The sequence below is a fragment of the Nicotiana sylvestris genome, chromosome 4, assembly GCF_000393655.2.
Source record: "Nicotiana sylvestris chromosome 4, ASM39365v2, whole genome shotgun sequence".
NCBI lineage: Eukaryota > Viridiplantae > Streptophyta > Magnoliopsida > Solanales > Solanaceae > Nicotiana > Nicotiana sylvestris.
Window position 1 is genome coordinate 71,009,917 of NC_091060.1, and position 72,089 is coordinate 71,082,005.

At 40.4% G+C, this 72,089-nt stretch overlaps 3 protein-coding genes across 3 annotated transcripts; 2 read left to right on the plus strand and 1 right to left on the minus strand.

Moving 5' to 3' along the window:
• The first annotated feature begins 14,140 nt into the window (after positions 1-14,140).
• On the plus strand, positions 14,141-16,623 carry LOC104246509 (probable protein phosphatase 2C 14). Its single transcript, XM_009802319.2, has 5 exons — positions 14,141-14,506; positions 14,711-14,878; positions 15,305-15,475; positions 15,562-15,741; positions 16,028-16,623. Exons 1-5 carry the CDS (start codon positions 14,198-14,200, stop codon positions 16,454-16,456), a joined length of 1,257 nt encoding a protein of 418 aa, XP_009800621.1. The 5' UTR covers positions 14,141-14,197; the 3' UTR covers positions 16,457-16,623.
• Positions 16,624-22,065: 5,442 nt separating this feature from the next.
• Positions 22,066-22,551, plus strand: LOC138889685 (uncharacterized). Its single transcript, XM_070173020.1, has one exon. It carries the CDS (start codon positions 22,066-22,068, stop codon positions 22,549-22,551), a length of 486 nt encoding a protein of 161 aa, XP_070029121.1.
• A 13,222-nt stretch (positions 22,552-35,773) lies between these two features.
• LOC104246511 (uncharacterized) lies at positions 35,774-39,003 on the minus strand. Its single transcript, XM_009802321.2, has 2 exons — positions 38,315-39,003; positions 35,774-36,213 (listed from the first exon to the last, which is right to left on the minus strand). The coding sequence occupies exons 1-2, from the start codon at positions 38,703-38,705 to the stop codon at positions 36,197-36,199; spliced, it is 408 nt and encodes a 135-aa protein (XP_009800623.1). The 5' UTR covers positions 38,706-39,003; the 3' UTR covers positions 35,774-36,196.
• Positions 39,004-72,089: the final 33,086 nt, after the last annotated feature.

Consider the following 72,089-nt stretch of genomic DNA (forward strand, 5'->3'; position numbering starts at 1 on the left):
CAGCGGAGGAGTATTGTACAAAAGAACCCCGGATTTGGGATTGTTGAGATGCATAGATGCCAGTCAAGCAACGACGGTTATGGCAGAGGTACATGCTGGAGTTTGTGGGCCACACATGAGCGGATATGTATTGGCAAGAAAGATCCTTCGAACAGGGTGTTATTGGCTCACCATGGAACACGACTGTATCACTTTCGTGAGGAAATGCCATCAGTGCCAGATACATGGAGATCTGATTCATTCTCCGCCAACAGAGTTACATACGATGTCAGCACCCTGGCCGTTTGTAGCATGGGGCATGGATGTCATTGGACCTATCGAACCAGCAGCATCCAACGGCCATAGATTCATTCTAGTGACCATTGATTACTTCACCAAATGGGTTGAGGCTAAAACCTTCAAGTCAGTAACTAAAAAGGCAGTGGTGGATTTTGTGCATTCCCATATCATCTGCAGATTTGGGATCCCAAAAGTGATCATCACGGATAATGGTGCGAATCTTAATAGCAGCCTGATGAGAGAGGTATGCCAACAATTCAAGATTACACACCGCAATTCCACCCCATATCGTCCCAAGGCGAATGGAGCGGTCGAAGCAGCCAATAAGAATATCAAGAAGATATTGCGAAAGATGGTGGAAGGGTCCAGACAATGGCACGAGAGATTACCCTTTGCTTTGTTGGGTTACCGCACTACCATCCGAACTTCCATAGGCACAACTCCTTATTTGTTGGTGTACGGAACTGAGGCCGTAATACCAGCGGAAGTCGAAATTCCGTCCCTCCAGATTGTCGCTGAAGCCGGGATTAATGATGATGAATGGGTCAAAGCTCGATTGGAACAGTTGAGCCTGATAGATGAGAAAAGATTGGCAGCAGTGTGCCATGGTCAGCTGTACCAGAAGAGAATGGCAAGAGCGTATAATAAAAAGGTGCGCCCCAGGAAGTTTGAAGTAGGGCAGCAGGTATTGAAGAAGATCCTCCCACATCAGGTCGAGGCAAAAGGCAAATTCGCCCCAAATTGGCAAGGGCCTTATATCGTGACCAGAGTATTGTCCAACGGTGCCTTGTGTTTGACAGATGTCGAGGGTAGATGTGTCGACATGGCTATCAATTCAGACGCAGTCAAGAGATATTATGCGTAATTTCTTTAATTATGGCAATTTTGGTTTATTTGTTTGTATTTGGCATTTATTGGATAACGAGATGACGGAGGCAATTCTTTCTTCTATCCAAACACTTTTAACCCTTGCTTCCCCCTTTGGGCCTTAAGTTATTCTTTCTACCCCTCTTTTGGAATCACGAAAGGAAAAGACATGAAAAGAAAAAAAAGAGGAAAAGAAAATGAAAAGAAGGAAAAGAAAAAGGAAGATAAAATCATAAGAAATACAAAACCGTGAGAACTACGTTTGACCTGATTCCTCGAAGAGGATACGTAGGCGCTTCACGGCTCGGTCATAGTATGCATCATAGCGAATATAGGATGCATAATGTACATAGTGTGCATAATAGGCACAGTGTGCGTAACGCACATAGCGCAACATAAGTGTAAAAAATAAATTCCCCAAGCAAGAAAACTGGGGCAGAGGTTATGTTTTAAGTTCCAACAAAGGTTTGATTCCAAAAGTTGTAGCACATCACCCATCAAATTATTTTCATTTTTATAGCCTTTCTTTAACCCCACACCAAAACCAACATCAACGTCCAAAAGACCTCCCGATCAATGTTCAAGAGATGCCAAGTCAGGCAAATAAGGCCGAGAATAATACAACAATCCCCAGCAAAGAAGAGGATCGTAAGACTGGTAATGAATTGATGGTCAAAGGAATCTCCAGAAGAGAGGGGCGTATCTACAACACCCCGATTCCCTGAAAGAAATAAAATGAGAGAGTCCTATCGGTAAAAACCTTCACAGGCACCGAGAGGCGATGTAAGATGAGGGACATGAAATGAGAGAGTCTTATTGGTGAAAACCTTCACAGGCACCATAAGGCGCCGGGAGATGAGAGAAAAGAGAGAGTCTCATTAGTGAAAACCCCTCGAAGGGCACTATGAGGCGACAAGACAGATCAACAAAAGCTACAACATTCGAAATGGACTGGACAGTCATTTATCATCCCCAGCAAGTCAGACCATCGGGCAAATCGATTGATACAAATAGACTGGGTCGGGAATCTATGGTGCACGTCATGATCACGAGGACCAGTCATGTCCTCCAGATAAGTTCTTCTGAGTTTCTTCTCCCACCAAATATTGGTTCAGAAAGATTTTCTCCTTTTCTAGCTTTAATTTATCTTCCTAAAATTTGTCTTGAAAAGGATTTTTCAAAGCTTACTACCAGAGACCGAAGGGGAATTCATCCAATGCAGGACAACACAAACAGTCTGAAAGGCCGGTCCCAGGCAATGCAGTGATCGTGCCCGGCAGTTTTGGAGGAAGAAAGATCCTAAAGGGAGTGGTTTCGGGAGTTAAAATCAAATTCCCACAACATGTGTTTAAAGGAAAAGCAGAAAAGGGAACAAATTGAAAACCAGCACCAACAGGCTAGAGACCTCCAGCAGGAAAACAAAGGATTGATGATGGCAGCGAGATGCAACGCCAGGGAAGTCACCAAAAACCGGGGCAGAAAATTTTCTGCCAATTGTCAAAAAATTTCTCGGAAGAACGGGGAAACAATTTCAAATACATTTAAGTTCTAGGTCGCCCACCAGTATAATGCGGGAATACATCTAAGTTCTAGGTCGTCCACCAGTATAATGCGGGAATACATCTAAGTTCTAGGTCGCCCACCAGTATAATGCGGGAATACATCTAAGTTCTAGGTCGCCCACCAGTATAATGCGGGAATACATTTAAGTTCTAGGTCGCCCACCAGTATAATGCGGGAATACATTTAAGTTCTAGGTCGCCCACCAGTATAATGCGGGAATACATCTAAGTTCTAGGTCGCCCACCAGTATAATGCGGGAATACATCTAAGTTCTAGGTCGCCCACCAGTATAATGCGGGAATACATTTAAGTTCTAGGTCGCCCACCAGTATAATGCGGGAATACATTTAAGTTCTAGGTCGCCCACCAGTATAATGCGGGAATACATTTAAGTTCTAGGTCGCCCACCAGTATAATGCGGGAATACATTTAAGTTCTAGGTCGCCCACCAGTATAATGCGGGAATACATTTAAGTTCAAGGTCGCCCACCAGTATAATGCGGGAATACATTTAAGTTCTAGGTCGCCCACCAGTATAATGCGGGAATACATTTAAGTTCTAGGTCGCCCACCAGTATAATGCGGGAATACATTTAAGTTCTAGGTCGCCCACCAGTATAATGCGGGAATACATTTAAGTTCTAGGTCGCCCACCAATATAATGCGGGAATACATTTAAGTTCTAGGTCGCCCACCAGTATAATGCGGGAATACATTTAAGTTCTAGGTCGCCCACCAGTATAATGCGGGAATACATCTAAGTTCTAGGTCGCCCACCAGTATAACGCGGGAATACATTTAAGTTCTAGGTCGCCCACCAGTATAATGCGGGAATACATCTAAGTTCTAGGTCGCCCACCAGTATAATGCGGGAATACATCTAAGTTCTAGGTCGCCCACCAGTATAATGCGGGAATACATTTAAGTTCTAGGTCGCCCACCAGTATAATGCGGGAATACATTTAAGTTCTAGGTCGCCCACCAGTATAATGCGGGAATACATTTAAGTTCTAGGTCGCCCACCAGTATAATGCAGGAATACATTTAAGTTCTAGGTCGCCCACCAGTATAATGTGGGAATACATCTAAGTTCTAGGTCGCCCACCAGTATAACGCGGGAATACATTTAAGTTCTAGGTCGCCCACCAGTATAATGCGGGAATACATTTAAGTTCTAGGTCGCCCACCAGTATAATGCGGGAATACATCTAAGTTCTAGGTCGCCCACCAGTATAATGCGGGAATACATCTAAGTTCTAGGTCGCCCACCAGTATAATGCGGGAATACGTCTAAGTTCTAGGTCGCCCACCAGTATAATGCGGGAATACATTTAAGTTCTAGGTCGCCCACCAGTATAATGCGGGAATACATTTAAGTTCTAGGTCGCCCACCAGTATAATGCGGGAATACATTTAAGTTCTAGGTCGCCCACCAGTAAAATGCGGGAATACATTTCAGCTCTAGATTTTGGAAGCGGTAACCCCACCTGAAGATGGAAGGTTGCAACAGAGGTCCCCAAGCGGTACACACTAAAATCCCCAGCACCAAGAAGCAGAAAGCTGCAAAGGCAAGCGCGCAATTCAAAAAAAGAAAGGAACGCGTCTCAAAAGAAGCCGTTTGGGAACGTTGTAGCATGCCCAATAAAACAATTTTGATGAAGAAGCCATTGAAAGATGTAAAGAAGGAAGCCATGTTCCCAGCAAATCAAGCAAAGTGATGAAAACTGGCATTCAGAAAAGGCGAAGGACCAGCATCATCTCCCGAGTTCACAAAATAAGGGCATCAGAGGAAAGTGTTAGCCGACAAGAAAGCAAGGCAACAAGAACAAGTTGAAGATGGATGAGATCTCATGATCCATAGTCTAGCTTAGCTTCTTGTTTTTCCCTTTAGTGTAACAAGGAGATCAGTGAGCGGTAGCATCCTACAGCAGCATGCAACAGCACACAATAGCAGCGAACACTACAATCATACGGTAGTCCCAGCTACCAAAAACTTCCCGAACTATATTGTCCTGATTCCTGTTCAGCCCAGGATATGTAGGAAACCTCTGAAGCAAAGGTTCGGTCAAATATTTTTCAAAAATGCTTCACACAGAGTATTCGGACGAGCAAAAATCACTTGCTTTATCTTTGCGCGAAAACCCTTCGTGTCTTCGGGCAAAGAGGGGCAGCTGTAAGCACGTGATTTTTGCTTCACGAGCAATCACTCCAAAAGGAAAACAAAAATAGTGATAAATGGCCTCACTGTACAATTTGTCGTTTTTTCCGTGACATGTGTTATTAGTCATGTGTGGGTCTGCCCATTTTGCATTTAATCTTACCAATCAAAATACAAAAACATGTCTATCAGGGTAGTCAAAATCGTAATTCGGTCGGTAAAAAAGAACGAAAATTCAAAATATATAGGCGTCGTTCGTCCTAGGTTGCGATTTAACTTACTTAAATATTTTAATTTGGTGTGATAATTGTGTTGAAGCGTCACATGGTTGTTTGTTTTCATTTCATTTTTGTTTCATTATTTATTTTTGTTATTTTCATTTTTTTTAAAAAAGAAAGGGTTGATTTGGGCCAAAAATGAATTAAAATCAGGCCCAAAACCAGGACACAGGTCCAGTCCAAACAAGTTGCCCGGGTACGTCCCAAAACGACGTCGTATCAGCGTCCCTGTGCTGAGCCATTGATCTGACTCAAAGAAATGGTCCTGATCAGGCCACTCATTTAACCCCAAACGACGTCGTCTTAGGCAATTGATCTGAGCCGTCCAACCCCTTGATCCAACGGACCCAGGTTTTCCCCCTAAACCCGTCCAATTTTTGACACGATCCAGCCTTACCTGATCTTACCCACTACCAAAACCCAAACGGCACCGTTTCCCCTAAGTGAATGGATCCTGACCGTTGAGATAGTCGTCACATAAATAACTTATATAGGTTCCCAGTGATCGACCAAAGTTGTCCGAAGCCCTTTAGGTCCTTGTATGTGTTTGTTTATTTGAACGACTGATTATTACCTGTTATAATTAGTATAGTCGACTCGATAAACGTCGTCGATTAGTTCTCTATAACTAATGGATCAAATAAGCTAATAATTTCACATGACTAAATGAACCATGTCACTGACTGAATGCTCGACATTGCCTGAGATTAGCCTATAAACTGCATTACAAAACAGCTAAAAGATTCAGTCTAGGGCAGCTTCGATTTTAAATTTTTCAGAAGTCCAAAATAACCCATTATTGCAGAGGGTCAAGACAGTGATAACCAGGGTTCAACAGGGGTAGTCTGGGGTTTGAAAAGAACAAAAATGATTAGTTTAAATGAGCTGACAAGTAGGGTACTAATTTGGGATTAAACTAATACCAGTGGGGGACAAGACACAAGAGTATGGGGTTTAAAATGAATACTAAAATGAGCCCATAACTCTTGATTAAAGAATAAACCAGGCGTGGGGAACCAATGGCTGGCATCAAAAGATGTTTAAGCATGGGTTTAATGGGTATGGGCAGTCTGCAAGTGGGAGGATCCAGGCAGCTTAGCTGCACTGGGTCGTTTGGCTTATAAATAGGCCATTAGAGAACTTAAAAGGGGCTGGACTTTTTAGTCTTCAGAAAAGAGAAAACAAAGTGAAAATTTTCAGAATACTTTAACCAAACACTGCCCAAAACTGCACAAGGAACTAAGTTGGTTGAGCTGTTCTGGCCAAGTCAGTTATTCTAACTAGGGTCATTACTGTTTCGTTAAGAGAAGGTTGTGTGTTTTCTGCTGTGATTGTTAATACACTGAGTTTCTGTGTGCTGTGGATTGAGTTTTAGCCTTCTTGATTGTGGGAACTGTACTGGGTATTTGCTGAGCTTTGTGGTTATTGGGTCTTCTGTTGCTGTTACATTTGGTATCTTGGGTTTTCGGTTGGTTCATTGCTCTTTTTCTGGGATTTGTCTGTCTGATGCTCAAGCACCTGTGGGCTACATAGTTGCTACTGGTTGTGTTGCTGTGTTGTTGCTATCTGTTGTTGCTGTTGGTTACTTGCTGCTGATACTCTTTCTCTTCCTTTTCTTATTGTGCAAACATCCAGGTACACGACTAATACTGTCAATGTAACTTGAAGTTGAGTATGAATGCAAAGAGAGAAGAATTGAAGATTGTTTACTTTAAGCATAGACTGTTATATTGAATATCATGTAATGCATGATAGTTTACATTTTGTTTGGATACTGAAGGTAACTTGCACGCCTAGTAAATATCAATGTATGAGGATTGAATGTTAGTTGTATATGTATGCTGTTAGATAAATATTCCTAATGCAGTAGGTTGTATCCCAGACTTAGGTTTAAATTGTGTAACATACTCTTTAATGTAGGCCAAGCATGTAAACTATCCACTACTAGTATAGTTCTTCCCCTTCCGATAAATTGGCTCATATAACTGTTTAAACCATACTTTAAGACATAGAACACAGAGCTTGCAATCTCAACCTCACAAAGGTTGAGCCCAAGTCGAGCAAATCAAGCAGGCTCCCAGCGAAAAATAGTGGCCTAGGCCCAACCGCTACTGCTTGGTTTGGGATTTGGGCCCTTAATATTCGTTTGGCTGATTGTGTACGTGGTCGTGCTTCTGATTTTGCGCAAGTACTCAGAATTCTGTTATAGATAACTTGCAAGCATGTAATTAATTAGGACTATCTACTGTTTTCGATTAGTAGAGACAAACGCGACAAGAAACGTAGTTGCTATAGGATACCCTTTTAAAATAAGAACGAGATGAGCCTCGACAAATAAATAAAAACGCGCAGGCTGTGGGGCCCTCGTTAAATGTATATTATCGAAGCATTCAGTTTCCAGGATGGGTCGTTTAGCAAATCTCACGGCCCTCCCAGAATAATAATGCGATAGTCTCTTTAAGCGCATACTTAATAATGTTATCTCCTTAAACTCGGGTGCACATTTATGTGACCCAAATCCGAATCTCAACGGAATCGAAATGTGTCTCTAACCACGGGTACATTGATTGTAGCGTGGTCTGAGATGCATTTCCATGACGTTGCAAATTCTTTTCATAAGGAATGAGACGAGCCTCGACAAACAAAGATGTACAAAGTGCGGGGCCCTCTAAATGCATATGTATAAAAATACTTAGAATTCGGAACACGCCGTTTAGCGAATTTCATGGCTTTCCCCAAAAATAACAATACGCTAGTTGCTTTAAGCGCGCCTTTAATAGTTTATTTTCCTTAACTCGGGTGTACATTTATGTGACCCGAATCCAAATCTCAACCGAGTCGAGATATGTCAACAATCACGTGTACATTGATGTAACGTGATTCGAGGTATGTTTCCACGACGTTGCAATTCCTTGTAAAATAATAATAATTATGAAAGCGGTTAAAAGATAAAATTTGCACACAAGTTCATATTTGTATAAAATCAGATAATTAAGCCGAATATAACAGTTGAGCGACCGTGCTAGAACCACGGAACTCGGGAATGCCTAACACCTTCTCCCGGGTTAACAGAATTCCTTATCCGGATTTCTGGTACGCAGACCGTAATATAGAGTCATTCTTTTCCTCGATTCGGGATTAAAATTGGTGACTTGGGACACCCTAAATCTCCCAAGTGGCGACTCTGAAATAATTAAACCAATCCCGTTTCGATTGTCCTTTAATTGGTAGAAACTCCCTTGCGCCCTAGCGGGTGCGGAAAAAGGAGGTGTGACAGTACCCGGAATAGGCATCGAGAAAGCTGAGTATCTCGTTCCCGGTTGTTGCATCGATCATGCGATCGATGTTAGGCAAAGGAAACGAGTCCTTAGGGCATGCCTTGTTCAAGTCCTTGTAATCTACACACATTCTTAGCTTATTTCCTTTTTTAGGCACTACTACTATGTTACCTAACCATTCTGGGTACTTAACTTCCCAAATGGACCCTATTTTAAGGAGTTTAGATACTTTGTCCTTGATGAATGCATGCTTGACCTTGGATTGAGGTCTCCTCTTCCATTTAACCGGGTAGAACTTTGGGTCCAAACTCAGCTTATAAGTGGTTACCTCCGGTAGGATCACTGTCATGCCAAGATGGTACCAAGAGAAACAATCTACGTTAGCTTTAAGAAAATTAATGATTTTTTTCCTAAGCTTGGGGGCTAACCCCGTGGCCAGGTATACCTTTCGATCCAGCAGGTGCTTAATCAACATGACCTGCTCCAACTCTTCGATCATTGATTTAGTGGCGTCAGTATCATCAGGAGCTATGAATGATCTCGAAACTCCATAATCATCCTCTTCATCGACTCCTCGTTCCTCCGATCTGACCGGGACTGACGTCGGTGATTTCTATTTATCTTCGGTCTTTCTGGTCGGCTCTGTGCTCTTTAATGTCTAAACGGTAGGTACCGGGAGTAGTTCATCGACTACGAACATCTCCTTTGCAGTCGATTGTTCTCCATATACCATCTCGATTCCTCATGGTGTAAGAAACTTCAACGCTTGGTGTAAGGTCAAAGGAACCGCCCTCATATTGTGAACCCATTGTCTTCCAAATAGAGCGTTATATCTCATATCCCCTTCGATCACATAGAACTTTGTTTCTTAAACGGTCCCGATGGTGTTCGCCGGTAGGTTTATTTCCCCTTTTGGTGGTTTCACACGCCATGTTAAATCCGTTCAACACCCGGACTGCTGGCACTATTTGATCTTCTAACCCCAACTACTCTACGAACCTTGATCCAATAATGTTGGCCGAGCTACCTAGATCAATCAACACATGTTTAACTCGATATTTATTGATAAGTACGGATATTACCAGTGCATTATTATGAAGTTGCATGATGCTCTCGGCATCCTCGTTATTGAACTAAATAGTTCCCTCCGGGATATGATCTCGGGTTTATTTTTCCCTCATGATAGATACTTTAATGCATTTTATCATTGGCCCTTGAGGGACATCGACCCCTCCAATGGTCATGTTGATGATGTGCTGAGGTTCTTCTTGTTTGGTCTGTTTGTTGGAGTCCTCGTTCCTGAAGTGTTTTTTGGCTCGATCACTCAGAAATTCCCGGAGATTCCTGTTATTGAACAACTGGACAACTTCTTCTCTTAATTACCGGTAATCCTCGGTCCTGTGGCCATGAATGCCATGATACTTACACATCAGGTTAGGATCTCTCTGGGTGGGGTCGGACTACAGTGGTCGAGGCCACTTTGTCTCCTTGATGTGCCCAATGGCTGATACAATGCTGACTGCATCAATGTTGAAGTTATACTCTGACAATCTTGGAGCTTCCTTTTTGAGCGGCTTATCAAAACTAGTTTTGCTCATCAAGCCTCGACTATTGGGCCCTCGAAACTAGTGTGTGAGATTAGATGTTTCGGAGCCTATTCGGGTTCTAGCTTGTGTGGTTTCTCGGTGTTCCTTATATGATCGCATCAAAGAGCGCCAGTATATTAATCCCTATTTGCTTGTCCTTAAGGAAACAATTCAGCACAGTGATGCTAAGGAGGTTAATATCGGGGATGATGGGGTGTTGAGGATGCAGGGTCAGATCTGTGTACCCAATATAGATGGGTTGCATGAGTTGATTCTTGAGGAGGCTCACAGTTTGCAGTATTCCATTCACCCGAGTGCCTCGAAGAAGTATCAGGCCTTGAGGCAGCACTATTCCTGGAGAAGGATGAAGAAGGATATAGTGGGGTTTGTATCTCGGTGCCTAAACTGTCAATAGGTGAAGTACGAGCATTAGAGACCCGGCGGATTGTTTCAGAGGCTTAAGATTCTTAAGTGAAAATTGGAGCATATCACCATGGATTTTGTAGTTGGGCTCCGACAGACTTCGAGGAAGTTTGATGCTTTTGGGTGATTGTGGATCGGTTGACCAAGTCCGCACATTTCATTGTACTTGGGACTGCTTATTCTTTGGAGCGTTTGGCTGAGATCTACATCTACGAGATTGTTCGCCTTCACGATGTGCCAATGTCCATCATTTCAGATCGGGGCATGCAGTTTACATCGCAATTTTGGAGAGCAATGTAGTGGGAGTTAGGCACACAGGTTGAGTAGAGTATAACATTTCACCCTCAGACGGACAGACGGTCCGAGCGCACTATTTAGATATTGGAGGATGTGCTACGCGTTTGTGTCATATATTTCGGGGGTTCTTAGGATCAGGTGCTGTCACTCGTAGAGTTTGCCTATAACAACAACTACCAATCGAGCATTCAGATGGCTCCGTATGAGGCTTTTTATGGGAGACAATGTCGGTCTCTGGTTGGATAGTTTGAGCCGGGTGAGGCTAGGCTATTGGGTACTGACTTGGTTCAGGGTGCTTTGGACAAGGTTAAGTTGATTCAAGATTGGCATCGTACGATGCAGTCTAAACGAAAGAGTTATGCCTATCAAAAGGTTTGTGATGTTGCTTACATGGTGGGAGAGAAGGTACTACTCAAGGTTTTACCCATGAAGAGTGTTGTGAGGTTCGGGAAGAAGGGAAAGTTGAGCCCTCGGTATATTGGGCCATTTGAGGTGCTTCAGAGGATTGGAGAGGTGGCTTACAAGCTTGCCCTGCCACCTAGTCTATCAAGTGTTCATCCAGTATTTCATGTTTCTATGCTCCGAAAGTATGTCAGCAATCCGTCTCATGTTTTGAACTTCAGTACAGTTCAGTTGGATGGTGATTTGAGTTATGAGGTGGAGCTAGTGGCCATTTTGGATTGGCAGGTTCGAAAGTTGAGGTCAAAGAACATAGCTTCAGTGAAGGTGTAGTAGAGAGGTCAGCCAGTTGAGGAGGCTACTTGGGAGACTGAGTGGGAGATGCAGAGCAGATATCCACGCCTATTTGAGACACCGGGTATGTTTCTAGAGCCGTTCGAGGACGATCATTTATTTAAGAGGGGAAGGATATAACGATCCGGCCGATCATTTTGAGTGTGTAGCCCTGTTCTCCCCATTTACTGCTTATTTCAAGCTCAATTATCGTTATGTGACTTGTCGGAGTAGTTGGTTCGGTTCCAAGGATATTTCGGAATGAGTCCAAAGGTTAGACTTATTACTTGTTGAGTTGGTTGTACTCGCGCTACACCCTGCACTTCGTGTGCAGATCAAGGTGTTTCTGGGAACGGTGGTTGTTGATGTCAGATTTTATAGCCGTTCAGAGATTATCGAGGTAGCTGCCTTGGCGTCCACAGACCTTAACTCTTCTCCCTTATCCCTCAGTTTTACGTATTCAGTTATGCTTTCTTAGATAGTGTAATCAAACTACGTATTTGTATAGATGCTCATGTACTTAGTGACACCCGGGTTTTTGAAAAATTCTGTATTGAGCTTTGACGTTTTCATTCAGTTTTATGAGATTTTTATTTACTTAAGCTTATTTCTGCATAATTTAAATTTCAAGATGTTGGTATGTGTGAGTTGTCGGCTTGCCTAGTATCATGATAGGCGCCATCACGACACTTGGGATTTTGGTTCGTAACATTCCCCTTCCGCAAAACTGACCCAGGCTTCGCAATTGCGAAGTAGCCTCAGACTCCCAGTGTCGCAAATGTGACACATGACTCACAAATGCATAGCCCTCATCGCAAATTCTAACAAAGATTCGCAGATGCGAAGCTGCCTAATCCCATCCCAGTTCGCAAATACGAGCTAGCACTTCGCAAATGCGAGACTTGCAGCCCAATTACACCAGCTGATACCAGTTAAGCCAAAATCAGTCAGCAACCTATCTGAAACTTACCCGAGCCCCTCAGGCTCTAATTCGAACATCCACACAAGTGTAATAACATCGTACAAACTCGCTCGCAAGTTCAAATCATCAGAATAACATCAAAAATCAAGAATCATTCATAAAAACTCAATATCCTCAAATGTTCTTAAACTCAAATTTCTAACTTTCGACTAGAATCTCCGAAATGACCTCGGGTCACCTGAGACCCAAACCAACCGTACATACAAGTCAAAAATTATCATATAAAGCTAATAGAACCATCAAATCTCCAATCCAGAGTCGTTTATACAAAAGTCAACTATTGGTCAACTCCAACAACTTAGAACCTCTTGAAATGAGAATTCTCCTTCCGAAACTCCCCGAACCTCCCGAAAACCAAAACCAACAATGCACGCAAGAAATAGAACATCAAATGAACCTATTCGAAGCCTCAATTTGCAGAATGGAGCTCTAGAACTCAAAACATCCGGTTGGATCATTACAAGACAATGCAAGTTATCATATTTGTATTGGGCTACAACTTAAAGAGGTCACAAGATTGGAGAAGTAGGGTCTCGGCCGCATAATCTTCATATTTTTATTCATTCATTTTCTAGTATTATCGCATGTAATATCATCATAGAGTGTGTTATGAACTCTGTGATGATTATAGAGTATTTGGAGCTTTCTAGCTCGTACTTTTTACATTCTTATAAGTAGTAGAGGTTTGCATGCCTCAATAAGAATTATAAGGTAAGGTCGAGATCAGTAGCTGATGTCATCTATTTTGCCGTAGGGAGATACCTCATTTGGCTAAGAGATCATTTAACCTCGTGAGACTTCACCCTCAAGAGACGTTGGAAGAGCTTAGGGATGATCATCTTTCCAAGGCAATAGATGACACACTATTGTTGCTTTTGCCCCCTTGTACTTTTCCCTTTGTGGTTCTTCTTTTTATTAATTAATAAAATTAGCCACTAGGCCCAGCCAAGTAGTATATTTGCTATAAAAAAAGGCGTTCTATGCATTTAAAGATTAATATATCAAGTTTAAGATCAAGCTACAAGCCCTTGGATCAAAGTACATCAAATTCAAGATCAAGCTTCAAGCTCTTGGATTAAACTACATCAAGTTCAAGATCAAGCTTCATACCCTTAAATACATCAAACTTGAAGGCCCTTAAATTTAATTTCCAAAAAGAAAAATAAGAGGAATTACAAAAATTGTAACATTTCTTATATTTGAAATAGAATGTTACATTTATAACAATATTTTTTAGTCTATAGTATTATTTTTTATGTGAATTATTATCTACCATATTACTCAATCCACAGTTATATAAATCTCAAGAGAAGGGCAATTGACAACAGAGAAGGAAATATTCACAATTTTTACTTTCCTAACCTTCCGTATTTCTTTCTTCTATTCCTTTTTTTCCCTTTTCCTTCTAATGCTTTTCCCATTCTAATTTATCAAAGTGAATAAGAATTTATGCAATTAAAGTAAAAAAGCTTTATAAATACACCTCACATGGAGTAATAATAAATTTTAATAAGAAAAAAATCGAATTCATATGTATTACGTGTGACAAAAACGTTTTCAAATTAGGAATTACCCCCTCCCCCCGCAAACCCCCCCCCCCCGAAAAACTACTCACCCCCTCTCCTGGCCCAACGGCTCTAAAACAAAGTCTTTAAACTGCTTCTAATTCTGCTTTGAACGACTTTGTCATTCCTAGCCGTTGGAGCCACCTTCCAGTCTCAGTTCAACTTTATTCACAGAGTTTCACAATCAAAATGCAGAAAGGCATTTCAACAACCACAGTAATGAATGACAACAATAACATAGCCACTACTGATGAGAATCAGAACATAAATGCTGATTCTTTCTGTTCTTTGAAACGGAAAAGACCCCCTAAGATAGAGATCCCCAGTTTGTTGTGTGAGATTCGAGTGAATTCAGAGCCGTGTTTCAAGAATGATGCAGCTGTCACAAAACATCCCATTTGCTTCAGTGGTCATGGGGTCGGCCTTTTCTGCCGCAAAGGCAAGAAAACCATCATGGAGGATACCCACAAAATAATTTCTAGCTCAAATGTCAAAAGGGTAACTAAAAAAATGCTTCATTTTTTGATTTGATTAATTATTAAATGGTTTCAAGTTTCTTTCTTGAAAGACTTGGAATTTTCTAAATAGAGCTACTTGGACCGTGGGAATTCGTATAGCCGACCCCAATTTGATTGGGATTTTTGAGGCATTGTCATTGTTGTTGTTGAAAGAACTGAATTTTTGTAGTTCTTGAAAATGTAGGGGTTTTTTGGGGTATATGATGGACACGGAGGGCGAAAAGCTGCAGAATTTGTGGCAGAAAATTTACACTCGTATGTATTTGAAATGCTCGACAATGGTTCCAGTACGACGAGAGAAAAAGCTATTGAGGCTGCTTATTTGAAAACTGATCAGCGGTTTTTGAAACAGGTAACCCTCTTGTTTCTTGCTTTTTCCATTGGCTTTTAAACATACATTTCTCGCTCTTTTTAGCGAACAAAATAGGAACAACTTTCCCGAATTTCTATATTGGAATTCTTGCAAATTTTGGATCTTTGTTTTTTGACTTTTCTTAGCTGGGTAGATGTAGTACCAATATCAGAGAAATTAGGATTTTAAAAGTTTGAGCAATCAGAATAAGAATGTGGAACCATAATCAGCTAAGATTCTATCAGCCATCTCTGATCTCATTTCAAAGGCAATTGCTTCTCTTGGAGTCAAGATTGCAGATATTCTTGTTATTTGGAGTCTGTTATGTTAAGAGTAAAGAGTAAATGACATTTTTTGTCTATGAGGGGAAGTTTTGTACTGTGTCCTTTTCGTTTAACAATTCTTTACACACTGAGAATATAACAGGGTTTGGGCAGTGGTGTTTGCTGTATCACGGCGTTAATTGAAGGAAAGGAGATTATAGTTTCAAATTTGGGAGACTGTAGAGCGGTTCTATGCAGAAGTGGAGTTGCTGAAGCCCTCACAATAGATCATAGAGCTGAGAGGGAGGATGAGCGGAAGAGAATAGAGGATAAGGTACATCATATTACCCTCAGGCTACTTGAATTTAAGGAGAGAAGTTGTTGATTATACTTGCTCGTTCCGAACTTTTTTTGATGCAGGGAGGATATGTTGAACTTCACAGAGGAGGTTGGAGAGTACATGGTGTTCTCTCTGTCACCAGAAGCATTGGAGATTCTCATTTGAAGGATTGGGTACCAGCTAAACCTGACACCAAAACACTCATTTTGGCACCAGATATGGAATACCTTGTTTTAGCTTCTGATGGTCTTTGGGATGAGGTTAGAAGAGAAAACATGTATAGATTCTGATTGATGAGGAAGCTTTTGCACGAACAATGCGTAGTACTGATTTGTGCTCGAGTTTAAAGCACTTCTAGCAATACATTATCCTTCATCTGAGGGCATATGATACAATGATAATATCAAATTTCCGGTGTACTTTTTTATGTGTGGGGATTTACCAATCTGTCATTAGACAATTTGATGATTACTATAACTTTTGGGTATCCATTGTGGTTCTTGGTAAGATTTTTAGCTGAATTCATTTGGTTATGTTGTTGTTTAGGTGGGCAATCAGGAGGCTGTGGATATCATAATGCAGTATTGTCCAAGGGAAAAGAGAATGCAACTTCCAGTGGAAAAGGGAAAGGAATTTTATTGTTTAAGTAGAAGTCCTTCAAAGTTACGACGAGTTCCCATAATCAAGTCAAACAGAAGGAAAAGTCATTCGCCGTGCTGTAAGAAAAGTGTCAACAGTGAAGATGAATTTGGCAATGAAAATGAAAGTCCTCCGAAAAAGGCAAGGCGAGTTTCAACAATGAACCAAACAAAGATGATGAAGATGAAAATTCAAGAAAAGAGTGGTTTGAACAAGAAGCAACCATCCAATGCGCTTGTGGCTGCATGCAGAGAACTTGTAAACCTAGCTGTGTCAAGGGGTAGTTGGGATGATATCACTGTAATGATAATCGATCTGAGTCACTTCAAATGCTAGTTTAGTACTGTTAGTCCGGTCATCCTTAGGAAGATTTAGTTGCATATACCTCAGAGATTAGCCCTGACAGATGATTCTTTAATTCTTTGAATAATCATGTATGACATAACAAAAACTATATGATTTATCTATGAAATTGTGGAATAATATGGGATGTGTTCTGTTTAGACTGCTTCATATTAGAAGTTCCACTTGACATGCCTAATGCCTTCCTTCCAAACCAGAGACTTAAACCCCCAAAAAAGTGCGGCATTTCTGTGAAATAGTACTTATGAAACTGCCTTCCTCAGTCCCATGAGTTGGTCTAGAAAAGGTTTAATATAAAAGAGCTATGAGACAGACAGTAGGTGAAGGAGCTCTTAGGTCTAAATGCTATGAGACAGTAGGTGAAAGAAAGAGCTTTTACACAAGTAGTTAGGAATGGGTTCTTGAATCGGGCCATTGCATGTCCAAAGAAAGATTGCAAATAACAAGTTGCATTTATATTTATATTATATACATGTTGGTGAAATTATTTTCCGTTGATAATAATACCTTGCTTCTTTGTTGACTTATAAGAGAAGATCTCACCGTATAAGCGATTGAATCTGAAGAAAGTTCGTTTCCTAAGCTAAACAATATTTTCCGTACAGCCACAAGCCATGGAAAACATTATCATAACATATTCTATATATTTCTTTGTGCAACTTTACAGTTATTAGGCTTGTTAACAGATGGAGATTCAAACAGTTCTTTTACCTTTAAGAAGTGCATTTAGACAATAGAAGGGTGAAAAGAATGAAAATAAATAGTGCAAAATTAAGGGAACATCTTTTATCCTAGAAAATGTTTTGAAAATGAGTGGTTTTATCACTTTTTTTTCCTTGTTTGGTTGATGAGTAAATTTTTTTTTGTAGTGTTTGGTTAGAGAGTAAAAAATATTCTTTTAAAAAAATATTTTTTTATGCTACTCTCCTCCCCTTCCCCGAGACCCCATGTTTCCTCCCCCAAACCCAACAACTATTCTATTGCGGAAAACCAGGGAAAGAGCCAGAACATCTAGTTCACCTTAGTTGTTCTCTTATAAATTAGAAAGCACGTATTCTAATATCATTTGAGAACTAAACTCTTGGGTGCTTTTTATTTTCTTGTTAACCGGGAATAATTGAAGACCATTTATTAATCAGAGAAATCCACCAGTTGAATCAGAGAACAATAATTTCATTATTATCCCAATAAAGCGTATACTTCTAAAAGAATGCGCTTATATTAATAGCCTCTTTGGTCAAGCTAGAAATATCAGCTTATTTTGAAAAGTGTTTTTTTTCAAAAATACTTTTCGAAAAAGTAGTTTTGGAGAAAAATAGTTTGTGTTTGGCTAATCAGTTTGAAAAAGACTTTTGAACAATAATTTGTGTTTGGCAAGTTTTTTAAAAATTGCTTTTAAGTTTCAAATTACAAATAAGGACACGAAGATATTTGCTTAGTAGTTAATATTATATAAGTAGATAAAAAATTACAAATATTTATTATTAAAGATAATAATTAAGTTTTTTATTTTATTTAAGTAAAATATAAAAATAAAATTGAAAAGTACTTTATTCTTTCAAGATAATTTAAATATATCAAAAAATCATTCAATAAATATGAAATTTCATCCCAAAAGTCATTTTATATTACTTAATAGTTTAAACTAATTAAGGATATTTTGGTATATATAATATTTTTCAAAGGACATTTTTGGTAGAAAGAAAAGTCAAAACTGCTTCTGCTTCTGGAGAGAAACTATTTTTTTCTGCTTTTTCAAAACTACTTCTGCAAAGCACTTTTTTCCCAAGAAAAGCTTGGTTATTTCTCAAATTGAGGGAAAAACACTTTTTGAAAAAAATAGTTTTGGTTTGGGAAGAAGCTTAGTCAAACAGGCTATAAGCCGCCTAGCAAATAGTTCCGATTTAGCACACAACATCCAATAATAGCAAAATCAAGAAGTATGCGAAAACCCCCCAGAAACCCACGAAAGTCCAAAACTCTGCAAGCTTAGAGTTTAAAAATACAGTTTTACTACCCGATTTAACACACACCAGTCATTAGATTGGAGAATTAAAAATCATGAAGAGAACCTTGATAGTAGGCTATATAGTTGATATTTACACCTTAATATGACTATACTTTGTTGTTGTTTTATAGATAAATTTCCAACAAAATGCTCTAAATAGTGTTCTTTTGTTTAGCAGAGAATATTATATGAGAGGAAGCAACATGGAGTGTTTTGGAGGTGATAATGTGAAGAAAAACGCCCACTCGAGAAGTACCCGAACACAAAAAAGCATAAATGGCCTAGGCAAGAAGGCCACCGCGGTAAACCGCGGTAGATTAACAACGTAAGGCAGAAAGGTCAGCATTCACCGCGGTCGACCGCGGTTAGCCGCGACCGCGGTGCACTGTTCACGCTGCTGGAAAGTTTGAGGACCAAAGTGTAAAATCGGAAAAACTTTTGTAAAACCCTTATATACTTTAGAAACTCGCCCAAGATTGTGCTAAGCTGAATTTAGACTACTTTTGGAGGCAAGAACAAGAGTGAGAAGATCAACCAAACATTAGAGTTTTTCTATCTCCTTTTAATTCTTGCAATTTTACATTATGAACAATTTAGTAGTTTTCTTTTATTTTGTTATGATTAGCTAAATACTTATCTAGGGTTGATGGAACCAATTGTTGGTTGAAGTTTTGACTCAAGTTGTTATAATCGAGCCGGATTTATGATATGATTGTTCAACTACGTTTTGTATGGTGATTAATTGAATGGGCCCTTGATTAATCGTGTCTAATTACCTTATATTGCTTGAGAAAGAATATTAGGTTAGACAGCTGTTGAACAACACCACTTTTGGGTAATTGAAGAGATTCATTACTTGAACTTAAAAGTGGGTTTAGAGATAACAAAACTTTGGTGGGATAATTTAGAGTTGCATAACTATTGTCAGCTAGAGTAGTTCGAGAGAATGCTCTAGTAAATTATTGTAGTTGATCGAGAGATAATTACGATAACCCATAACTATTAATCCTCATAGAGTATTACGACAAAATTATAGCGGAAGAGTCAAAACCTAAACTAGCAATTGGGAAAAAACAGCCCTAAACCTTTTTACCATTGAATTATCTTTGTTTTAGCTTACTGTTGTTTTTAATAGAAGTTGAAGTAGTTAAAAAAAACTCAATCTTTATTGATCAAAAATCTTGCATCTAGAGATTGATTGAGTTGATAATAACATTGTCGTAGATTGTAATAGATAGGTTAGTTCCCTGAGGATTCGATTCCGGACTTAAAACCGGATTATATTTGCAGCGACCGCTTTGTCCTTTAAAAGGCATAGTTGGGCGTTATCAAATTTTGGCGTCGTTGCCAGGGAACTAACGGTGTTATTTATTACAACTTAGAAGTAGTGTTAAAATTATTAGTTCAAATCAATTTCCAAAGGTGTTAAACAATTTGTATTGAAATTCTAACATTTGAACTCTTGTGGAATTCAGGTGTATGCCTAGAAATTCTTCGAGGACTGGAGAACTGTTTGAAGGACTTTCAGACCCCGAGAAAATATTCAGGGCATTGAACTGTGCCAACAAGAGGATCCAACAATCACAACAACCACACCAGCTTGAAATTGACATGGGTGACGTAGAGAACATGAACGGAAACATCAAGGATGAGCCAGCTAACCTAAACGTTAGAGTGGTGGCACCTCTTGTGCCAGAAGCTGCACTTTATGATTGGGCTCAACCCACAGCTGACAACCTGGCAACTGCCATAGCTGCGCACGCAATTCAAGCGAAAACATTCCAGATCACTAACAACATGTTGCATCTGCTGCAGAATAAAGGATTGTTCTTTGGGTCACACATTGAAGACCCTCAGCAACATTTGAAAAACTTTCTGTCAATTTGTGTGACTCAAAAGCAGCCAAATGTGACCCCAGAAGCTATCAAGCTATTATTGTTCCTGTTCTCTATGACTGGAGAAGCTCAAACTTGGCTGAATTCGCTCCCAATCAATTCCATTGTCACCTGGGAGGAATTAGTAAAGCAGTTCCTGAATAAGTTCTACCCGCCCAACAAGACTACAAGGCAGATTGATAAAATATTGCAGTACAAGCAGCAGCCGACTGAGACCTTGCAAGAAACTTGGGAAAGATTTAAAGGGATGCTGGTGAAGTGTCCTCACCATGGCATTCCAGACCAGATGCTTGGCCAGAGATTCTACATGGGGTTAGCTGACAATCTAAAGGCCAATGTGGATGCTTCAGCTGGAGGTGCATTTTTGAGTAAGACATTCACCGAGTGCAAAGTCCTTCTTGACAAGATGTCCCAGAATTCGGGGTGGATGACTAGAGGTACAACATTGGCACCATAGTGCATGCAGTTCCTCTTGACCCAAATAATTCGCATGCAGAGAACATGGCCACACTCATGACTCAGATGAGTATTTTGACAAAGAAGATAGATGAGATAGGTACCAAACAGGTGCATATTGTTGACACGACAAATGGAGGACTGTGTACACCCTATGTTAATCAGTCTTATGTGTGTTCATGGAGCGGAGAAAGTGAAAAGCAAGGGGCAAGGGAAGATATGAATTATGTTAACAACTTTGGGGGTCAGAGACAAGGAGGACAACAGTAGAGCCCGACACAAAATCAGCAATACAGACCCAACATGCCTCAGCCTGGGGGCATGCAAGTTCAAGGCCAAATGGTGCCATACCACCAGAGACAATAGGGCTACCTATAGCAGAACCAACAATAGTTGACATATCAGCCACTTCCTTAGCAGCAAGATAACAACATGGTAGAGATCAGGGGGATGCTCCAGCAACTCATTGGGACAAATGGTAAGATGCAAGAAAAGTTGGCAGTGCATGATTTAGCTATAAAGAACATTGAAACTCAGTTAGGCAGTTGTCTATGGCTTTAAACAACCGCCCCCAGGGAACATTGCCAGCGGACACAAATATTAACCCTAAGGAGCAAAACCCGAATCAGCTGATGGCAGGTAAATCTTCGGAATGGGAGAGATTTAGACAAAGAGTAGGAGGTTGCACAACCCAGCAAAGAGACTACGCCAGCCACTCCAATTCCACTAGAGGTAGATGAACCATCAAATCTGACTGAAGTGGTGGTTGAACAGGGTCAAGATGAAAAGGGTAAGGCTAAGGTAAATGAACAAGTTGCAGAACAGGTAGTGCCTCTTGTGCCATAGAACCTCAACAGAGAGAAGCCAACAAGCAGTGCACCAAGGGTGATACCTGCACCATTCCCTCAGAGACTGGTAAAACAAAGGAAGGAAGATCAATACAAGAAATTCATGGAGATGTTGCATCAAATTCAGTTGAATATTCCTTTGATGGATGACTTGAGGGAGATGCCCGGTTATACGAAGATGATTAAAGACCTAATGTCATGGAAGTTTGATTTTCAGTACCTATCCACAGTGACTCTGATGCAGACCTGAAACGCAGTAGTGACCAGACCGATAGCTCAAAAGATGTCTGACCCAGGTAGCTTCACTATTCCATGCACGATTGGGAGTTATGCCTTTGCAAAGGCATTATGTGATTTGGGAGCCAGCATAATTTGATGCCTCTGGCTGTATACACCAAACTGGGCATTGGCAGAGCTAGACCGACTTCGATGCTGCTGCAGCTGGTTGAGCGCACGGTAAAAAGGTCTACTGGGATTCTTGATGATGTGTTGGTGCAAGTGGGGAAGTTCGTGTTCCCTGCAGACTTTGTTATTTTGGACTATCAGGTAGATGGGGAGATACCTATCATTTTAGGTAGGCCATTTTTGGCCACTGGGAGAGCACTGATTGATTGTGAGACAGGGGAATTAAAAATTAAACTGAACGATGAAGAAGTCATATTCAATGTTCATCAATCTATGAGGAGACCCAGTGAATATGCTAATTGCTCTCTAGTGGAGGCAGTGGATGTGATCCTGCAAGAAGATGATGTGACCCTGACTTCTAAAGATCCATTGGAGGCATATCTGACAAATTTAGAAGAGGTGGATGGTGAAGGGTTAGCTGAGTGGGTCATGGCACTTGAAGGCCAAGGATTCTAGAAAAGGGAACCTCAGTTCGAGTCCCTTGAGTTAGAAAAAAGGGCTACACCTCCAGTAAAGCCATCAATATAGGAACCACCCAAGCTGGAGCTGAAGCCGCTCCCAGCTCACCTCAGGTACGTTTTCTTAGGCCCTGATTCTACTTTGCCTGTTATTATATTATCCGGTTTGCTAGATGTGCAGGTAGAACAGCTCTTATAGGTATTGCAGGAAAGTAAGACTGTCATTGGCTGGACTAAGGAAAACATAAAGGGTATCAGCCCAGCCTTCTATATGCACAAGATTCTCTTGGAAGAAGGGTATAAACCTTCCAGAGAACATCAACGAAGGCTGAACCCGAACATGAAAGAGGTAGTAAAGAAGGAAGTGATCAAATGGTTAGATGCGGGAATCATCTTCCCCATCTCTGATAGCAATTGGGTCAGCCCTGTCCAATGTGTGCCGAAAAAGGGGGAATGACTATTGTGCAAAATGAGAACAATGAGTTGATCTCAACTCGTACAGTCACGAAATGGCGGATTTGCATGGATTACCGAAAATTGAACACAACCACCTGAAAGACCACTTCCCTTTGCCTTTCATTGACCAAATGTTGGACAGGCTGGCCGGGCGATCGCACTTTTGTTTCTTGGATAGATATTTGGGGTACAATCAGATATCAATAGCCCCCGAAGATAGAGAGAAAACATCCTTACTTGTCCATATTGCATCTTCACCTTTCGGAGAATGCCTTTTGGGCTTTGCAATGCACCGACGACATTTCAATGGTGCATGTTAGCCATTTTCATAGACATGGTGGAGGATATTATGGAGGTCTTTATGGATGATTTCTCTGTGGTGGGAGATTCATTCAAGGACTGTCTTCACAACTTAAGAAGAGTGCTCAAAAGATGTGTGGAAACAAATTTAGTATTGAATTGGGAGAATTGCCATTTTATGGTACAAGAAGGGATAGTCTTGGGGCATCGAGTGTCCAGTAAAGGAATTGAGGTCGACCATGCTAAGGTTGACGTGATTGAAAAACTACCACCGCCCACTTCAGTCAAGGCGATGAGAAGTTTCCTTGGGCACCCGGGTTCTACAGGCGATTCATAAAAGATTTCTCCAAAATTGCTAATCCATTATGCAAACTCCTTGAAAAGAATCACCCTTTTGTGTTTTCTAATGATTGCAGGTTGGCATTTGAGGAGCTGAAGAAGCGATTGGTGACTGCACCCATCATTGTTGCACCCAACTGGGAGCAGCCATTTGAGCTCATGTGCGACGCAAGTGACTATGCCATAGGAGCAGTTTTGGGGCAGCGAAAGGATAAACTGATGCACCCGATTTACTATGCAAGCAGAATGCTAAGCGGTGCACAACTCAATTACACCGTGACGGAAAATGAAATGTTGGTTGTCGTTTTTGCATTCGACAAATTCAGGGCATACTTGATTGGCTCGAAGGTTATTGTTTACACTGACCATGCAGCAATTAGGTACCTAGTAGAAAAGAAGGAGTCAAAGCCACGCTTGATTCGTTGGGTTCTTCTGTTGCAAGAATTCGATCTGGAGATATGTGACAGAAAAGGGATAGAGAACCAAGTAGCTGACCATCTCTCACGGTTGGAAGGAGCTGAAAAGAAGGTAGAGGTTGAGGATAAAACAAAGACATTCCCGGATGAACAGTTACTGGCAATGATAATGGAGGAGGCACCATGGTATGCTGATATTGCTAATTATTTAGCAAGTGGTATTGCACCTTACGAACTCTCCTCAATACGAAAGAAAACGTTCTTTCGTGATTGTCGGTATTATTATTGGGATGAACCTCTGTTGTTTAAAATATGTGTAGATAACATGATCTGACGGTGTATCCCCGAGAAAGATCAACATTCTGTTTTGCAGGCTTGCCATGCTTCACCATATGGTGGACACTTTGGAGGAATTCGAACAGCAGCTAAGGTGTTGGAGTCAGGCTTGTACTGGCCTACTCTGTTCAAGGATGCCCATGCTTGGGTTAAAAGCTGCGATGAATGCCAAAGAACTGGCAACATATCTCGTAGACACGAGATGCCAATGACCACAATTCAAGAGGTGGAGATTTTTGACATGTGGGGGATTGACTTCATGGTGCCATTCGTTAGATCGTATGGTAACAAGTACATATTGGTAGCAATTGACTATGTCTCCAAGTGGGTCGAAGCAGTGGCTCTTCCGACCAATGATGCTAAAGGGGTACTAGGCTTTCTAAAGAAGAACATTTTCACACGTTTTGGTACCCCAAGAGCTATACTCAGTGATGGCGGAACCCATTTCTGCAATAGAGCATTCGCACGACTGTTGAAAAAATATGGAGTTCGTTATAAAGTGACCACCCCGTACCACCCACAATCGAGCGGGCAAGTTGAAGTGTCCAACAGGGAGATTAAAAGTGTCCTCACAAAAATAGTGAACGCAACAAGGACTGACTGGGCAAAGAAATTGGATGATGCATTGTGGGCGTACCGCACAGCCTTCAAAACCCCAATTGGTATGTCACCATACAAGTTGGTTCTTGGCAAGGAATGCCACCTCCCAGTTGAGCTAGAGCATAAAACACTTTGGGCATTGCGGCAGTTAAACTTAGACATGGAGACAACAGGTACTAACAGAATCACTGGGTTACATGAGCTCGAGGAATTCAGGTTCCAGGCCTTTGAGAGTGCTAGATTATACAAAGAAAGGATGAAATTAATGCATGATAAGCACATCTTGGATCGAAACTTCAAACCCGGAGATCTAGTGTTGTTATACAACTCGAGGTTGAGATTGTTTCTGGGTAAGTTAAAGTCCCGATGGTCAAGACCCTTTAGAGTGGTGCAAATGTTCTTAAGTGGAGCTGTAGAGATTGAATCAGAAGATGGGACAAACAAGTTCACAGTAAATGGGCAAATGTTGAAACATTACCTTGGAATGGCTGAAGAAAAAAGGTATAGAGTGGTAGTCCATTTGGCAGAGCCCCAGTACGCGAATGAGGAGTGATGATCAAATGCTTGCGTCGTGCCGCGACATTAAATCAGGCACTGCGTGGGAGGCAACCCACGAGTGTGTTGTTAGTATGTTCATGTAACTTCATATAAAAAAAAACAACGCCAGCACTGCGACCGCGATGAACCGCGGTGGAAGGAAACATTCTGCCACAGATTTTTCATCCCACCGCGACCGCGGTGAGGTGTGAACATTCTGCCCCAAAATTTTAAACCCACCACGGCCGACCGCGGGGGTACCAGGTATTTTAATTTTTTTTTTCCGCTTTACTTATTATTTTCCTCTTCTTTTAACTTAATAATCCCCTATTATAACAAAAAATCCCTCCCCCAAATATCAAAACAACCGACACCCACCCCCCTCATTATAATTCTTCATCTCCCTCTCTTCACAACCCTAAGCCCCAAATCCCTTATTCTTCTCCTTCTTCTTCACTCATATCAACATCCCACACCGCCATTCCTCTCACCCATTCTTCAACTAAGGTATGTACTTACCTCTCCTCTCTCTTTTCTCTGGCTTTGTGTTGTATTGTGTTGTAGCTTATGTAGTTTTATGTTGATATGGTACTGTAATTGTAGTAAATTTTTTTGTAGTTTCTTCTCCTTGTTTTTTCTATTTTAATTTCGTTTATGAGAATGTTTGGTGAAGGGGCTGTGTAATTAATGTTTGGAATGGTGTTTGTTGGCGGGTGATTGAATGACACAAGTGTGTAGTGTATTGGTATAGTTGTATACTTGATTTGGGAGGAGTTTTGATAGACTCATGAGGGCTAAATGTGTTTGGATAATGCCCCGCCCACAAGGTGTTTGGGAATTGCTGCAATAGAGATATAAGGAGCTATTGTGACATGGTTATGATGAAGTCTGAGTAACCATCCATAGTCACATATTTTATGCACTCACTAATAGGCGTTTGGTTATTTGACAGGTGCAATGAGTTCAGCTCGAAAGAGACGAAACACAGGGCCCTCCACTACTGGACCGGGAGGCTCCTCACGAGCTAGGAGCCAAGCCAGCGCACCTCAGTTCGATAGCACTCGGTTTGTATCCATAGCAGCGTAGGATAGGTACAACCAGAAAGTAGCTAAGAAGTTACAACATGAGGTGCACATTGATCGCACGACTTTGGAGGTGGAATGCCCCAATATGTTTAATGAGCTGAGGCGGTGTCATCTGGACATCTTCTTCGAGGTACCGGAGGAGGCTAATGTTCAACTAGTAAGGGAGTTCTATGCGAACTTGCCAGATCATGAGAATGGGGTTGTAACGATGCGCAATACCCCGATAAACGCAACCCTCAACACCATCCGCAAGGGTATACAGGCTGCCAGTGTTTCGGGGTGAATTTGATCCTTATCGTACTTTTAGCGGTACACGGTCCTTGTGGGGAACTCTTCTTGATACTATCTGTGTGCCGGATGGATAACACCTATGGATCAAGCACAAGATTACTCTCAACTCCCACTGTCTGAATTGGGAGGCTAAGTGTTAGCTCACCATTGTCAACAGTCGATTGTTGCCATCCAGCAATACGATAGATGTTAATCTACCACGGGCATCCGCAATCCACTGTTTCATGTCCCACAGTGATTTTGATGTGGCCCGGCTCATCCATGAAGAGATGTTCATTAGATTACCTGAGCTAACCAAGGGCCACTACTTCCCTTCGCTGATCACCCGGTTGTGCCGTATTTCTAGAGTCCCTGAAGACCCTCAGGTTGATGGGAGATTGCCACTAGAAACCCCGTTCCGGGCGAAAAAAAATCGGAATTGGATGAGAGCCGGTGATGAATGTTGATGACTCTGATGATGATTCAACTAATGATAATGATGATGATGCTGAGGTAGCTGCGGTTCCTCCTCCTCCGAGAGTTGATGTGGCAGGCCCATCACAGCCACGCCGGAGCACCCGTATGACAGCTTTGGAGCAGGATATGGCTGGGTTGTGTACCTTAGTCACTGATTTGGGTGCCCGTATTGATGCGGTGGCTGTGAGGCAAGTGAAGTCGGAGAAGAAATTCTTGGGCTGGTTGAGAGTGCTGGGACGTGCGTGCAACGTGAACCCAGTCACTGTCTCCGATCAGGAGTGAGCCTTCAGGGAAGTTCCTTAACCTCACTGTTCTTTAAGTTTTTAAGCCATGGGGACATGTCTTCATTTTAAGTGTGGGGTGGGGATACTTCATTGTATGTTTGTAATTGTAACAATTGACTGTTTGATTTTGTTTGTTTTGTCTTGCTTTGATTGTTTTGATGTTAGAGTAATAAGTTCATTAGGAAAGTTAAAATAGTAAGTGACTTGTCCCGACGACGGATCTCTTTCGGCGGGATTCTTGAGCGACTAAGTCGAGAAAAAAAATTGGAATATGGAGACTCTTCCTGATGACGGATCTTTTAGACAATTTTCTTGAGGGAAGTTAGCCTAGAGAAAAGACCAAAAAGTTTTTTTTATTTTATTTTTAGGTAGTGTAGTAACTCCCTCTTGATTTTTCTTTGGGTCACGGTTCTTTTCCAAGGGTTTAGCTTGAACCGGGTATAGGTAGTTTTTATTTATTTTTGTTCTTTTTAGTTTTTAGAGTAGGACTAATGGGCTACGAGCTAAATTCGAAGGAAAACCCTTAGCGTTGATACACCTGAGCACAATAGACACTAGAGTATAACGCCTAGCTTCATTGGTTGAATCCTGTTATAGTACCTTAAAATTGTACATTTGTATCTAACTTGAACACTCAAAAGAGAATGTCTTGATAAACCAATCCAGAGTGAGTCATGTGCCATGTGTGTGTGAGTTTTACTGTGTTCCATGTTTCATATTTGATGCCTAGAACTTGTCCTGTGTGTTTGTAAAGCGAAATAGTAGTTTCTTTCAGTTTTAGAAGTGATATAGGCATTTCTTTGTTGAGCCAGACATATAAAGTAAACCCACCTGATTGCAATACATCTTAGTTAACCTCGTTGAGCCTATAAGCCTATTTCTTTGGCAACCACATTGCCAACCTTACCCAATTATTTGAATAGTTTGTCGTTTGAACCCTTTTACCTCCCAATAAGCACTTGAATGATAGTGGAAATATGCAAAAGCAAAAGCGTGGGGTGGTGATTTGGTTTTTGAGTGGAACCATTGAGATAGAGAAAAGGTGTGGAATTTTGAAGCATAAAAGAAAAAGCACCACGAAAAAAAAAGTAAAAAAAATATGGGTTATAAATAATTATAATGGTTGATAAGTGGTGGCTTGTACAAATTGCACCTAATGGATGAGGATGTTTTAAACAAATGAGGTGGAGTGTTTTTGGTTGGCACAACTATGATCTTTAAGTTTAATGTAATTGTATTAAAAGTGCTTAGGGAGGTTAGTCACTATATCTAAATATATCCTACCCGTCCCTTAGCCTACATTACAACCAAGTAAAGTCCTATTGATCTTAGACTGAATGGGCTCAATTAGTAAAGTATTACACTACGGGCAAGCCTATGGTGCATCTTTGTGGCATGTGAACGTTCTTTCTGAGAGTGAGCGAATTTTGTCTATCTTAGTTCCTACTTGTTCTAATTATCATCATATGTGGAACTACTCTCTTCTATGATGTGAGGGCATGTGATTCACGAAGGAAAGGTAAGTCTTGACTCTTCTATAGAGTGGTTTCAGTAAGTGCTGATGTTGCATGGCATAAAAGGTTTGACTCTTGAGGTAAAGGTTGTTCACTACTAGGTACAACTTTTGTAAAATGTTCATGGTGTGAGTCGTAAAGGAAAAGCTTAGGGAAGGAATTTTGATGGATTGTGGTGGATTGCTCGAGTACTAGCAATGATTTAAGTGTGGGGTATTGATAGTAGGCTATATAGTTGATATTTACACCTTAATATGACCATACTTTGTTGTTGTTTTATAGATAAATTGCCAACAAAATACTCTAAATAGTGTTCTTTTGTTTAGCAAGGAATATTATATGAGAGGAAGCAACATGGAGTATTTTGGAGGCGATAATGTGAAGAAAAACGCCCACTCGAGAAGTACCCGAACATAAAGAAGCATAAATGGCCTGGGCAAGAAGACCACTGCGACCGCGGTGGCACCGCGTGAACCATGGTAGATTAACAACGTAAGGCAGAAAGGTCAGCATTCACCACGGTCGACCGCGATGCACTGTTCACGCTGCTGGAAAGTTTGAGGACCAAAGTGTAAAATAGGGAAAACTTTTGTAAAACTCTTATATGCTTTAGAAACTCGCCCAAGATTGTGCTAAGCTGAATTTAGACTACTTTTGGAGGCAAGAACAAGAGTGAGAAGATCAACCAAACATTAGAGTTTTTCTATCTCCTTTTAATTCTTGCAATTTTACATTATGAACAATTTAGTAGTTTTCTCTTATTTTGTTATGAGTAGCTAAATACTTATCTAGGGTTGATGGAACCAATTGTTGGTTGAAGTTTTGACTCAAGTTGTTATAATCGAGCCGGATTTATGATATGATTGTTCAACTACATTTTGTATGGTGATTAATTGAATGGGACCTTGATTAATCGTGTCTGATTACCTTATATTGCTTGAGAGAGAATATTAGGTTAGATAGCTGTTGAACAACACCACTTTTGGGTAATTGAAGAGATTCATTACTTGAACTTAAAAGTGGGTTTAGAGATAACAAAACTTTGGTGGGATAATTTAGAGTTGCATAACTATTGTCAGCTAGAGTAGTTCGAGAGAATGCTCTAGTAAATTATTGTAATTGATCGAGAGATAATTACGATAACCTATAACTCTTAATCCTCATAGAGTATTACGATGAGATTATAGCGGAAGAGTCAAGACCTAAATTAACAATTAGGAAAATCACTGCCCTAGACCTTTTTACCATTGAATTATCTTTGTTTTAGCTTACTTTTGTTTTTAATAGTAGTTGAAGTAGTTAAACAAAAAAAACCAACCTTTATTTATCAAAAAATCTTGCATCTAGAGATTGATTGAGTTGATAATAACATTGTCGTAGAGTGTAATAGATAGGTTAGTTCCCTGAGGATTCGATTCCGGACTTAAAATCGGATTATATTTGCAGCGACCGCTTTGTCCTTTAAAAGGCATAGTTGGGCGTTATTAAACCCAAATTAAGATAGGGAAAAAATTTAAACAAGAGAAAAAGAATCCGAGAAAAATGAGAAAGGAAACGGGCAAAGAGAATTTACAACAGCCATTGAACTTTATAATTAGCCAAAAGAATACATAGGGAAAAAAAGATTGTAAAGAAAAAAGAAAAAGACGTAGAAAAAACATTAAATTTCGTATGTAACAATGGTGAAGAAAACCCAAAAGAAACCCAAAGGGATGAAAGAACAAAGAAAAAAGGAGAAAGAAGATATGAGCAAAATTGATTGAAAGTGAAACATACTTCCAGGCAGGGGTGACAAATATGTGAGTTGGGTTGAATTTGGCGGGCCAAGATAGATTAGGTCAATAAATGAGTCATTGCCCAACCCAACCCAAAGTGTACTTGGGCTAAGATGGGTTGGGTCAAGATGGGCTAAACAATGGGTCATAGCCCAACCTGCCCAACTTGACCCATGATTTAGAACCATGCTTATCTTGCATAAACAAAACTTTTTACCTTTTATACACCTAAAAGGTAAATAAATACTATTAGTATTTTGAGAATCAAAATGTATTTTCTTAAATAATAAATTAGTATTTAAAATGTGTAAGTTGAAAAATATTTAGGGGGGGGGGAGATTGGGATGGGTGGATGGTGCAGAAAATTGAAAAGAAAAAAAAATTAAAGTGGTTTGCAAGGCGGGGGAGGGGGGGGGGTAGGGGTAGGGTGGGTGGGTGGTGTAGAAAAAAGAGAAAATAGAAAATTAAAAATACATAAAATAAAAGTAAAAAAAATTGAGGGGGTTTGGGGGGAGAAAATTGAAAATACAAAAAAAAAAGTTAAATTGGGACAACTAAGTAAATTTTTAGATAAATTGGGTCGAGATCCCTTGAGTTTCATGGATTGTATTTAGGCTACTTTATAGGTCAGAATGAGCTATAAAAAATAGGAATTTTTACATTCCTATGCCATTTAGCAAACTATATTACCCGTCATGCTTAACTTTTAATATAATTACCTTTTATATACCTAATTACCACTTATGTACATATTAGGGGTTTTAATGGTATTAATTAGTCTCCTAATTTAACTCTACTGTATATTCCCACTCCCCCACACTTCTCTCTCCAAATCCCACCCTCTCGCCCACGTATCAAACCACACCCCACGATTTCCTCTTCAATCACCCACAATTCCTCTTCTAAAACCAGCGAAAATCTGTAACCCCTCCATTAACGTCTATTCTCAAGTTCTTTCTTCTAAAATAAGTCAAAATTTCTACTATTCTTCAAAGTTCATTCACCCATTAACGCCCAGCTTCAAAGATTTTCAATGAAGAAGGACAGAGCTTCAAAGAACAACCCTAAAAAAGTTAAAGAAGCAGATGTTCCTTCTTTCGATTTGGGTGTTTTATCACCACATTCACCGAAAAAGCATGAAAAATCTGCTCATGCAAATGAAGAGAAGAAGCATAGGCTTTCCCCTCGTCAAGCTAGGGCAGAAGCTAGAACTAAACAAAACCATGATTTTGATGCTGGTGAATCTTCGAGGCAAATCAATTCAGCGAAAAGGAAAGGCAAAGAGATAGATTTTGATGATGATTTTGTAGAAGATGAACCTGTCATTAAACTTGTAGAAGATTAGTTGTAGTTTTCTGAATCTGTTTAAACTTGTAGATATATTGTAAAAAAATTGTAGTTATATTGTTTTTGTTTTTAACTGTATTATGTAGTTATAGATATATTGTAGATATATTGTATGACAAATGTAGATATGTTGTTTTTTTAGATTGGAGCAGTGTATTAATAAAAGATTGGTGCAATATCGTAGACGCTATGGAGCACTACTGTGGGACTACGCTAGGAAGAAGCAAGAGAATGGTGCAATTAGTGAAAGTTAGGTAACTAGCAGATTAGCAAGGAAAAAAGGTGCACCAGTTGTGAACGAGAAAACACAAATTTGGAAGAAGAAGAATTAGTTGCAATATTTTGTATGGAACATGTAGTTAAATTATTTAATTGCAGCTAGTTTTGTAGAAAGATAGTAGACAAGTTTATGAATAAGATTGTTGAAATTTAATTGTAGCAGATTTGTGCGTGAATTATTTTACCCTTTATATTTTTATTTTATCCAGTATACTAGTTCGAACAATGGGGAAATATTCTGTTGTTTTTATATTCACTTGTTGAAAGTAAACAGTACTTGATCTAATTATTGCTACTGGTTAACTCCTTTTCAACTTGATTATTATGTAGTTACTCTGTCAACTCCAGATTATGTAGTTATTTTGTAGTTTTTTTGTAGATAAATTGTAAGGATCATTAACAACTATCGATGGGTGCTAGAGATAATAAAACAACTGTGTATTATATATATAGAAATCATTCACAAACCAATCAAGCTATGAAAGTATTAACTCAATACAGAATACTAATTAAACAAAACAATTTCAAACTAACTACATTAAGAGTTGAAGGTGCCTAAACTATTACACATCAAATATAATTCTCCTGAACTCATCAGCAATTTTTATGAAAAATTCAGTTTACTACATAAAATTTTATTTCTTTTTGGGAGCATTCTTGCAAGATCTTATGTTATGTCCTTCTACTCCGCAGTTGCCACATGAAACCTTGTACTTCTTTGAATTTACTTCATCTTATGTTTTGTATCTTTATTTTTGAGGTCTTCCTGGCTATCTTTTCCCACCTGAAGGTGGATTTACAACTTCTTCAGTTATATGTTATGGCACATTCCATTTGCTTTCATCAGGTAGGGGATTTACTGGTATTTCATAAGTACGCAAGAGGCTCTCTCTTGTTTAATAAGGAGAATAATAGTTTTCATAAGACTCATTCATGTGCCTTAAAGCAGCCTAAGCATGTGCACAAGGAAGTTCATCAAGCTGGAATTGCCCACAGCTACATCTCTTGTTTTCACGACAAACAATATAGCGCTTCACACCATCTATCACTGTATGGATATGATCTGTTGAAGCCCTCACCTACAATTACATTACAAACAAAAAATAATTCATATACAATTTGAATACAAAATATCTACAAATTATCTACATTGTCTTTTGTAGATATTCTGTAGTTAATTTGTAGAAATATTGAAATTCTATATTTCATATTGAGCTACAAATGATATGTAGTTTTATTGTAGAAATATTGTAGATAGAATGAAATTCAATACTAATATATATATATATAGACTTTGACATGTAGTTTTTTTTTTGTAGAAATATTGTAGATAAATTGTAGATCAGTAATATACAACCAAAATTCGATAGTAATGTAACAGAACAAACATGCAACTGTGTTCGAATTGGTGATACTCAATTCCAAATTGAAATCACGTACTGTTATACATAGCGGATATGTTCCTAAGCTTTTGTTTTCCTTTTTCGTCTCCATGTATACACGAACACTCATATCGTTCCTAATTTCCATTGGAGGACAATGTTCGTTGATATGTATTTGATTTCAATTATTTTTTCGGATGTATCTATCATTAGATGCTCTGCTATTGTAGAATTCAATAGGCTATTACTCGCATCCTCTCCGACTATAATTCCATCGACCTGAAAGTCTCTATATCTCCCATAGCTATCCCAATTCCCATTCAGTTGAAGTATAATTGAGATTTTCGACATAATTGCGCTTGTTACAGAAGAATTGTAGCTAATTTAATCGCTTTTGATTTGTGAAATCAGAAAAACCAGTGAAACAGAGTATTGTCGTAAAAATAGAGTAGTGAATTTTGGAGAGAAACGGGCGAAATTTAATAGCGAGATTTGCGTTGGATAAAATCTGGAAGAATCCTTAATATCCCAACATTCGCGCGCCTATTAAAGGAATTGTACAGCTAACAGGATTCTATTTTTAATGAATGGTTTATATTTTGTAGAAAATCTGTTAGCAGGGTGGGTAATTTGCAAATTATGGACATTTTTTGTAATATAGTTTCATATATGGTATAGGAACGAAAATTTCCCTAAAAAATAATAGGTTAACTTAAGCTCAGTCCAAATAGACCCATGAGTTAAAATGTTTGTAGTCCGATCCATTAACCTCTGGGCGGGTTGGATGAGTTGAATGGATTTGGGCTCAAATTGTCACCCTTACTTGCAGGTAGATTTGTGTAGACACCACGTAAATGGCATTTGTAAGAACATCAACAACAACAACATACCTAGTGTATTTCTACAAATGGGGTCTGGGGAGGGTAAAGTGTACACAGACTTTACCCCTACTTTTAAAAAGTAGAGAGGTTATTTCTGAAAGACCCTCAGCTCAGGGAGGGGAGATAACAATCGCATTTGTAAGAACTAACGTGAAATGACTAAATTACTCTCAAGCTTTATAAAAAAACAATAAGCACAGATATAGAAACTCCAGCTCATCTAATACATAAAAAATAGATGCCCGACCGAAATAATAATCAAGATAATAGACATATATTGCAACAAATCCTTGCTTTCAAACGAATCTAACATAAGCACACACAAGATCTATTGATCTAACATAAAAATACATTTCTAACTAATAGTCATATTACTTTTTTTGTTTTGGAAAATTCTCAGGGAAATTCACGTGCCGCTATCCTTCGGGTGCAGATTGAATAACCTACTCATTGTGCAATAGCTCGCACTCGCAAACCATACAAAAAATATAAACCGTACTAAACAAGTTCGATGCAACAAACTCTGATTGAGGAAGTTGCTAGTGAGAGAAAACGATCCTAAATCTTCCATATAAAAAATCATTCACTCAACCAACTTACCGACCCTTATGGGCTCAAGAGCCATACTTGTTCAGGGATGGGGCTACCAACTTTTTGGCTTGGGTTTCTCACAAAGATAGAAAGTGACAAGTATCATCTCAGCTAACTAGTCGGTGAGATTGATTAGGAATACAAAAGATAATCAAAAACAGAAACACAACCGACAGAACATTGTATCCAGTACAATAGATTTTCTTACTCAGACTTAAAAGCAAAGTATTGTTTTCCTTTTCTTTTTCTTTTTTCCTCAAATGAAGCTAGATAGTGTTGAGGAGCACGGAGAGTTGTAGTTCTCAAATTCAGAACCTGGACAGTCAATGATAAACATAAGATTCTCCTGGGTCAGGGCAATGTTATTCGCTATATTTTCCCAGTGACGTGTAACGTGTTCATATATCAAGGAAATATTCACAAGTAGAATGTTAATCAAGTCTGAACCGTACTTCACTTCCAGCAAAGTTACTTGAAGGGTAAAAAGGGAAAAGAAAAAAACACGACCATTTTTACATCTCTAATGGAACAAGAGGGGCATAAAACAGCGCGCTGAGAATCTGAGATGAAAAAACATGAAGCACAGAAATTTTGAGCTTCCTGCTCTGTAAGTAATGACTAAAAATATTTGAAGTTGTTCCCTGCTCCACCGGGAAAGAGCAGCATGCAATATAGTCAAGCGATTAATATCAACACTCCTGCATCCATTCTTTAAAAACTGCAGGAAGCTGCATCTCAGCCTTGTAATGTCCCTTTTCAAGTGTTAAAATTGTTTCAGAAAAGTTTCCAGGCTGCAAGTAGAAGTTCATACAATGGAGTCAGAAAAGAATTCTTCGACTAACGACATGGAAAATCACATAGAAGTGTACAAGACATCTTGCACCATATCAGTGTCTCAAACCCCCCCCCCCAAGGAACCATCCTTGATAAGGATGACCAGTGGAAAAACAAAACCCACGGGCAATAAAGCCGGTTTATTATGGTTAAAAAATGAGTATGAAAGCCCAAAAACAGAGATAGGTAGAAGTAGGACCGTGCAAGTTAAGCTGATTTCTACTAATAAAACAGGTTCCTTATGAGCATCATATATCATAGACACTTATGACTATTATCCAAGCAAAAACTTGAGCAACCTAAATATAAAATCATTCGAACAGTTTCCATACTGATGGAACTCATTAGACTTGCTTTATACACTGTAGTCGGAACCTTAAAATCAGTTCTTTACAAGTAGGCAAAACAAGGTGTCAGACATGTCAAAGGAAAGCAATTATACAAGTACTAAGAACTGTTGATCCTTCCCTTTTTTAGATTCACAGGCATAATACCAACTTCCTTCTGCAGATTGCTTTTCCAAAAATCATATATGGCTTACCTATGATCTTTTTGATTATATGACTATGCCCGTGCAACTCCTTGATGAAGAATAATACATTTTTATAGCTTACAAGTACATGATGAAAGTTCACTCGTTCTCAATCATATCCAGAGTGAACTTGCAGGAACAACTGTATCTCAGTTGCCACTCAGTTGTCCTTCTCGTGCTTATTTGCATTATACTTCAGTTCACTCTGCTACAGCTAGTAAGCTACGTGAAAAATTAAGCAATACGGTGTCCCGGTTATAGAGAAATAAAGGTATGCAATCGAATATATGCAAAAGAGAATACCATATGGACAGGTTAAATTAATTTAAATCAGTGTTGTCAAAGGCGAAAAACATTAAAAAGCAGTCCAAGTCTATCGGGGCTTTAGGGCTTTAAGCGCAATTAATTATATATATATATATATATATATATATATATATATATATATATATATATATATATATGTGTGTGTGTGTGTGTGTGTAGTGCACGAAAAAAGTGACAATTTTATTCATAATGATTTCCTCAACAATTAATATATCTTTTTGCCAATCATACTTATTGTTTTGTACCACTTTATTCCGGCAATAAGGCGCACGCCTTAGCGCCTTGCCTATACTGAAGTGTAGCCTAAGTGAGGCGAAGCGCATACCCTGAGCTTATCTGAGCTTCAGGGCTTAAAGGCACCTCAAATGAGCCTTTGACAATACAAATTTAAATGCAAAGTCCACAAACAACTACTAACCTACTACTACTACTACTACAGAGAAAGCCCTTGGAAAGAATTTGTCATTACTGAAAGAATCAAAACCCTCTCCCTTATTGGAACCTTGAGTTGAACTATTACGACCTTATTTGATTTTCACATACTAAGCCAATATGCTTTAAATATGGATCATCCAGTAATTTCTACAACTCAAACGTAATGTAAAATCATACAGATAGATTAATGAAAAGTAAGTTACTCTTTTGACAGTACGAAAAAATACAGGATAAAACTTTAAGAAGTAAAGGTGTTTAGCTCCAAATTATCAAGTCAGAGAAATTAAATATTAGAACTTAGAAGGACAGAAAAATTTCATCCACAAGATTCCAATTTTCTTCGGTTAAAAAAAATGTTATGTCCACTTCCAAATAAACATGTACTACTGTCCAGCCAAGCCAAGCTAAGCTCCTCAAGCTTATGTACAGACATACTTGTTTTCAGCCAATATAATGGCCCTATAACTATAAGCCAAAGCATTCCACATTGTTGCCATAAAAGCAGAGCATTTATCTATCAAAACCTAAACACCTGTAACCCAGCTTATCTCGGGTCAGCGATCACACAATCATCAAAACTTATCCATTGACAACAGGAATTATCATTGAAACTAGTTACAACATTTGAAAGAGACAAACAAGAATGAAGTCTACCAAGATTAACAACCCTTGACATGGCATGTTCCGATCAACAAAACAGTGATAAATACGCAAACTTTGGACAAAAAAGGAAAAAGTCACAGCACAAGCGAATGAATTCTTACGCTGAAAATCTTTTCTCGGTGACGGCGGAGAAGATATATGGCAGAAAATAGCTCGTCCAATCATAGACAAACTGTAGACTATCCCAGCCACGTAAAAGACCATGACCAAACCGAGCACCCAAGGCATCATTAAGAATCCAATAAAGAAAGTCACAGATCCACATAGCATCAAAGCAAATGAAATCCCCAAAAGCAGAGACGCAAATCCCGCCGGAGTAATATGCTGCATCGATCCTGCCACCGCCGTCCTCCTACCTGAAGTCGACGGAGACACCGTCAAAGAATCATCGGGAAACTCAATCGGCCCCGGTGGTGACCTTATAATATTTAAAATCAACGAAGAGAGCTCGTAGAAAACCTTAGATTGTTGATCCTGTTGCCTTCTCATCATCTTGTTTTCTTTCTTTCTTTCCTTTTTTTCTCTAAAGGAAATTGGAGAAAATTAATTGCAGAGGAAAATATAATATGAGAATGGAAATTACAGAAAACGAGGCAAATGGATAATGTTCTGAGAGGATTTTGACTGATAATTATCCTCTCTTTTTTAATAACAAAACTCCTTTTTTTCGCCTGTTTCTCCAAAGAGAAGAAAATTCAGAAACTTAAATTAGAAAAAAGATGACAGAATTATTGCGTATAGGAAGAGAGAAACAAGTTGCTTTATCTTCAAGCGACCGGATAATAGGATTCTGAAAAGTAGAGAAGAAGGAGAAGATAAAGGATTGCCCAAAAATCCGTTGAAGAAAATTCGTCTACGCGGATATTGGCGATTGTGTCGTACGAGCTAAATGTAAACGAGGATGACGCGGAGACTTATCTGGATTGAGAGCCCATGGCCATACGTACATACCTACATTTGTTAGTGGCGCGTGTTTGTAGATTATCCGTTTATAGGGCGACGCGTAAAGATTAGTTGTGTGCTGAATAATTTGTTGGAGATTTAGAACATAATTTTATCTAAAACCCAAAAAGCAAACGTATAACACGACCGATCTTGAAAAGTGCAATATAAAAGGCTGTGGTGGGGTCTTAATGTCTTATAGTGATAGAGAGGTGTAATTATCATTATCTACCTCTATCTATTATAAAGATACGATATGTTATTTTGAGCTTTAGCCTTTCGTTCGACGGTTTGAGGCTTTGAATAATTTCATATAGTGTATTATGACTTGTATTTATGGTTAGTTTTTATTTTTAAATGGTTCATAGTTGATTTGGAAGAGTAATTCTCAATTCGGAAGTTTTAAGTTAGAAAAGTTGACCAAGATTTGACTTTTGAGTAAACGATCTCGAAATAGGGATTTCATGATTTCAATAAGTTCGCATGATAATTTGGAATTGGGTGTATGTTCGGATTTGAGTTTAGATGTTTCTAGAAGGATTTGGTCCTATTTGTCGAGAGTTAGCAATTTGAAGAATTGGAAAGTTCATAGGTTTTATCGGAAGTTGACTTTGGTATTCTTCGAGATTTGATTGGTATTCCGGGACTTCCAATAGGTTCAGTTGGTTGATTAGAACATGTGTGGAAAGTTTGATTGTGATCTGAGATGTCTAAGTGTGATTCGGACGTGTTCGATGAATTTCAAAGGTTTGAAAGTTAAGAGAATGATGATATTCAATTCTTGAATTTGATGTTAAATGTGGTGTTTCGAACTTTCAGATAGTTTGAATATTGTATTTGGATTTGTAGATGTGATTGGATGGGGTCCCGAGGGATTTGTGTGTGTTTCTGGTCAGCTTCGGACCATTTCGGAGTTGTATGGATTGTTAGTTCTGGTGCATCGCATCTGCAGAGCATTGGTCGCACATGCGAAGTCGCATCTGCGCGTGAGGTGTTCTTAGATGTGAAGCTGATGAATCCTCGGGGTTGGCTGCTTCTGTAGAAGTAAGGTCGCAGGTGCAGAGTCGCACTTGCAGATGTATGTGCGTACCTATGCAGGTGGGGTGGACTGAGGAGTCACACTTCTACGCTTGTGGAGTCGCACTTGTAGCTTTGTAGATGCGGCAGTAGGGGCGCAGATGTGATGAAGGCATGTTCTATTGGAACTCGTAGACGCGAGTAATGGACTCGCAAAAGCGAGCTCGCAGATGCAAGCTGGAGGCCCGTAGGAGCTAGGATGCCTATAGAATGTTATATTCAAGGGTAGCTTCATTTTATCTTATTTTGAGATTGGGAGCTCGGATTGGAGCAATATTTGAGGCAATTTACGCCCACGTAGATGTGCTTATTTTTCACTCTGATTTGATCATTATTCATGATTCTATCTTCGATTTTGGCATTTGATTGATGAATCTAAGGAAGAATATTTGGGGATTTTATCTACACTTTAAGATAGTATATTTTGAGGATTTGAGTATCGATTTAGACTTAGTTTTGAAAACTAATTATAAATTTGGACTCGGCATTATGGATCATCGAATTTTTGTATTGGTTTCGAATTTCGGGCATACGAGCCCGGCTGACTTTTGTTGACTTTTGGGAATTTCTTCAAATATCAAAGCTTTGTAGATTGGGATAATTTCGTATGGCATTGTTAATTTTCTTGGATGATGTTTTGCTTGGATTTACCTGAGTGGAGGGCTAGAGCATGATTTTAATATTACTCAAGGTCAAAGACTAGCCCGGATGAGGTAAGTATCTTGCCTATACTTGGATTGAGGGTATTTCCCAGTTAGCCATGATATTTGTTATATGTTGGGGGTGACGTATATGCGTGGTAACGAGCGTATATGCGTGCGCTATGGTTATTCGTGGTTCAGCTAGATCTTAGGATATTATATGCCTTGTTTTGCTATCATGCCTCTTTGATACCGTATTTTCTCCACTTGTATGATTACGTGAGTTATTATTCATGCTAGAATCATGTCTAGGCTATGTTCTTATCTGTTTGAGTAATAGGGCTATTTTTGCTATGTGAGCTGTTTAACTTAATTGTAGTCATATTTTTAGTCATGATATTATATCCGCGTATTATATCTCTATCTCTATGCACTCTTTGTATGTTATCTCACATGTTGTTGGTATTCTTATTTGTGTGACCCGGGTTAGGCTAAGTTGTTGTATGATTGGTATATTCTATGTGGTATTTTGATTATGGTACTGTGAGATGTGAGCATTTTGAGACCTGGGCAGATTGATAACAAATCTAGGGTCATAGAGCCTTGCTGATATTAATAGTGAGGTGACACGTGCCTTAGGCCTCATATTGGGCTGAGTGGTATTGATAGTGAGGCGACGTGTGCGCCAGGCCCTATATTGGGCTGAGTGACGTTGATCGTTGACTTTGATCTGATCAGTGCTTGGGCTATGATATGCTCGTCCAAAGTCAGGTGATAACCCATGTTACTTTGGACACTTTGAGTGCAGGCCTTGATATAGGCTTGGTGAGTGACTAATGTCAAGTGCCCATATAGTGCAGAGTGTTCGTGTGTGTATGATGATCCATGGGCATTTTTTCAGGCACTATGAGAGTGATTAGAGTATGATTCAGGGGCATTATGCCAGGCACCGTGAGAGTGTTGGGAGTATGACTTATAGATACTTGTGTCAAGCTCTATGAATGTGCTGAGATTTTTTTATACTTGATTATTTAACTGTGAAATTGGTGATTTGGCATATGTATATTTGACAAGCAGGCATAGAGTTGTATTTTTCTCATGCTATTTGGTATTTGATATCTCTATTTGATGTCTAGAGCTTGAAATTACAATTTGCCTTGATAAATCTCTATCTAAGTGATTTTTATGGAAAAGCTGATGCCTTGACTGATATTCCTGAAATCTTAAATGAAGCTATTAGGATCATATGTGGGGTTAGTTACACAAAAAAATCAAAGAAATGGAACAAACGAAAGTCCGGATGGCATATGCCAAATGAGCGATTCACCCTTTTTGTTTTTGTTGTGTTTTGAAGTTCCAACCTAAACTAGTTTCTTCCATACTTCACATATGGAACTGAATAATATACAAGCATAGAATACATGTTGTAATTTTCCTTGAAAACTCTCAAAATATTAAGAAGAAAGTCTAGAACATAGCTAAACTAAATCATACCGAAAACGAAACAAAAACCCTACATACCTCTTGTTCTTGCTTCCAACCCTTGTTTTCTTTGATCCACACCCCTTCTTATGCTTGTATAGCTAAATACATAGGTGATAAGATTGTGCAGCCATGAAGCTCTTTCTAAAACTTGAGTTACAAGGAGAACGGAGGACGGCAAAGACTTACCTATGTCGTATGGATCGTGTTGATGTGTTCACTTTTTAATTTTGAGTTTCAAATGATGGACTTGCTTCAAAACCCTAAGGAACTTCTTTGAGAGCTATGGAAGCTTTGTTGTGCGTGAATTTGCTGGAAAATGAGGAAATAGAAAACAAAGTTGAAAGGTCAACCACATGTGTGCTTCACCGGTCCTTCTTCCGACGCTCATATCTCTTTATCCATATGTCGTATGAACGAACTGTCAAGAGCATTGAAAAATACATTACAACACCTTTAATTTGGTATATAATATGTTCCCAAAAGACCTCATGTAATACACAGAATTAATTTCTCAAAAAACTTCGTTACAAGGCAAATTCTTAGTCGGTTTTTCTACAACTTAAATCTGATATTTCAAACTTTATATTCTATATCCAAACATCATAAATTATTTATAACTTTAAACTCATTTAAATCATGCTTAGCAAGTCATTTACACAATATACGATATTATAGAAGTGTGGGGTGTCGCAAGAACTTTTCAAGAGTCAAATATATTAATGCGTGATGACAACTTCTTCTCCTCGTTAATCAATTATGCTACCAATAACTCAACAAAGTATGGGATATCAACTCCACTAGGTAGATCCATATTGGCAACAAAATCATCAAGTAATAATAGAGGCATGGATTAACATGTTAGAAACAACGCATCAAATAATGTAAAAATGCATGATATGCAAAAGAAGTCATAAACAAAAATAAGAATGCCCCTTTTTATACCACCATACAAACATAATCAAGGGAAATCTCCCCCAGGCTATCACATAAAATTCCCACATTACTACCCTTATATCGCCCCATGCACATCATAATGAAATGCCTCCCATATGTCGTTGCATGCACATAAGCCACCCTTATCTTGCCGCATGCACATCACAATGAATTGCCTCCCTTATATAGCTTCAAGTGCATCTAGCTACCATTATCTCGCAGCATGCACATCAAAAATTAAATGCATCCCTTATGTCACTACATACGCATCTAAACTCAATTCGCACAACATGTCCATATATGCCACAATTATCACAATAATCCAAGATAACAATTTTTCATTAAAAGGCACATCCTCATGACTCATCAATAAAGCGCAAAACGACGGGTAACCTAAAAGTACTGAAAAAGTATGACTATGGTAAAATCAAGTATAGCAATCAAGTTCAAGTAGTCGTATGAAGGAGCACATACGTATCATAGAGTGTGCACGTCTCAACCAAGGCACATTATAAGAACAAGTTCGGATGTGTGTTTAAACCTACGTGTATCTATCCTCTAGACAAAAATAGCATAAGTCTCAAAATTTGCTCATTATATTCAACATAAAGGTATCGATAGCCTCAACATTTCCTCTAGCATGATTTATTGTACTAATTTAATTGAATAATTAAATAATAAATGGAATCAGGTAAAACATACAACCAATCAAGACTTAGAGTAAGCTAGAATCCACCCAGAGCGTGAATACTCGTGGCACATGTATATACACTTGTCACCTCATATATACATCATCCCCACATGTAGCAAACAATATCAATTAGTAGGAAAATTTTTCTCAACCAAAGCTAGGAAAGACACCTACCTCAAACAAGTCAAATCAATACTCAAAATAGCCTTTCCCTTAGAAATCACCTCTGCCTAGCTCAAATCTAACCTAAAACGACTCGATAACACCAAACAATGCAAAAGGAAGCAATTTCAATTAATAAAATTGTAATCTTTACCCAATTCTCAAAAGTCAACAAAAGTCAACCCCGGGTTCGCCCAGTAAAAATCCGAGTCGAGGAATAGATCTCTACTACCCATAAACCTGCGAGTCCAAGTATATTTTTAGTTTTCAAAATCGAGTCCAACTGGACTCTCAAATCTCAAAATTTTAATTTTCAAAACATAGTCAAAATCCCCAAAAAGCTCTTTCAAATTTCATGATTTTGATATTAAAATCCATAAGAAATCAAGTTATAATATCAAAATTGAGTCAAAATCACTTACCCAATAGGTATGTGCGAAAATCCCCTCCAAAAGTCACCTTCCACCGAGTCTAGGGATCAAAATGAGATAAAATGAGACTAAGTCCCGAAATACACAACATATAACCAGCTGCAAATGTTACATTTGCGATAAGGGGTTTGCAAATGCGACCTCCGCAAAAGCGAACAAAGGCTAGCAAATGGGAACCCTGACCAACCCAGAAAATTTTGAATTTGCGACAAAATACTTCACAAATGGAAAGTCCCTTCCCCAAGCGACCATTCGCAAAAGCGACGAATGACTTGCAAAAGCGGACACCCCCATAGTCGCAGATGTGACACAATCCTCGCTAAGGTGAGGTCCCATCCCAACTGTAAGCACGTGATTTTTGCTTCACGGACAATCGCTCCAAAAGAAAATAAAAATAGTGGCAAAAGGCTTCGCTGTACAATTTTTCGATCTTTCCGTGACATGTGTTGTTAGTCGTTTGTGAGTCTGTCCATTTTGCATCTAGTCATTATCAAACAAAAATACAAAAAATATATGTGGCGTTAAAAGAAAATTCAAAAAAAAAAAAATATAAATATATGTGCATCGTCCGTTTTAGGTTGTGATTTAACTTACTTGGTATGATAATTATGTTGAAATGCCATATTGTTATTTGTTTTAATTTCATGTGTTTTATTAGTTATTTTTTTTCTTTCTTTCTTTAAATTGGAAAACAAAAGAAAGTTGAAATCAATTTGGGCCCAAGGAAATAAACCAAAAATAGGCCCAAACCAACGATCTGACCCGGTCCAAACCAGGCCTGCCCAGGCACCTCCTGAAACGACGTCGTTTCAGGCAAATCAATCTGAGTCGTCCGTCCCAGCCGATCTAACGGTTCAGGACCTCTTTCAGCGACCCATGTTCAAACCCGACCCAAATAACCAGCCTGACCCGACCCCTCACTTAAACCAAACGACCCCGTTTAACTACCAAACGACCCCGTCTCATTTCTCAGCATCAGATCCAAGCCGTTGAGATCATCTGATCTAACGGCTCAGATCCAATCCCGTAGACCATATATAAACCTTCTCTTACACCCACGCCCCCTATACTAACACCCCACCCCTTCGTCCCCAAGCTCAAAGCCGGACCTCCCATTAGAAACCCTAGCCGCCCCCGTCTCCCTCGCCATTAAAGCCGGCGGCATGGACGCCGGTGGCCACCTCCTGAACACCCTAAGCCCCCCTCACTCTCCTGAACATGGATCTGTTACTCCCTAGACTCGAATCACTTTCCTTCGACTCGAATCTTCATTTGAAGATTTGAGTCGAACCCGGATCTATGCCAAACCATCCCATCTTCATACCAGACACTCCCCTGACCTTCCTCGTGACCAAACCAAGCTTGGTTTGGTCCGAATCTACCCACAACTCCTAAAAATCCAGATCTGGAAATCCAGAACTTGAAACACATGCACCTGGGGAACCCGGCCAGTTTTGACAAGGGTTTGAGGTCTAATAGACCTTAATCAAGGTGTTCTCATGTGAGAACACCCTGATTAAAGTTTGTTCGGCCTCAAGGGTTCGAAGTTGAATCAGAATTTGGGTCGTTTTTTATTTCAAACCTTTTTGGTAAGTTTTTCTTTCTTTTGTTTTAGTTCTAATTAAGTTGTCAGCATGTTCTGTTGTGTTTGTTTGTTATGTTGTTATTTTTATTTCGGATTTCTTCCATCTCTGTTAAAGGCCTTTTATTTGGTCGATTGTCTTCTGTTTGTTCTGAATACACTCTGTGATAAACATGATCGTCAGTTAGATTAGTCGTCAAATGAACTAATTCATATAGGCCCAGTAATTTAACAAAAGTTGTCTGATACCCCTTAGGTCCCTGAACAAATTGTTTATGTGAGCGACTGATTATTACCTGCTATAATTAATATAGTCGACTCGATAAATATCGTTGATTAGTTTCTATAACTAATGAATCAAACGAGCTAATAATGTCGCATGAGCTTTGCCACTGATTGAAGGCCCCAGCATTGTTTGAAATAGTTTGTTTGCATTGAAAAATGACTGAAAGGTTCAGTCTAGGCAGTCTTGAATTTGAACTTTCATCAGTTCAAAAATGCCCTGATGCTGCAAAGGGTCAAGACAGTGATAACCAGGGTTTAACAGGGGCATTCTGGGGTGTTGAAAAAGACAGAAAAGATTAGTATAAATGGGCTGACAAGTAGGGTACTAATTTAGGATTAAACTAATACCAATGGGGAACAAGACACAAGGGTATGGGGCTTAAATTGAATAATAAAATGATGCCCATAACTCCTGATTAAACAAACCAGGTGTGGGGAATAAAGGGAGCTGACACCAAAAGATGCTTAGGCATGAGCTTTAAAGGGTATGGGCATTCTGCCAATTGGCAGGGCAGGCAGCTCAGCTGTACTGGTTCATTTGGCCTATAAATAGGCCATTTGATAACTTAAACAGGGCTGGACATTTTCTGAGTCTTCAGAAAAGAAAAAGAAGAAACATAAAGTCTCAGAATATTGTAACCAAACACTGTCTGAAAATTACATAAGAGTTTATGTTGGTTTAGCTGTCTTGGCCAATTACTGTTGGTTGCCTGTTTGAGCTGCTTGTGGTTGTTGAATTGCTGGGGTGTTTACATTGAATACTCTGCTGTCTCTGCTGGTTCCTACTCTGTTTCTGGGATTTGTTGTTTGTTGCTCGACTACTCGGGAGCTTCATCTTTGTTGGTTAATTTTGTTGCTGTGTTGTTGCTGTGTGTCTACTGCTGCTGTATTCGTTGCATACTACTCAACTGATCACTCTCTTTCTTCCTTTCCTTCCTATACCAGGTACACACCCAATACACTGTCAGATGTAGCTGGAAATTTGAGCATGAATGTAAATGAAAGACCTGAAGAATTTTGTTTATATACATAGTTTGCCCTTTTAAATATCATGTGATGTAGGAAATTTTATGCCTGTTTTGGATGCTGGAGATAGCCTTCAGGTCTTGATAACTATCAACGAATGTTAGTTGAATGTTAGATTGTGTATATAGGATGGTGATAAGAGTATGCCTAAGGCAACAAGTTGTATCTCAGATTTAGTGCAATAGTGTAGTATAAGCATGTAATGTATGCCAAGCATAAAATTCGTACACTAAATAAGTTCTTTCCTTTCCAATAAATTGCTATATATAACTCTTAAAACCATGTCTTAAGATCAGGAACACAAATTCAGGGCCTCAACCTCACAAGGGTCGAGTTCAGGCCAAAACAGGCCAAGTCGGCCTGCTTCGAACAAGCAGTGGCCCAGGTCTGGCCAATCACGCTGGGCTGGATTTGGGCCCGTGATTACTTGTTCGGACAGCTTCGTTTCTGATTGTAGGCATTTCTGAATGTTGTTACCAAACAACTTGCAAGCATGTAATTAATTAGGACTATCTACTGTTTTCAATTGATAAGGACAAACGCGATAAGAAACGTAGTTGCTATAGGATATCCTTTTAAAATAAGAACGAGATGAGCCTCGATGAAAATAAACAAAACGCGCAAATGCGGGGCCCTTGTTTAAATGTATATTATCAAAGCATTTAGGTTCCAGGACGGGTTGTTTAGCAAATCTCACAACCCTCCTAAAATAACAATACGATAGACTCTTTAGGACGCGCCTTAATAAATCTTACCTTCTTAAACTAGGGTGCGCATTTATGCGACCCAAATCCAATTCTCAACGAAGTCGAAATGTGTTTCTAATCGCGGGTACATTGACTGTGACGTGGTTCGAGATGCATGTCCATGACGTTGCAAATTCATAAAAAATAAAGAACGAGATGAGCCTCGCCAAATAAAACATACAAATTGCGGGGCCCTCAGTCAATATTTGCTTTTAAAATTATTTGGACTTCGGGATGGACCGTTTAGTAAAATTCCACGGTCTTACCCAAAATAAATACGCTAGTCGCTTTAGGCGCGTCTTTAATAATTTAATTTCCTTAAACTCGGGTGCGCATTGATGTGACCCAAATCCAAATCTCAACGGAGTCAAAGTGTGTCGACGACCACGGGTACATTGATTGTAACGCGGTTCGAGATACATTTTCACAACGTTGCAATTCCTGATAAAAACAGTAAAATGATAAAAGCGGTTAAAAGTTAAATTTTGCACATAAGTTCACACTTGTATAAAATCAGATAATCAAGCCGAATATGACAGTTGAGCGACCGTGCTAGAACCACGGAACTCGGGAATGCCTAACACCTTCTCCCGGGTTAACAGAATTCCTTATCCGGATTTCTGGTACGCAGACTGTAATATAGAGTCATTATTTTCCTCGATTCGGGATTAAAATTGGTGACTTGGGACACCCTAAATCTCCCAAGTGGCGACTCTGAAATAAATAAACCAATCCCGTTTCGATTGTCCTTTAATTGGAAAAACTCCCTTGCACCCTCGCGGGGGCGGAAAAAGGAGGTGCGACAGCTCTGGCGACTCTGCTGGGGGCATGACCCAGAACCACTGGTTCAGGGTTAAGAATTCGAGCTTAAAATAATTGTTATTATTTGGCTTTATTTATTATCTGATTTTTACATGTTTGAGCCTAATGTGCTAAATGCTGCTGTTACCGCTTTGATATTATTTGGACTGTATATAAACTGTGCCGAAACCCTTCTCTTCTTACCTACGGGGAGAAGCTCGCTGGTCGAGACTCCCTATTCTGTTAGTGTCAATACCCGAAATAAGAAAGAGGACGGATAAGTTACGAAGCCGGACGGCCTTTTGGTTCCCGGTAAGTTGCCCCTCCTCGGCTCGAGTTGTCCGCTCGGGTACACTGTCTAGAACACTGACCCAGGTTTTGAACATAGAATAACGTGACTTCATGCCGGATCCCTAGTAGGAACGCTTATTTGCATCATGTTGCATATGACTTAGGGGACTCAACACAGGGGTTGGGTCCGTCTAGGACTAGCGACCTGATATGAAAAGACCATTCTGATGCATCCTATTGTTTTTCGTGCATTTATTTGTCTCATGCCCGCATGCTGACCGGTGTTTGAATATTTGGAAAATTATGAAAAAAAAGGGGAAGAATAGCGGTTAAGGAGTTAATTGTTTATTTTTGAAAAAAAAGGCCAATGCCAAAATACCGTCAAAACTCTACCGAAATTTTGAGAAAATGAAAAGAAAATGTCTTATTAGTTTTGTTTTATTAAATGCAAAGGGGAAATAGAAAAGAAGAGAAAAAAAGGGGGTCGTCGTTCTGCTTTTATATACTTTTTATATATATATATAAAAAAAAAAGAGGGGTTTTCATAAGGTTTTATAAAAAGTATACGTCTAAATAAAGTTTTATTTTTTTCACTTGGCATAATCACCCTAATAAATGTGCAGGATGAGCACGGTACAAAACGAACCTTTTTCAGTAATGACCAAGATCCCGTTTGAGTTGCGATTATGGTGGAACGACTTAGGCAAAGAAGGGCAAGACAAAGTAAGGAAATATCTGAAAGGTCTCCCGGACCTACTAAACGTTCAGCCTCGGGGTGATATCATCAGATCATTGGTCACTTGTTGGGATTCCGCACACAACGTGTTCCATTTTTCGGACTTCGAGCTCACCCCGACGTTGGAAGAAATAGCAGGGTACATCGGGATGGATGAAGCCCCTTTTAGGTTCAAATACTTGATTGCACCTAGAGCTATCACGGTACACAGGTTTCTGGATTTCCTAAAAATACCTCGGACGTTCCACCATCCAGATCTTGCCAAAGGATTCTGCAGTCTCCACCTCATATATGCTAGATACGGCCACGTGGGCGGGTTCAATAAGCCGGATTTCAAACTATGCAGTAGAGGCAACCGACAAAAGTGGGACGAACACAGGCTAGTGGCTTTTATGACAGCCTTTCTGGGTCTTATAGTGTTCCCTAGGAAAGATGGAAACATTGATCTAAGGATAACCGGGGTCGTCAATACTTTGCTTACCCAAGATAAAAGTACTCTGGCGCCTATGATTATGGCTGACATTTTCCGGGCTCTCACTGCTTGTCGAGCCAGGGGCGACTTTTTCGAAGGATGTAACCTACTGTTGCAAATGTGGATGACCGATCATTTATGCCATCGCTCCTCACTTTTGGGTTATGGTTCGCCAGAGAAAACTTGTATTGGAGAATTCTACACGAGAATCAAAGGGCTCAATTTACCTGAGGGAGTCACATCATGGACCTCATTTCTCCGAACTCTCACTGACAGCCAAATCCAATGGACACTCGTATGGTCACCTATCGAGGAAATCATATACATACTGGCAACCCGGCCTCACTTTCTGTTGATGGGACTGAAAAGTATACAACCCTATGCACCGTATCGGGTTTTGAGGCAACTTGGGAGGTACCAAGTGGTACCGAAAGATGAAGATTTGAGTACCCAAGTGATTGAAATTAGTCCGAACGGTCGTTTCCCTGAAGAAGAAGTTCGCCAAATCTGGAGTGAATGCCAACATCTGACAGCAGACACTTGTGTGATTGATACGGCAAAAGGGGAAGTCGCCCCGGGATATCACGCTTGGTTTAGAGGTAGCCTTGTCCTACGAAAGACCGGCTAAGAGGCCGCATCTCAAAGATTTCGTAGAATCATCCCAAGGACAATGGAACTGGTTAGCAAAAGAGAAGGGTTATCGGGCAGAGATTGGCGATTTGAAGCTACAAATGGACAGTCTGAAATTCGATAACAGTGTACAAATCGCGGCAGATCGAAGCGAAAAGAATAGATTGATCCAAGAGAATGAAGAGCTTAAGGACCAAGTCCAAAAATTGAGATTGTCTCTTGATGAGCAGCCCAGAAGTCGATCAGACCAGCGGTTGATAAAGGGTTTGAAAAGAGAGATCACGGAATGGCGAGACAGGTTAGAAGAATCCGAAAAGGTCATGACAGAGTTCAAGGCACGGTGGGGAACAAGAGTAGATAAGCATCGCCGATGTTTGAACCAATTGAAACGTGACCACGAGAAGACTGTGGCCAAAATAAAGAGGGAGATGGCTACACTTGAGTTTAAAGCAGTTAAGCAGGCCGGGGATTTCCAATCGGAGAGTAGATACTGTTACGACTTGTTGGCCCAAATGAAGGAAGAAGTGCGGCAGCTAAGGGATCAGCATATACAGGACTCACAGGTATTCAAGACGTGCAGTGATCAGATAAGACACCTACTCATAGAGAGGAAACAAACCAGAGACAAGATCAGGGCCATTGCCCATGCCATCATCATAAAGGTGTCGGCGGTGTGAAAACATGACCTGCGTTACCGTTCTCCCAGCAGTGATGGGTTATGTCAAACAGACCATGCACGAGTTGGAGCAGCTCGAAAGGGATCTCGCACCTAGAACCGCGAAAAGGCCGAACGACGCCTCGCGGGTCCCTAAGTTGGAAAATTAACCTCTGGTCGAGTCTTGTTTTAGTTGAGCTTTGATGTTTTCCCATATGTTGTTTTCCACTTTTCCTTCAATCAAATAGGGTCAAAGAACCGTGGAGTCTGTACTGTTGCTATTTTGTTTGAAGCAATGTGTAATAGCAAATTTTGATAATGAAATTAAGTGACTCCGGAAGAATTTCTATGTGTCTTTACTTTGAGGCAGAACTACGCCTGGTCTGATTCACGCGGGGACGTGATACGTAGGCAATCCCCATAAGATTCGACCGCTTTTAATAAATAAAGAAAAGAAAATGTAAATAAAATAAAACGCGGGGTTTCGCAGAATACTCTAAAAAGAGACGAATGAACAAACCGGGATGACGCATGTGGTTTGAAGCAAAGCATGTAGAAACGGTTAACTGCCTAGGTGCATTGCATCCTCTATGTGTTATGATCAAATCTGTTAAGCTCTAACACTAACAAAGTTTGTTGTTGTCTGATACCAGACAGTTAGTTGTTAAAGAATTCTGGCAACACATTCATACCAAACCAGATCCAAAGGACCGGTAGCAACAAGCATGACAACTTCAGAGAATAGTAATGAGGAAGAAAGGCCGATGAGCCAGTTGCTAAAAGAAGCAATGGAAAAAATTGAAAGGATGGGACTAGAGATGCATGCAATGCAGCTAGCCCTGGCCAAAACGCAAAAGAGCCCTGAGACACTGGGACACGTGCCGGAGTACCCTCACTCTGGCCCTTCCACAAGCCGCCCAAATCCCCTCTATCATCAAGAAAGAAGCCCTCATGATTCCCAAGCTCCACCACCCCATCAACCTCTCCCAACACCCAATATTCCCATTTTTGTGGGACCTGCATCAGCCCCTTTGCAGCGAACGACCAGTGAGCCATTGTTTCAGGCTCACGATACACAATACTATCCCCCTGAGCCTACATTCCATGCACCCGAACCACAGGCTTACAATCCCCATTTGGAAGTACCGGCAGAGGTTGAGAAGCCGGTTAAGGCCCCTGAACAGGATGAAGTGTTGAGAAAGTTCAAAAGCCTGGAGCAATCCTTCAGGAACTTACACGGGCTGGGCAATCAAGTCAGCGTGGCATACAAAGATCTGTGCCCTTTCCCAGATGTCCAACTCCCGGCTGGGTTCAAGATGCCCAAGTTTGATTTATATGAAGGGCACGGTGATCCCATGGCACATTTGCGGGGATTCTGTAGCAAAATGAGAGGGGCAGGAGGCAAGGATGAGCTTTTGATAGCTTATTTCGGCCAAAGTCTGAGCGGATCTGCACTGGAATGGTATACCAGGCAGGATTTCAGCAGGTGGTACACGTGGGATGACCTGGCGCAGGCTTTTGCAGGTCATTTCCAGTACAATCTGGAGATAGTCCCTGACCGTCTCACGTTATTGAGAACTGGGAAGAAACCCGGAGAAAGTTTTCGCGAGTTCGGGTTCCGCTGGAGAGAACAAGCAGCTAGAGTCGATCCTCCCATGAGAGAGGGAGAGATGGTGGACTATTTTTTGCAGACATTGGATCCAACCTACTTTGGTCACTTGGTGACAACGGTTGGAAAATCTTTCAACGAGGTGGTCAAAATAGGGGTCATGATAGAAGAAGGTTTGAGGTCGGACAAGATCTTAAACTATTCGGCACTTAAGGCCACAACCCAGGCTATTCAAAGCGGCACGGGAGGTGCGCTAAGAAGAAAGAAAGAAGAGGTTGCCACGATCGAGGCAGGCAGTTGGTCCAGGGCTGGCAGGCCGCACTACAACCAACCCAGGCCTCACAGGTCAAACTACCCATACAACCCACCACAAAATTTCTATCCACCTCGAGAACCACATTGTTCCGTACACCAAGCCCAGGTATACACTCAGCCTCCGGTTCGCCCACAATGGCGCGCACCGGCTCCCCAGAACATATATGCACCACCACAAAACACCTACCCTCCACCAAGGGCATATAGAAATCCTTCAGGGGCAGGTTTCCGGGGAAATCCAGATGCCAGGAATGACAGGTTGCGGAAGCAAAGAACCTTCACCGAACTGGGAGAAACCTACACCGCTGTGTTCCACAAGCTGCGGCAATTGGGTTTGGTTAGTCCTGTCCATACTCGGGAACCAAATCCCCCGCCTCAGAATTTGGATCGTTCAATCAGTTGTGAATACTGTTCAGGGATGCTCGGGCACGATACCGAGAAGTGCTGGAAGTTAAGGCATGCCATACAGGATCTTATTGACACCAATAAGATCGAGGTCCAGACACCGGAGGCTCCTAACATCAACCAAAACCCACTGCCAGCGCACCACGAAACTCACATGATTGAGTTGGTGTGTGAGGGAGGAGAATTAAGAAAACCCTCACAAACAGTGATGATGATCCAAGCTGCCCCAAAAGAAGTCTTAACCAGTGGAGGAACAAATGTACAGTCGCAGGGAGAAGGCGTCAAGCCGGTAGTAATATGGGGGAAGAGCCCGTCCGTCATAGCAAGCAAACCCGAGCCAAGCAAGTTGGTAATACCAGGGATCCTGCCCACACCGGCAGTCATGTTGAAAGGGGTATGTAGAGAACGGGTGACCATAAAGCCGGTGGTCCAACTGCCAATGCTTGACAGCAGGGCTGTGCCCTGGAAATATGAAAAAGCAGTGGTGACATACCAAGGAAAACAGGTGGAAGAAGTCAGTTGTGAAGCGCAAGGGCTGACTCGATCAGGTCGATGCTTTGCTCCGGTGGAGTTAAGAAAAACCAACCCAGTGGCAACCAAGAAGCCAGTGTCAGAAGAAGAGGCTGAAGACTTCCTGAGGAAGATGAAAGTACAAGACTATTCTGTGGTTGAGCAGCTGAGAAAAACACCTGCCCAGATCTCACTATTGTCATTACTCCTCCATTCCGAGGAACATCGTCGGGCCCTGTTAAAGATATTGAACGAGGCCCATGTACCCAGTGAGATTTCTGTAAACCACCTGGAAACCATTGCTAGCAAGATTTTCGAGGTGAACAGAGTGACATTCTCAGATGATGACCTGCCGGTGGAAGGTACGGAGCATAACAAAGCTCTATACCTAGCTGTCAAATGTGAAGACTCGGTGGTAACCCGAGTATTGGTGGATAACGGCTCAAGCGCCAATATTTGTCCATTATCCACCCTGGACCAGTTAAAGATTGACCGTGGAAGAATCCGGGAGAATAGCATCTGTGTCCGGGGGTTTGACGGAAACGGAACAGCCACTGTGGGGGATGTTGTACTTGAATTAACCATTGGTCCGGTCCTATTTACCATGGAATTCCAGGTGTTGGACGCCACGGTATCTTACAACTTGCTGTTAGGACGACCTTGGATTCATGCGGCTAAAGCGGTGCCTTCCACCCTACATCAGACAGTGAAGTTCGAGTGGGAAAGACAAGAGGTCGTGTTGCACGGCGAGGATACAACATGCACCATGGGCGGAACCATTGTGCCTTTCATAGAGACCACTGATGACAAGGGTCCCTGGGTCTACCAGATTCTCGATACAGGGTCGGCCAACAAAATTTCTGAAGGAGAAATCATCCCGCACCCTAGGGTGACTGCCGCAACAGTCATGATGGTATCAGAAATGCTGGGTAATGGGTTTGTGCCGGGAAAAGGCCTGGGAGTTGAACTTCAAGGGATAGTCCAACCTGTCTCCCTTCCTAAGAATCTGGAAACTTTCGGGTTGGGGTTCAAACCAACCGCAGCAGACAGGAAGCAAGCGCGAAAAATGAAGAAGAGAGTCTGGTCTCTGCCTAAACCAGTGCCACGCCTCTCAAGGTCTTTTGTTAAAGCTAGGGCCAAGGGATCAGCGATCCCAAAGATTCGAGGACCTTTGATCGGCATAAGTGAAGACCTGGATCAGAGTTTTGAGAGACTATTCGCGGATGTCAGTATGGTGGAAGCTGGAGAGGGTTCCAGCAGAGCAGAGATACAATTTGTGGGGCCTGAGGCCAAGACCAACAATTGGACGGTTACTCCTCTTCCTGTCCGAGGGGAGTCTTGGTAGTAGGCTTTGATTAATGTTTTGTTTGTTTGTTTGTTTGATCGGATTATTCAAGGGTGTAATCCAAACTTTACTTTCGTTTTGTAAAAGTGTGAACCCTTTTTATCCTGCAAATTTAATAAAGTTCTTTTCTTTTGTCCCATTTTAATTTCTTGTTTTGTTCTTTTTCTTTCTGAACAGTTCTCTTTTTACTGGTCCTAATGACATGGCATGCACAGCGGATCTTCGACCTAGTCTAATAAATCAATCTGAAACCGACTCAATGATGCAAAAGGTCGTTTGTGACGATGAATCTGAATGTGACGAAGGTGAAGCCTTCGAAGAAATAAACAGAGAACTGTGCCAATTTGAAGAGAAACCCAAGCCTAACTTAAATGACACCGAGGCTGTGAATCTAGGAGACGCTGATAACGTCCAAGAGACCAAAATTAGCATCCACATTGAGCCGAATGTCAAAGCAGAATTGATCGAAACTCTCAGGGAATTCAAAGATGTTTTTGCATGGTCATATGATGATATGCCTGGATTGAGCACCAATTTAGTGGTTCACAAACTACCCACTGACCCGGCATACCCTCCGGTCAAGCAAAAACTAAGGAAATTTAAAACAGAAATGAGTGTAAAGATCAAAGAAGAAGTGATTAAGCAGTTGCAATCGAAGGTCATTCGGGTCACTCGATATCCCGAGTGGTTGGCCAATGTGGTACCAGTCCCTAAGAAGGATGGAAAAATCAGGGTATGTGTCGACTACCGCAACCTCAACAAAGCAAGTCCCAAGGACAATTTTCCGCTACCCAACATTCATATCCTGATCGATAATTGCGCTGGGCGCGAGATCGGATCCTTTGTGGATTGCTATGCGGGTTATCATCAGATCCTAATGGACGAAGAGGATGCTGAGAAGACAGCGTTTATTACGCCATGGGGAACCTACTGCTATCGGGTAATGCCGTTCGGGTTAAAGAACGCTGGGGCAACGTACATGCGAGCAATGACTGCTGTGTTTCATGACATGATACACAAAGAAATAGAGGTGTACGTCGATGATGTGATCATCAAATCTTGGCGTCAGGAGGACCATGTTGCAGACCTAAGGAGATTTTTCCAAAGACTCCGGAGGTATGATATCAAGCTTAACCCGGCCAAATGCGCATTCGGGGTTCCATCAGGAAAGTTGCTAGGATTCATCGTCAGTCGACGGGGGATTGAGTTGGACCCATCCAAAATTGAATCCATCCGAGATTTGCCACCGCCAAGGAACAAAACAGAGGTAATGAGTTTGCTGGGTAGACTCAATTATATCAGCAGGTTCATCGCTCAACTCACAGCAACTTGTGAGCCCATATTTCGGCTGCTGAGAAAGGACGCTGCAGTAGGTTGGACAGCAGAGTGTCAGGAGGCCTTCGACCAAATCAAAGGGTATCTGTCTAATCCACCCGTATTGGTCCCGCCTAAGCCCGGGAAACCCCTAATCCTTTACCTGACGGTCTTGGAAAATTCATTTGGTTGTGTACTGGGGCAACATGATGACACAGGGAGGAAGGAGCAGGCCATCTACTATCTTAGCAAGAAATTCACAGTGCATGAGGTCAAGTACACTCAACTCGAGAAAACATGTTGCGCCCTAACTTGGGTAGCTCAGAAGTTGAAGCACTACCTGTCTTCATATACTACTTATCTCATATCCCGTTTGGACCCGTTAAAGTATATCTTTCAGAAACCTATGCCCACGGGAAGGTTGGCAAAATGGCAAATTCTGCTCACAGAGTTTGATATCATCTATGTAATGAGGACGGCCATGAAAGCCCAGGCACTGGCAGACCATTTGGCCGAGAATCCCGTTGATGAAAAATACGAGCCCTTAAGAACGTATTTTCCTGACGAAGAGGTGATGCATACGAATGAGTTGGAATTACCCGAGGAACCGGGTTGGAAGCTTTTCTTCGATGGAGCTGCGAACGCAAAAGGGGTTGGAATAGGAGCAGTACTCATTTCTGAAACAGGACGGCATTATCCTGTTACGGCTCAACTGCGCTTCTATTGCACCAACAATATGGCCGAATATGAGGCTTGCATTCTGGGTCTGCGCCTGGCTGCCGACATGGATGTCCAAGACGTCTTGGTCTTGGGAGACTCGGACCTCTTGATACATCAAATTCAGGGAGAATGGGAAACACGAGATCTAAAACTCGTACCATACCGACAATGCTTGCATGATCTGAGCAAGCAATTTCGATCGGTAAAGTTCAAACACATCCCGAGAGTTCACAATGAGGTTGCGGATGCCTTAGCCACCTTAGCATCAATGCTGCACCACCCTGACAAAATGTATGTTGATCCTCTGCACATCCAAGTCCGTGATCAGCACGCCTACTGCAATGCCATAGAAGAAGAAGCGGATGGCGAACCCTGGTTTCATGATATCAAGGAATACCTCAGGATGGGGATATATCCAGAACATGCCTCTGGGGACCAAAAAAGAGCCCTTCGGCGTTTGTCGAATGGTTTCTTCCTCAGTGGAGGAGTATTGTACAAAAGAACCCCGGATTTGGGATTGTTGAGATGCATAGATGCCGGGCAGGCAACGACGGTTATGGCGGAAGTACATGCCGGAGTTTGTGGGCCGCACATGAGCGGATATGTATTGGCAAGAAAGATCCTTCGAACAGGGTGTTATTGGCTAACCATGGAACACGACTGTATCACTTTCGTAAGGAAATGCCATCAGTGCCAGATACATGGAGATTTGATTCATTCTCCGCCAACAGAGTTACATACGATGTCAGCACCCTGGCCGTTTGTGGCATGGGGCATGGATGTCATTGGGCCCATCGAGCCGGCAGCATCCAACGGTCATAGGTTCATCCTGGTGACCATTGATTACTTCACCAAATGGGTTGAGGCTAAAACCTTCAAATCAGTAACCAAGAAGGCAGTGGTGGACTTTGTTCACTCCCATATCATCTGTAGATTTGGGATCCCAAAAGTGATCATCACGGATAACGGTGCGAATCTTAATAGTAGCTTGATGAGAGAGGTATGCCAACAATTCAAGATTACACACCGCAATTCCACCCCATATCGTCCCAAGGCGAATGGAGCAGTCGAAGCAGCCAACAAGAATATCAAGAAGATACTGCGGAAGATGGTGGAAGGATCCAGACAATGGCACGAGAAATTACCCTTTGCTTTGTTGGGTTACCGCACTACCGTCCGGACTTCCATAGGCACAACTCCTTATTTGTTGGTGTATGGAACTGAGGCCGTGATACCAGCGGAGGTCGAAATTCCGTCCCTCCGAATTGTCGCTGAAGCCGGAATTGATGATGATGAATGGATCAAAGCTCGCTTGGAACAGTTGAGCCTGATAGATGAGAAAAGATTGGCAGCAGTGTGCCATGGTCAGCTGTACCAGAAGAGAATGGCAAGAGCGTATAATAAGAAGGTGCGCTCTAGGAAATTTGAAGTAGGGCAGCAGGTATTAAAGAAGATCCTCCCACATCAGGTCGAGGCAAAAGGCAAATTCGCCCCAAATTGGCAAGGGCCTTATACCGTGACCAGAGTCTTGGCCAATGGTGCTTTGTGTTTGACAGATGTCGAGGGAAGATGTGTCGACATGGCTATCAATTCAGATGCAGTCAAGAGATATTATGCGTAATTTCTTTAAATTATGGCAATTTTGGTTTATTTGTTTGTATTTGGCATTTGTTGAATAATGAGATGACGGAGGCAATTCTTTCTTCTATCCAAACACTTTTAACCCTCGCTTCCCCCTTTGAGCCTTAAGCAAATTTTTTTTCAATACCCCTCTCTTGGAATCACTAATGGGAAAGATATGAAAAAAGAAAAGAAAAGAAAAAGAAAAGAAAAGAAAAGAAAAAGACATGAAAAAATGAAAAGAAGGAAAAGAAAAAGGAAGAAGATAAAATCACAAATAACAAAACCGTGGGAACTACGTTTGACCTGATTCTTCAAAGAGGATACGTAGGCGCCTCACGGCTCGGTCATAGTATGCGTCATAGTGAATATAGGATGCATAAGGTACATAGTGTGCATAATAGGCACAGCGTGCGTAACGCACATAGCGCAACATAAGTATAAAAAATAAATTCCCCAAGCAAGAAAACTGGGGCAGAGGTTATGTTTTAAATTCCAACAAAGGTTTGATTCCAAAAGTTGTAGCACATCACCCATCAAATTATTTTCATTTTTTCATAACCTTTCTTTAACTCCACACCAAAACCAACATCAATGTCCAAAAGACCTCCCGATCAATGTTCAAGGGATGTCGAGTCCAGCAATGAGGCCGAGAATAATACACCGATCCCCAGCAAAGAGGAGGATCGCAAGACTAGGAATGAATTGATGGTCAAGGGAATCCCCAGAAAAGAGGGTCATATCTACAACACCCCGATTCCTCGAAAGAAATAAAATGAGAGAGTCTTATCGGTGAAAACCTTCACAGGCACCGAGAGGCGATGTAAGATGAGGGATATGAAATGAGAGAGTCTTATTGGTGAAAACCCTCACAGGCACCATAAGGCGCCGGGAGATGAGAGAAAAGAGAGAGTCTCATTAGTGAAAACCCCTCGAAGGGCACTATGAGGCGACAAGATAGAGCAGCAAAAGCTACCACATTCGCAACAAGATGAACATCCATTTATCATCCCCAGCAAGTCAGACCATCGGACAAATCGATTGATACAAATAGACTGGGTCGGGAATCTATGGTGCACGTCATGATCACGGGGACCAGTCATGTCCTCCAGATAAGTTCTTTTGAGTTTCTTCTCCCCACCAAATATGGGTTCAGAAAGATTTTTTCCCTCTAGCTTTTATTTTCTCTTCCTAAAATTTGTCTTGAAAAGAATTTTTCAAAGCTTACTACCAGGAACCGGAGTGGAATTCACCCAATGCAGGGATCGTGCCCGGCAATTTTGGAGGAAGTGAGCTCCTAAAGGGAGTGGTTTCGGGAGTTAAAAGCAGACTCCCACAGAATATGCTTAAAGAGAAAGCAGAAAAGGGGATTAATTGAGAGCCAATCCACAGCAGGCTAGAGGCCCCCAACAGGCAACTTTGCCTACTAATCAATTGGGACACGGAGCAAGAAAAGAGAAGAAAGGAAAAATCATCCGCCAGAAAGGCACCCTCTACCACCACGAAAAAACTAATTAAATCCCTTTGTCTCCTGCAGGAAAACAAAGGATTGATGATGACAGCGAGATGCAACGCCAGGGAAGTCACCAAAAACCGGGGCAGAAAATTTTCTGCCGATTGTCGAAAATTTTCTCGGAAGAACGGGGAAGCAATTTTAATACTTTTAAGTTCTAGGTCGCCCACCAGTATAATGCGGGAATATATTTAAGTTCTAGGTCGCCCACCAGTATAATGCGGGAATACTTTTAAGTTCTAAGTCGCCCACCAGTATAATGCGGGAATACATTTTAAGTTCTAGGTCGCCCACCAGTATAATGCGGGAATACATTTTAAGTTCTAGGTCGCCCACCAGTATAATGCGGGAATACATTTTAAGTTCTAGGTCGCCCACCAGTATAATGCGGGAATATATTTAAGTTCTAGGTCGCCCACCAGTATAATGCGGGAATACATTTAAGTTCTAGGTCGCCCACCAGTATAATGCGGGAATACATTTTAAGTTCTAGGTCGCCCACCAGTATAATGCGGGAATACATTTCAGTTCTAGGTCGCCCACCAGTATAATGCGGGAATACATTTTAAGTTCTAGGTCGCCCACCAGTATAATGCGGGAATACATTTAAGTTCTAGGTCGCCCACCAGTATAATGCGGGAATACATTTTAAGTTCTAGGTCGCCCACCAGTATAATGCGGGAATACTTTTAAGTTCTAGGTCGCCCACCAGTATAATGCGGGAATACATTTAAGTTCTAGGTCGCCCACCAGTATAATGCAGGAATACATTTAAGTTCTAGGTCGCCCACCAGTATAATGCGGGAATACTTTTAAGTTCTAGGTCGCCCACCAGTATAATGCGGGAATACATTTTAAGTTCTAGGTCGCCCACCAGTATAATGCGGGAATACTTTTAAGTTCTAGGTCGCCCACCAGTATAATGCGGGAATACATTTAAGTTCTAGGTCGCCCACCAGTATAATGCGGGAATACATTTAAGTTCTAGGTCGCCCACCAGTATAATGCGGGAATACATTTAAGTTCTAGGTCGCCCACCAGTATAATGCGGGAATACATTTTAAGTTCTAGGTCGCCCACCAGTATAATGCGGGAATACATTTAAGTTCTAGGTCGCCCACCAGTATAATGCGGGAATACATTTTAAGTTCTAGGTCGCCCACCAGTATAATGCGGGAATACTTTTAAGTTCTAGGTCGCCCACCAGTATAATGCAGAAATACATTTTAAGTTCTAGGTCGCCCACCAGTATAATGCGGGAATACTTTCAAGTTCTAGGTCGCCCACCAGTATAATGCGGGAATACATTTAAGTTCTAGGTCGCCCACCAGTATAATGCGGGAATACATTTAAGTTCTAGGTCGCCCACCAGTATAATGCGGGAATACTTTTAAGTTCTAGGTCGCCCACCAGTATAATGCGGGAATACATTTTAAGTTCTAGGTCGCCCACCAGTATAATGCGGGAATACATTTCAGTTCTAGGTCGCCCACCAGTATAATGCGGGAATACATTTTAAGTTCTAGGTCGCCCACCAGTATAATGCGGGAATACTTTTAAGTTCTAGGTCGCCCACCAGTATAATGCGGGAATACATTTAAGTTCTAGGTCGCCCACCAGTATAATGCGGGAATACATTTCAGTTCTAGGTCGCCCACCAGTATAATGCGGGAATGCTTTTAAGTTCTAGGTCGCCCACCAGTATAATGCGGGAATACATTTTAAGTTCTAGGTCGCCCACCAGTATAATGCGGGAATACTTTTAAGTTCTAGGTCGCCCACCAGTATAATGCGGGGATACATTTAAGTTCTAGGTCGCCCACCAGTATAATGCGGGAATACATTTCAGTTCTAGGTCGCCCACCAGTATAATGCGGGAATACGTTTAAGTTCTAGGTTGCCCACCAGTATAATGCGGGAATACATTTCAGTTCTAGGTCGCCCACCAGTATAATGCGGGAATGCTTTTAAGTTCTAGGTCGCCCACCAGTATAATGCGGGAATACATTTCAGTTCTAGGTCGCCCACCAGTATAATGCGGGAATACATTTAAGTTCTAGGTCACCCACCAGTATAATGCGGGAATACTTTTAAGTTCTAGGTCTCCCACCAGTATAATGCGGGAATACATTCAGCTCTAGATTGTGGAGTCAGTCACCCCACCTGAAGACAGAAGGTTACAACAGAGATCCCCAAACGGGAAACAATAAAATCCCCAGCACCAAGAAGCAGACAACTGCAAAAGCGAGCGCACATTCAAAGGGAAGAAGGAACGCGTCTCAAAAGAAGCATTTTGAGAACACTATGGCATGCCCAACATAACAAGTCTGATGAAAAGCCATACCACTGAGGAAACCATTGAAAGATTTAAAGAAGAAAGCCGTATCCCCAACGGGTCAAGCAAAGTGATGAAAACTGGCATTCAAACGTCAGCAAAGGACCGACATCATCTCCCAAAGTCACAAGATAAAGGCATCGGAGGAAAGCGATAGCCGACAAGAAAGCAAGGCAACAAGAACAAGTCGAAGATGGATGAGATTTCAGGATCCTCAGTTTAGCTTAGCTTCTTGTTTTTCCTTTTAGAGCAATGTAACAGGGAGATCGGTTGAGCAGTAGCATCCTACAGCAGCATACAACAGCGCACAACAACAGCAAGCAATACAGTCACACGGTAGTCCCAGCTACCAAAATTTCCCGAACTACATTGACCTGATTCCTGTTCAGCCCAGGATATGTAGGAAACCTCTGAAGCAAAGGTTCGGTCAAATCTCTTTCAAAAAATGCTTCACACGGAGTATTCGGACGGGCAAAAATCGCTCGCTTTATCTTTGCGCGAAAACCCTTCGTGTCTTCGTGCAAAGAGGGGCAGCTGTAAGCACGTGATTTTTGCTTCACGGACAATCGCTCCAAAAGAAAATAAAAATAGTGGCAAAAGGCTTCGCTGTACAATTTTTCGATCTTTCCGTGACATGTGTTGTTAGTCGTTTGTGAGTCTGTCCATTTTGCATCTAGTCATTATCAAACAAAAATACAAAAAATATATGTGGCGTTAAAAGAAAATTCAAAAAAAATAATAATATAAATATATGTGCATCGTCCGTTTTAGGTTGTGATTTAACTTACTTGGTATGATAATTATGTTGAAATGCCATATTGTTATTTGTTTTAATTTCATGTGTTTTATTAGTTATTTTTTTTCTTTCTTTCTTTAAATTGGAAAACAAAAGAAAGTTGAAATCAATTTGGGCCCAAGGAAATAAACCAAAAATAGGCCCAAACCAACGATCTGACCCGGTCCAAACCAGGCCTGCCCAGGCACCTCCTGAAACGACGTCGTTTCAGGCAAATCAATCTGAGCCGTCCGTCCCAGCCGATCTAATGGTTCAGGACCTCTTTCAGCGACCCATGTTCAAACCCGACCCAAATAACCAGCCTGACTCGACCCCTCACTTAAACCAAACGACCCCATTTAACTACCAAACGACCCCGTCTCATTTCTCAGCATCAGATCCAAGCCGTTGAGATCATCTGATCTAACGGCTCAGATCCAATCCCGTAGACCATATATAAACCTTCTCTTACACCCACGCCCCCTATACCAACACCCCACCCCTTCGTCCCCAAGCTCAAAGTCGGACCTCCCATTAGAAACCCTAGCCGCCCCCGTCTCCCTCGCCATTAAAGCCGGCGGCATGGACGCCGGTGGCCACCTCCTGAACACCCTAAGCCCCCCTCACTCTCCTGAACATGGATCTGTTACTCCCTAGACTCGAATCACTTTCCTTCGACTCGAATCTTCATTTGAAGATTTGAGTCGAACCCGGATCTATGCCAAACCATCCCATCTTCATACCAGACACTCCCCTGACCTTCCTCGTGACCAAACCAAGCTTGGTTTGGTCCGAATCTACCCACAACTCCTAAAAATCCAGATCTGGAAATCCAGAACTTGAAACACATGCACCTGGGGAACCCGGCCAGTTTTGACAAGGGTTTGAGGTCTAATAGACCTTAATCAAGGTGTTCTCATGTGAGAACACCCTGATTAAAGTTTGTTCGGCCTCAAGGGTTCGAAGTTGAATCAGAATTTGGGTCGATTTTGATTTTAAACCTTTTTGGTAAGTTTTTCTTTCTTTCGTTTTAGTTAAGTTGTCAGCCTGTTCTGTTGTGTTGTTTGTTATGTTGTTATTTTTATTTCGGGTTTCTCCCATCTCTGTTAAAGGCCTTTTATTTGGTCGATTGTCTTCTGTTTGTTCTGAATACACTCTGTGATAAACATGATCGTCAGTTAGATTAGTCGTCAAATGAACTAATTCATATAGGCCCAGTAATTTAACAAAAGTTGTCTGATACCCCTTAGGTCCCTGAACAAATTGTTTATGTGAGCGACTGATTATTACCTGCTATAATTAATATAGTCGACTCGATAAATATCGTTGATTAGTTTCTATAACTAATGAATCAAACGAGCTAATAATGTCGCATGAGCTTTGCCACTGATTGAAGGCCCCAGCATTGTTTGAAATAGTTTGTTTGCATTGAAAAATGACTGAAAGGTTCAGTCTAGGCAGTCTTGAATTTGAACTTTCATCAGTTCAAAAATGCCCTGATGCTGCAAAGGGTCAAGACAGTGATAACCAGGGTTTAACAGGGGCATTCTGGGGTGTTGAAAAAGACAGAAAAGATTAGTATAAATGGGCTGACAAGTAGGGTACTAATTTAGGATTAAACTAATACCAATGGGGAACAAGACACAAGGGTATGGGGCTTAAATTGAATAATAAAATGATGCCCATAACTCCTGATTAAACAAACCAGGCGTGGGGAATAAAGGGGGCTGACACCAAAAGATGCTTAGGCATGAGCTTTAAAGGGTATGGGCATTCTGCCAATTGGCAGGGCAGGCAGCTCAGCTGTACTGGTTCATTTGGCCTATAAATAGGCCATTTGATAACTTAAACAGGGCTGGACATTTTCTGAGTCTTCAGAAAAGAAAAAGAAGAAACATAAAGTCTCAGAATATTGTAACCAAACACTGTCTGAAAATTACATAAGAGTTTATGTTGGTTTAGCTGTCTTGGCCAATTACTGTTGGTTGCCTGTTTGAGCTGCTTGTGGTTGTTGAATTGCTGGGGTGTTTACATTGAATACTCTGCTGTCTCTGCTGGTTCCTACTCTGTTTCTGGGATTTGTTGTTTGTTGCTCGACTACTCGGGAGCTTCATCTTTGTTGGTTAATTTTGTTGCTGTGTTGTTGCTGTGTGTCTACTGCTGTTGTATTCGTTGCATACTACTCAACTGATCACTCTCTTTCTTCCTTTCCTTCCTATACCAGGTACACACCCAATACACTGTCAGATGTAGCTGGAAATTTGAGCATGAATGTAAATGAAAGACCTGAAGAATTTTGTTTATATACATAGTTTGCCCTTTTAAATATCATGTGATGTAGGAAATTTTATGCCTGTTTTGGATGCTGGAGATAGCCTTCAGGTCTGATAACTATCAACGAATGTTAGTTGAATGTTAGATTGTGTATATAGGATGGTGATAAGAGTATGCCTAAGGCAACAAGTTGTATCTCAGATTTAGTGCAATAGTGTAGTATAAGCATGTAATGTATGCCAAGCATAAAATTCGTACACTAAATAAGTTCTTTCCTTTCCAATAAATTGCTATATATAACTCTTAAAACCATGTCTTAAGATCAGGAACACAAATTCAGGGCCTCAACCTCACAAGGGTCGAGTTCAGGCCAAAACAGGCCAAGTCGGCCTGCTTCGAACAAGCAGTGGCCCAGGTCTGGCCAATCACGCTGGGCTGGATTTGGGCCCGTGATTACTTGTTCGGACAGCTTCGTTTCTGATTGTAGGCATTTCTGAATGTTGTTACCAAACAACTTGCAAGCATGTAATTAATTAGGACTATCTACTGTTTTCAATTGATAAGGACAAACGCGATAAGAAACGTAGTTGCTATAGGATATCCTTTTAAAATAAGAACGAGATGAGCCTCGATGAAAATAAACAAAACGCGCAAATGCGGGGCCCTTGTTTAAATGTATATTATCAAAGCATTTAGGTTCCAGGACGGGTTGTTTAGCAAATCTCACAACCCTCCTAAAATAACAATACGATAGACTCTTTAGGACGCGCCTTAATAAATCTTACCTTCTTAAACTAGGGTGCGCATTTATGCGACCCAAATCCAATTCTCAACGGAGTCGAAATGTGTTTCTAATCGCGGGTACATTGACTGTGACGTGGTTCGAGATGCATGTCCATGACGTTGCAAATTCATAAAAAATAAAGAACGAGATGAGCCTCGCCAAATAAAACATACAAATTGCGGGGCCCTCAGTCAATATTTGCTTTTAAAATTATTTGGACTTCGGGATGGACCGTTTAGTAAAATTCCACGGTCTTACCCAAAATAAATACGCTAGTCGCTTTAGGCGCGTCTTTAATAATTTAATTTCCTTAAACTCGGGTGCGCATTGATGTGACCCAAATCCAAATCTCAACGGAGTCAAAGTGTGTCGACGACCACGGGTACATTGATTGTAACGCGGTTCGAGATACATTTTCACAACGTTGCAATTCCTGATAAAAACAGTAAAATGATAAAAGCGGTTAAAAGTTAAATTTTGCACATAAGTTCACACTTGTATAAAATCAGATAATCAAGCCGAATATGACAGTTGAGCGACCGTGCTAGAACCACGGAACTCGGGAATGCCTAACACCTTCTCCAGGGTTAACAGAATTCCTTATCCGGATTTCTGGTACGCAGACTGTAATATAGAGTCATTATTTTCCTCGATTCGGGATTAAAATTGGTGACTTGGGACACCCTAAATCTCCCAAGTGGCGACTCTGAAATAAATAAACAAATCCCGTTTCGATTGTCCTTTAATTGGAAAAAACTCCCTTGCGCCCTGCGGGTGCAGAAAAAGGAGGTGTGACACCAACAACCATGAGTCGCAATTGATAGCACAACTTTGCAAATGCGAGGGTCGTATTTGCAACCTCCTAGTCACAAATGCAAGAAAACCAGAACTAGCGAAACCAACTTAGCAAAAACAATTTGAAACCAATCTGAAACTCTCCAGAGCCCCTTTGAGCCCCCAGCCAATAATACCAACAAGTACATAAACATCATACAAACTCACTCGTGTGTTCGGATCATCAAAATAACATATAAACCCACGAATTGAACACCAAAACGCATCAAAATCATAATGGAACTCAAGAACTTCTAAAATCACAACCAAGCGTTTGATTCTCATCAAACCAACTCGGAATGACACCAAACTTTGCGCACAAGTACCAAATGACAAAACAGACCTATTCCAAGTCCCGAATTCAATACCCACAAAGACAGATCATGGTCAAACTTATGAAATTTGTAAACCTTCAAATTGACAACTTTCGCCAGAAAAAGCCAAATCAAACGAGGAAACTCAAAATCCAAATCCAGACACACGCTTAAGTCCAAAATTACCATACAAAACTATTGGAATCATTTAAACATGAAATTGAGTCCGTTTACACAAAGTCAAATCTTGGTCAACTCTTAAACTTAAAGCTTTTAAAATGAGAATTACTCTTCCGAATCAATCTCAAAATTTTCGAATATTAAAACCAACCACGCATATCAAAACTATGAGTTTTTCACTTCCTTCTTCCTATTTTCATTATTGGTTATGAATTCTAATATTGCAGTTATGCATACTATTATGAATATCTAATTTGTTCTCTAGAGGTTTGATAGAACCTTTTGTAGGATGAATTCTTGTTATATTTTTATACAATTAAGCCATTGGATTTCTCTACTTGTTCAACTACGCGTTTGTTGTTGTTGATTAAATGACCATCAGTTGAATGTGCCTATTTATTGTCTATTGCTCGAGAAAGAGTACATATTTAGGTAGTTGTTGAATAACATCACTGCTAACGTATGTGAGAGATCAATATGGAGGGTTTAAAGGTAGGATTAGAGATAACGAAACCTTGGTGCGATCATAGTGAGCGGTGAATTAAAGCTAGCTTGTGTAGTTCGAGAGAATACATCTAGTAAATTGTGGTAGTTGCTCGAGAGAGAGCTACGACACTCAGAGTACACACGATCGGTAGAGAATACTTAGGCAAAATTATAGAAGACCTAGCGGGAAAGATTCCCACAATTGGGGAAATCATAACTCTAGACCTCATAATCTTTTCTCCAACCCTTAGTATCCTTAGTTTTTAATTTACTTTTTTAATTTGTTAGTTAATTAGTTAGACATATAAATCTTAATATTATAACTTAGGAATTGTTCGAGCTTGTCTTCAAAGTGATATTGAACAGTTATAACTAAGCCTTAGTTCTATACGGGATTTAACTCCGGACTTTTAGACCAGATTATATTTTCATCAACCGCTTATCCTTTTAGGACTAGAGTTGGGAGTGATCAAATTCTGGTATCGTTGGCCGGGGAACTAACGGTATAGTTGTAGTTGTATATATTTCTAGGTTTCGAGTTTGAACTTTTATTTTGTTTTGTTTTGTTTTTTGTATTTTTTTATTTTATTATAATTATTGATTTGAGAAACATGATATCTTGGAATTATGAGAATTTAGGTGTAGATAATTCTACTATTGATCCTCATAAATATTATGAAGGAAACCACCCATATCAAAATTATCAAAATATTCCTGAGAGCGAGTTATGTGCACCAACTCAATCTTATTTGTGGAATATGTGTGATGTGTGTGGTGGTAAAAATGGTCACTTTCATGGTTGTGTTTATATTTCTTATCTTTCCCCAACCCCTTACTATGATGGTTCTACCTTTTCTTGTTAATTTAATAGGAACAAAGAACCTAGGGATGTGAACCTGAAGGATATCAAAGATATGTTAAAGTGCCTTTTGGAAATAAATAATGAGAAACAATTGCAGATAGAAAGGCAAGAGGCAATTATTCGCAACTTGGAGGCTCAAGTGAGTCAAGTGGTTGAAGTTTTTAATGCTCAGCAAGCCAATTTTGGGGACAGGAGCCAAAAAGAGCGTGAATTTGAGGTGCTAATTGAGGAGGTCAGAGTATAACATCAACAACCTAGCCAACTACAATTTGAGGATGTCAATATTGTAGAAGTAAAACTAGAGTCAGCCAAGGACATTGAGGATATAAATTTTGTTGACTATAGTATTATTGATGTTGAGGATGCTGAAAGTCCTGAAGTTCATGTGTGTGAGCGCATTGGTCCTCACTTCAAACATTTTTCTACATTGTGCTTGGATGACGATATGGAAATAGAGTCATCCGAGCCGATTGAGAATTCAATGAATGAGGAACAAGGTGCCTACATTCTGGAATTTTTATTGCCAGAAAGACATGACTACATACCTCATCTAAAAACCAAGAAGTATAGAATAGTACAATGGTTGCTTGGGCTAATTAGATCTATTACTCCACCCCTGGAGCATAGCCAAAAACTTGATGCCAAATTGGGGGTTCAATTCATAAGCTCGAGGTGGAGGCAAAAAGTGATTCGCGTTGTGCCGCGACGTTAAATCAAGCACTTATTGGGAGGCAACCTGCTACACCCTATGTATTCGTACGTGAGAGTTTTCGTAAGTCAATTGATGTAAGCTCAGAAATGAGATCAACTTTGAAAGTACATAAAGTAAGTTAATCATGTTACAATGGAGGTTAAAAATATTTAAGATCATGAATACTAAGTACCAAGAGGGTTTGAAGGCTTCGAAGCTAAATGAATTGAAGAAAATAAGTTTTGTCAAAAGTCGACAAGTTGGGAATATTGTAACATGTACTTTTGGGGAGAGAATAGGGTGTTTAAAATTATAAGGAGATTATGTTATGAGTTATTTTAGTCGTATTATAGACATGTGTTATGATTTGAAGTCAAGCGAGTTGTGGAACAAAAGTTGAAAAAGGTGATCACAAGTTACATTCATAAATTTATTGAAACTTAGGTCAAATGTAACTGCGGTTTTCTCCCAATAGACTTAGCGTTATGGGGTGTTACACCCATCAAATTGAAGCTTTATGAGTCTATTTTATAACACATTAAACATTTTATCAATACGACATCGGAGTAGAGAGATATATGTATTTTTGCAAGACTGCATAGGCTGCTAGGTGACAAGTAGGTGTGTCACCTACTTGGTTAAATGAGAGCCTAAAAAGTGGCAGTTTCGGGTCAGCCAAAGAGACCATTTAAGGGCTTATCTCCTGCAATATAAACCTCATTATATATCACAAATAACTAGACCTAAACCCCTACAAACGTCCTCCCAAAAATTACCCACAAACCCTAATTGGTTTTCTCTCCCTTTCAAGTTCTAATTGAGGGTAAAACCTAGAGTTTGAAGAACCAAGATAGGAGCTTAGTTATCCAACAAATAAGGTATGTTTACTGCTCTCTTTCATCCATTTTTTCTGCTGTAAATTCATGGTAAGTCGTTGTTGATACCCAATTTTTTTCTATGCATTTTATATATACAAAATACTTTCAAAATAGCATATATATGCATATATGAGTATGCCCAAGTATTTTAGTATTTTTTCCTAATTTTTTAAATCAATTTATTACCCATTTTAGCAGTACAAAAACTAATAGTTATTTCCAAAATCATCATTTTGGTGAATAACTTATTTTATTCTCACATTTATATCAAAATATAGCTAAATTAATTTTTACGTATTTTTACAAATTTATTTATTATTTTAAAGCTAAATTGCATATGATTGCAATTTTAGCCTATCTTAAGATTTAATTACGTTTATAATTACAAAATTGGTTCAAGAATTTTGAATTTAATATCTATACATTATTAATTAATTTAGTACTTTTAATTTGTTTTCAAAAATCATTTTACTATTTTTATAAAAATAAAAGGAAAAAGTGGTTATTTAACTATTAGCCCTATTTC

What these genes read in the sequence shown, in the direction of transcription:
- LOC104246509 (XM_009802319.2), top strand. Translation starts at nt 14,198, where the DNA reads ATGCAGAAAGGCATTTCAACAACCACAGTAATGAATGACAACAATAAC. An exon ending in ATCAGCGGTTTTTGAAACAG is followed by an intron (nt 14,879 to 15,304) that starts GTAACCCTCTTG and finishes AGAATATAACAG; the next exon opens with GGTTTGGGCAGTGGTGTTTG. An exon ending in GGAAGAGAATAGAGGATAAG is followed by an intron (nt 15,476 to 15,561) that starts GTACATCATATT and finishes TTTTTGATGCAG; the next exon opens with GGAGGATATGTTGAACTTCA.
- LOC138889685 (XM_070173020.1), top strand. Translation starts at nt 22,066, where the DNA reads ATGCCTCTGGCTGTATACACCAAACTGGGCATTGGCAGAGCTAGACCG.
- LOC104246511 (XM_009802321.2), bottom strand. Translation starts at nt 38,705, where the DNA reads ATGATGAGAAGGCAACAGGATCAACAATCTAAGGTTTTCTACGAGCTC.